Source organism: Mercenaria mercenaria, unplaced genomic scaffold (assembly GCF_021730395.1).
Source record: "Mercenaria mercenaria strain notata unplaced genomic scaffold, MADL_Memer_1 contig_3220, whole genome shotgun sequence".
In the NCBI taxonomy this organism is placed as follows: Eukaryota; Metazoa; Mollusca; class Bivalvia; order Venerida; family Veneridae; genus Mercenaria; species Mercenaria mercenaria.
Window position 1 is genome coordinate 1 of NW_026461340.1, and position 65,048 is coordinate 65,048.

Below are 65,048 nucleotides of genomic sequence, written 5' to 3' on the forward strand. Positions count from 1 at the left end.
CATAATTTATTAATTGGATACAAGTGTATGGTTTATTTAATCCTAATATTGTAAATCAAATCCTGTATAATGAGAAATTATTCATGAATTATTGCATGAGTGCCAAAAATTATGTTAAAATATCAGTTTTAATGCATGACCTTTTGACCTCTATAATTTGCATATAGAGGTCATATATTTTTTGGAGACAGTACCCAGATGAACCAGGGATGTTTAAACTTTAATAAAGTCTTTATCTCCAAGCATTAACATTCCGGCCCTCATAAACTTTTTTTCAGGGGCTAAAACCACCAGACTAAAAGTGACAAGGTGAGCTTTTGTGATCGCGCGGCGTCCGTCGTCCGTTCGTGCGTCAGTGCGTCCGTGCGTAAACTTTTGCTTGTGACCACACTAGAGGTCACATTTTTGATGGGATCTTTATGAAAGTTAGTCAGAATGTTCATCTTGATGATATCTAGGTCAAGTTCGAAACTGGGTCACGTGCGGTCCAAAACTAGGTCAGTAGTTCTAAAAATAGAAAAACCTTGTGACCTCTCTAGAGGCCATATTTTTCAATGGATCTTCATGAAAATTGGTGAGAATGTTCACCTTGATGATGTCTAGGTCTTGTTTGAAACTGGGTTACGTGCGGTCAAAAACTAGGTCAGTAAGTCTAAAAATAGAGAAACCTTATGACCTCTCTAGAGGCCATATTTTTTAAGGGATCTGTATGAAAGTTGGTTAGAATGTTCATCTTGATGATATCTAGGTCAGGTGTGAAACTGGGTCACGTGCGTTCAAAAACTAGGTCAGTAGGTCTAAAAATAGAGAAACCTTGTGACCTCTCTAGAGGCCATACTTTTCATGAGATCTTCATGAAAATTGGTCAGAATGTCCATCTTGATGATATCTAAGTCAAGTTTGAAACTGGGTCAACTGCAGTCAAAAACTAGGTCAGTAGGTCTACTCGTCCGTGTGTCCGTGCGTAAACTTTTGCTTGTGACCACTCTAGTTTAAGATCCAGCCTTGAAATTTGGATGACAGGTACAGTTTTAAAAAAATGTCTTTCAGTGACCATAAGTGTGACCTACTGATCTATTTTCTTATATTTAGCATCAGTTTGCCATTTGAAATATGTGGTTCAATATAGTCAGGTTAGCGATTCAGGGTCATCATGACCCTCTTGTCTTGAACAATACCAAAAAGCGTTACGTTTCTATTTTATTCGTGAGAAACCTTTCATGAAAAAATATTTCAGCACATAAAGGCCCACAAAAATGCACCAAAGCCAGTACCTTTCAGATGAAAACTATTATTCTAAAACTATTTTTGTTGCGCCTTAATTAGCACGTATATTATTCTGCTAACTTGCCAATAAAACAGGTTGCAAAGTTTCTTTATTCTCGAAATGATTGCCATCAAACTACCCCTGTCCGTAATATTAATACAGGCATTATCACATATTAAAGATAGAAAACACTTGACGGTCTTACGTTACAATATTTCAATGTGCCGTCTACGTAATGTGCGTTGCATGAGTAAAGATGAAGACCCAGTCACTAATTCAGGAGACTTGTAGTGCGCTGTATCGGAAATTTATTATTCCATTATGCAGAAATAAGTATACAAATAAGAAAAGCAACGCATGTAGAACGAACGCAGCCGCCCAAATCTGAATCAGAACTTGCAACAGCGAATGTATGAATGTGTTGTCATCTATATAAAGTTGCTTCGGAACCGATCAGTGGTGTAAACACCACTAAGAAGCCTACATCAAATACTGGAAATGTGCCATCTTACTCCTAATTCTTCTTTCAACCTGAAAAGTACACTGTTTAAGTGAGTTGTCTTGTCGTTCAAAGCATATGCCATAGTTTTGAACATACATTTTGAATTGATAATACTTGCCACATATAGCTGATAAAGACATGCATTCGTTTAATTCAAATACAACATACACTGTGCCCGCCTGCTTAGCTAGCTCAGTAGGGAGAGCGCTGGTCCACAGATTACGGGGTCATGAGATCGATCCCCGGGCGGGCCAAATGTTCTCCGTGACGATTTGATAAAAGAGTTTGTGTCAGAAATCATTCGTCCTCCACCTCTGATAATTTATGTGGGGAAGTTGACATTTACTTGCGGAAAACGGGTTTGTACTGGTACAGAATCCAGGAACACTGGTTAGGTTAACTGCCCGCCGTTATAGGACTGAAATACTGCCGGTTGAAAAACGGCGTTAAACCCAAAACAAACAAAACGTACTGTTGGTTTCGGTCAAAATGGCATGGGACACATAATTTACCTGATACGGCCACTAAATCTGCGGAAAACAAAGCTTGTTGTAGAGGCATTTCTTACGCAAGATGATGAGCAATATACTGAAGTAATCTGAGATTTTGAGTGATCCAAAAATAGAGCATATAAGAAAATTGCCGGGGAACAAGTGGATTGCTCGAGTGAGCCCGTCGCAAAGACAATTGTGTCGTATTTACAGAAGGTTCTCGCAGAGGACTTACATAAAGTTTGATCTAGTGTGGTGGGTCGTTTGTGATTATTTGCAAAACTAAGTGCAAAGTGAAAACAAACCATGTGAGAAGATTTCCATGTTTTTTCGGCCGGGTTTATAAAAACATATTCCTGTATTTTGTTTCGATAGATGTTGCCTTAATCTGTATAATTGTATCGCAAAAGTGTCATAACTGATGTACATTTATTATTTAATGCATCAATATTAGGTATATTTATGCCCCTTCCCTCTTCGGAGAAGGAGGGGTATATTGTTTTCCAGATGTCGGTCGGTATGTAGACCAAACCGTTTCCGGATGATAACTCAAGAACGCTTGGGCCTAGGATCATGAAAGTTAATAGGGAGGTTGGTCATCACCAGCAGATGACCCCTATTGATTTTGAGATTAGTATGTCAGAGGTCAAGGTCACAGTGACCCGGAATAGTTTACACAGGTAAACTGTTTTATTCCACGATATGTAGTTTAGTCTATACTACTTTATTTTAGGTCGATTGTAATACAAGTTCTACAACTTATATTAATCACTCCCGACTCCTCATTTCTGATGGAATCCATCACCACGAGGGTATGAGAGAAGAGAAGCCAGTAGTTTCCATTTTTAGCTCACCTGAGCAATGCTCAGGTGAGTTTTTCTGATCGCTCGATGTCCGGCGTCCGTCGTCCGTCGTCTATCGTCTGTCGTCCGTCGTCTGTCAACATTTAGCTTGTGTATGCGATAGAGGCTGTATTTTTCAATTAATCTTCATGAATATTGGTCAGAATGATAACCTTGATGAAATCTAGGCCGAGTTCGAAAATGGGTCATCTCGGGTCAAAAACTAGGTCACTAGGTCAACTCAAAGAAAAACCTTGTGTATGCGATAGAGGCTGTATTTTTCAACTAATCTTCATGAATATTGGTCAAAATGATAACCTTGATGAAATCTAGGCCGAGTTCGAAAATGGGTCATCTCGGGTCAAAAACTATGTCACTAGGTCAAATCAAAGAAAAACCTTGTGTATGCGATAGAGGCTGTATTTTTCAATTGAATTTCATGAATATTGGTCAGAATGATTGCCTTGATGAAATCTAGGCCGAGTTCGAAAATGGGTCATCTCGGTTTAAAAACTAGGTCACTAGGTCAAATCAAAGAAAAACCTTGTGTATGCGATAGAGGCTGTATTTTTCAATTATTCTTCATGAATATTGGTCAGAATGATAACCTTGTTGAAATCTAGGCCGAATTCGAAAATGGGTCATCTCGGATCAAAAACTAGGTCACTAGGTCAAATCAAAGAAAAACCTTGTGTATGCGATAGAGGCTGTATTTTTCAATTGATCTTCATGAATATTGGTCAGAATGATTGCCTTGATGAAATCTAGGCCGAGTTCGAAAATGGGTCATCTCGGGTCAAAAACTAGGTCACTAGGTCAAATCAAAGAAAAACCTTGTGTATGCGATAGAGGCTGTATTTTTCAATTGATCTTCATGAATATTGGTCAGAATGATTGCCTTGATGAAATCTAGGCCGAGTTCGAAAATGGGTCATCTCGGGTCAAAAACTAGGTCACTAGGTCAAATCAAAGAAAAACCTTGTGTATGCGATAGAGGCGGTATTTTTCAATTGATCTTCATGAATTTCGGTCAGAATGATTACCTTGATGAAATCTAGGCCGAGTTCGAAAATGGGTCATCTGGGATCAAAAACTAGGTCACTAGGTCAAATCAAGGAAAAACCTTGTGTATGCGATAGAGGCTGTATTTTTCAACTGATCTTCATGAAATTTAGCCAGAATGATTACCTTGATAAAATCTAGGCCTAGTTCGAAAATGGGTCATCTGGGGTCAAAAACTAGGTCACTAGGTCAAATCGAAGAAAAACATTGTGTATGCAATAGAAGATGACATTGTAGTTTTCAATTGATCTTCATGAAATTTGGTCAGAGTGATTGCCTTGATGAAATCTAGGTCGAATTTGAATATGGGTCATCTGAGGTCAAAAACTAGGTCACTTGGTCAAATCAAAGAAAAAACTTGTGTATGTGATAGAGGCTGTATTTTTCAATTGATCTTCATGAATTTTGGTCAGAATGATTGCCTTGATAAAATCTAGGTCGAGTTTGAACATGGGTCATCTAGGGTCAAAAACTAGGTCATATCATAATCTAAGAAAATGCTTGTTTTATCACAAGAGACCAATTTTTTGGTCCAATCTTAATGAAAATTGGTCAGAATATTTGTTTCCATGAAATCACTAGGTCAAACATGTTTTACACTGTTATGGTGTGTTTCTTAGGTGAGCGACCTAGGGCCATCTTGGCCCTCTTGTTTTTTTTGCTGAGCGTCAAGCAAGGGAGCTACTGGTATCATTTTCACGTCTGGTATGACATGGCCGGGGATCGAACCCACGACCTCCCGCACTCGAAGCTATTATGGCTAGCTGTCAGTTTAGAAGTAATTCTATAGTGTTGACCTGAAAAAACAAAAAAATCTCTCTTAGAAGATACACGACCCCTACTTTTCTTGGTGTTTTTTGGTGGGTTACAAGTTATTTAAGAATATTATGCTAGTAATTCTTTTTTAAAACATGCCTGGCTATGTTGCAGCTCTCAGAAGATTGTTCAGTTTAAGTTTATTTACTACTGTGCGGCCTTATTGCGATGCAGTGGTCGTTTCACACCTTCACATCAAAATGTGAGTCGTGCCGTACCGTACCGTAGTTATCATTTTATATTCTAAGGAAGACTGGAATCTTACTGAGAGAATATATTTCAAATTCATGTTAAAGGGTGATCTATTGTCAACTATTTTGCAGATATTATTCCTTATGCATGTGTTTTTTGTTATGTAGAAACTAATAATAAAACACCTTTGAAGCATTCGAATACTAGTGTTCTTAACACGGGTTTGAAAAAAAAGAAACAAAATGTAACTTTCTCGTTATGGGGGCAAGGGACAGTAAATTTGAAAACTCCACAACTCTGCGCTGATACCAGTGCGAAAAAAAATCATCAACAATCCAATTTCGTCAAATTCAAGACAATTGTTGAGCGAATGTCTTGCATAGACATTTCACTTCATTATGTGACATTTTCAGTCTGCCGATTCTGTTGCTTCTGTGATAAAAACGGGTAAAACGCAGGTTTCAGGACACTAAATTTTTAGACAAAAATGGCCCAAAATGCACACCTTGTGCGACCTGTACCGTATTTTCTGCAAATGACTGACCTAAAACACATGCATATTTTTAAAGCATGTGGCCAGACGAAAATAATGGTGGGAAGAAAAATGTCTCATAACCGTTTACTTTTTCCGCAGTTTTGAGCTGAAGCTGGATGGATGGATGACTGTTTCCAATTCGTCTGACTTCCGTTACCTCAGGTAAAGTTTTAGACCCGGCCGTCTACACGGAGCTGGGAAAATCGATACATGCACATATTTATTTTACACAATAATCACTCGTACGCAGGAATCCTTAGTTCTATAAACATCATAAATAACCAGCTGAATATATATGCCTGTAAAGTACATATGTCTATTTTATTTAAAAAAAAAAACGTACCCGGGCCAAATGCGAAACTGGCCCCTGCCACTAAAGGTATGAAGGTATTAAATGCCTCCGCTACTATTTTCTATATATTAACAACTTATAACATATTTTTATCAAGACCTATAGCCTTTCACTTCCTGCGAGACTTCCCTTGTCTTGAAGGTCTGTCTTTAGGCAATCAAAATATACCCAAAGAATATGGGGTCGACCATAAAGCAGTGAAACCATGGTCACGTGACTGAGACACGTGATGAAAACGCTAATATTGCGTAGGTAGACATCAGGAAATACCTACTTTCACTTTCATTTTACAAGGCAGCTTCAAATAAACTTTTGAAGCATATAACGTAGCTTAAAATCATCTACGGACATTCCTTTTTACAATCAAGCATCAATAAAGCTTATATCTGGCATGAAAATGGCCTTTACTAGGCGGGAAAATTGCACTATATGTTGATATGGACTACATTCGAGTGGACCACGGAGGCATATCCGGCCAATTGCCCCCTTCATGCCTATAAGAAATACCAAAGTTTTCAAAATCGTTCTGTTGCAGTCAATTACTGTACGTAAGTCAATTGTCAACAATTTTGCCAACTTTCAGTTTGAAAGAATGTCTACTGTCGGAATTATGCCCCATTCAGACAGACAGTCCACACCTGCAAAAAACGTGTCAGGGGCATAGATAATGCCAATTTTTCATTAAATATAGTATCATACGCCCTTCCTCTTCTTATTTCTATAATTCGTTTGCAAGAAACAGCTAGAAGTACACGAAAAATAATCGATTTCTGTCATTCTTACCTAAAATGGTGTCGCTGATGCAAAACTGAGATGTGGGGAATCACGTTAAAAACAGAATTTTGCCTACTTTCCGAAAAAATCTCAAATTTGCCCAAAATATGCAAATGATATGCCATGTTTGTCTTAAAATGGTGCTTATTGCTCAATTCTGACCAGAAAGTACCAGTTTTACATCGGTTCAAGCAATTTTCACGAAGTGCGAATTTTTCATTTTATAAACCAGATTAAAACATTTGCACATGCGCAGCGAAACAGGAAGAGTGATTAATGATTAATTATTAATGGCAGTTAAACATGTCGGAACAGAGCCCTGGAGTTTAACTCCCAAATTAAGCGTCTTGCTGTAACAGACAGGTTGTTGGGTAGGTCAATAAACTTTAGTAATTTTTCATTAAATTGTCCATAAAATGTTCATTATCTTGATATGTCTTAAAAGCGTTTTTATTTCCTTTTATTTTCTTTGTGAAATCGAAAGTAGAATTAATGATATTATTCATTTCGACATCGGGGTATTGTGTAAAATCGGGTAGATGTATTTACGAATCTAAATCTATACGAAATCGTTAGACGTTAAATTTTAATTTACAAAGACCTAAGACGTTAAATTTTAATTTTCAAAGTACTACCATTTCAAACAGAAGAAATCGTTGAAAAATAGTCAAAATTTTGTTTTACTGTGTAACACAATATGTCTCATTGTTTACTTTCGCCGAGTCATTACTCGAGGATATCAAGTGTCATTCTTGATGGTGTCAGATAAAATAGTTGTGATATTGTATGGATTTTGGGTCAAGAAGAAAAAAACCTAATAGTTTCCGGATGTTTTCTGACTTAAATATGGATACCTGATTAACTCTTAAATTACAGCTCTTTATTAGATATAATATGTCCTTTGTACTCTTTACGTTTGACTGAAGTACGAACTTTTTGTTTACTTTAAAGACAGTTTACTTCCTGTTGTATTGTGTGAAATATTTAAATAAGAATTTCATAATAGTGATGTGACGTAAAAATATGTCCGTGTTGTCATCTCAAAGAAAGTGAATATAAATCTGATAGTAGAGATATCAGATGAATTGATAATGCATTTTGTAAACAAATGTATATTAATTACATTCATAACCTAGTTAAAATCTTCTTTGCGCAAGCACATGTTTTCAAATGCATTTGATTATGACTCTTACGTAAATAACTATTTAAAATGTATACAAGCCTATAAGATAAAATAAGATTTATCGGTAAATATATATGTCAATGTAATCACAAAATATTACAGGTAGTTATCACAACAATCACATAGATAACATGATTGGTACAGATATTATTTATCCCCCCGCCAAAGGCGAAGGGGATATTAGAAATGCTCTCCGTCTGTGCGTCTGTCCGTCCGTCCGTCCGTGCGTCCGCAACGATCTTTGTCCGGAGCATAACTCCAAAAGTACTGGTGGGATTTTCTTCAAACTTCATACACTGATAGAACACATTGGGAGGAAGTGCAGTGTGCAAGAACAATAACTCTACCTTGCCTATTTTTTGAGTTATTCCCCTTTATCTTATTTTCTTAAAAAAATTTGTCCGGAGCATAACTCCAAAAGTACTGGTGGGATTTTCTTCAAACTTCATACACTGATAGAACATATTGGGAGGAAGTGCAGTGTGCAAGAACAATAACTCTACCTTGCCAATTTTTTGAGTTATTCCCCTTTATCTTATTTTCTTAAAAAATTTTGTCCGGAGCATAACTCCAAAAGTACTGGAGGGATTTTCTTCAAACTTCATACACTGATAGAACACATTGGGAGGAAGTGCAGTATTCAAGAACAATAACTCTGCCTTGCCTTTTTTTTGAGTTATTCCCCTTTATCATATTTTCTTAAAAAAATTTGTCCGGAGCATATCTTTTTCATGCATGGAGGGATTTTGATATATCTTGGCACAAATGTTCACCATCACGAGACAGAGTGTCGTGCGCAAGATCCAGGTCCCTAGGTCTAAGGTCAGGGTCACACTTAGAGGCCAAAGGTCAGATACAAGAATGACTTTGTCCGAAGCATTTCTTCTTCATGCATGGAGGGATTTTGATGTAACTTGGCACAATTATACACCATCATGAGACGAAGTGTCAGTTGCAGTTCCCTTCTTTAGAATTACTTCCCTTTGTTGTTACTTTAAATAGCTTTTATTGTAACTTTTTCATTACTAGTCGTAGGGAAAAATCGAGACCACTTTTCTGTAGTACAACATGCATGCTACATCCAATTTTGAGGTGTATTTTGACCAATCTCTAACCTGGTAAAGATTTTTGTGTGGACTTACAATTTTTTTTTTTTTTTTTTTTTTAAGATTAACTTCCCTTAGTTGTTACTATAAATAACTTATATTGCAACATTTTTATAATTGACCATAGGGAAAAAACAAGACTACTTTTCTGTGGTACAACATAGATGTTACTTAAAAACAAAAGACTTACAATGATTACTAAACAACCACAAAATTAAAATTCCATTTGCAAATACAGCTGCTAGAGTAAAGAAATTTGCTGTGACGCGCATATATTGTGACATTCTGGCACTCTTGTTCCCTGTTAGCTTTCCATTCCTTCTTTTTACAGTAGCCATATAGAAAAACATCATAGCTATACTGTTCATGAAAATTAATAAAATTTAGCAGTAAACCACCTCACTACTGACTTATTCTTTCTTCCACATCTTTAAAACCCCTGATGCGGACCACATCTAAACGGTTCTTCAAAGCTTTCCCCAAAATTAATACTTTCAGACACTAACTTGCCAGGAACTTTAGCCTTCAATTATAATATACCCGGCGGGGGGATTGGCCATGTCTAACATGGCTCTTGTTACATTATAGGAATGGAGCTTATTAATTAGTTTATAGACATATATATTTTGTATATAGTTTTGCAACTTATTTTCAATGGAGTCCTTTGATGACAAATGTCAAAGATAAAGAAATGTGGCTATATACTAAGTATCACAATGATATAGTTTGTATCTTATCTATCACAGACTGGACCTATAACAGAAAAAAAAAGAATAATGATTAACGACAAACAATAGTATGAATAGATCCATAATACTGTACACATTTAATAAAAATCGTTCTAAAACAAAATAAAATCTGCATTGAAATTTCTCAACATATTTCTATCTTGAAAGAGATGCTGTTTCACCTCTTTCTTCAAAGATACTTTTTTCATTGCCCTGAATTTGAAGTAAAACCGTCTACTTGAGGCACATAGAAATTGCATTTACTGTTTCGTCTAATATATGAGTGAGTCTTGAAGACAAGTGAAAAAATTTCATGTTGATATTATGTACATTTCTTATGAAAGCTTTTATTAATATTGCTAAGCCTCAACTGCTTTACTCTGATATCAACATTGAGTTTAAATATATATAAATAACTGCTCAACCCCTTTTTGTGGGTGCGTTGAAAAAAGAGCCAGTGATGCTACGAGGTGACGCTACTTTCAGAATTAAACAAGTAAGATGGTGACTTTCTTTATATTTTCTGTAACAATACTAGATCTTACTGCAATGAACGGGAAATGTAGTTCCAACTAGATATCAAATCGATTTCCAAGTCGTTTAAAGTAATGAAGTAAAACCGGTACAAATAGAAAATCTCAAAGAAATAGCAACGATTTGTTTAAAAGAAAGTGAAATAATTATGTTGCTTATTAACGATTATCACGCTTCCATGCATTCTTGACATTCGTGACATTAGAGGTGAGGTAGAACACTTGAATGTGGCGTGCGCAGAACTGGGACTGGAGCTAATGCATTCTTAATTTTGTTGGTGAATACGCCTCCTTTCAATTCAACAGAACCAGTTTCTTTTCGAGTCGTTTCTGAGATAACAGAAATTGCACTTCTGGTCTGCGTTGCTATACTTCTGAAAAGAGAGGAACTAGGGAGTAAATCCTTTATACATGATAACACTGACACTGACTGTTTCATGGCGTGATGTGCAACGTTATATTCAACAGCACATAGACCGAAAAAAAGTAAGGCATGAATGTTTCTATGGGAACTACCTAACCCTTTTATTGATATAAGGTCTTAAAATCGTTCGAGAATGTACAAAATCAAGTCGCTCTCGCTTTCTTTATAAATGAATGTCTTTAGTTGCAGTCAAAACGCCACTCGAAAAAGAACCACAGGCTCATCTCAGCTTAACTCAGAAAATAGGTAGAGCTTGTGTGTTCGTAGATTGTATAATAAAGATGACTTAAGCAGTGAAAATACTAATTTCTTTCGACTGCGAATTAAAACATTTTGTTTTTCAAGTACGTATTTGTTTTCAAGATTGCTGTTGTATACAGAAGACCTCCAAAAACGTCAATGATCCATTTGGTATTCATTGAATTTCGAGAGTCCATAGCATGATGTCTGCGGAACAGAAAGAGAAACTGATTCACGTAAGCCTTCTGACTTCCATTTCGAATAAGATGGTAGAAACAGAGAAAGAGTACGAGAACTTCATTATCCATATGGGTGTATACGTTGATCCTGGCCTTCTTGAGCAACACAAAACGATTTTAGGTAAACTGAGTGCTCTGGAGAAAAAGAAATTTCTTGGACCTGGAAATTATAAAATTCTTAAAGAAATATGTATTAACAGCGAGAACAATTACCTGACAGACGACATAGCGACTGCTGAAAAAGAAATAATGAGGGTTCGGAAGGAATATGGAGAAGGAGGTAAATACAATTTAGCTGCTTTTGAAAAGAATTACTAATACTACTAAATAGTTACGCAGCTTTATAGTAAATCTAGTTTTTTTTTCTAACATTCTCGATTTGTTAAACAATAAAACAATAGTTGACTGGTGAGGGAACACTATGACAAATATGTTGTTATACTGTTGCATGACATCTGGTTCGTTACTACGTGAATGAACAAGTGCATATGTGTAATGTTCTGCAGCTTAACGACATGAAGATAAAGTTTTATTGTACCCCCCGACAACAAAGTTGTAAGGGGGGGGGGGGGGTATACTGGTTTCAGGTTGTCTGTCTGTCTGTCCGTCTGTCCGTCTGTCCGTAGACGCAATCTTGTGCGCACCATCTCTCCTTATCCCCTTGACAGAATTTAATGAATCTTCACACAAGTGATCAGTACCAACAGTAGTTGTGCATGGGGCATGTTAGGTTCTTTTAGAAAAAAAATTTGCAGAGTTATGGGACTTTGTTTTTTTGTTACTATACTATATACATAGACACAATCTTGTGCGCACCATCTCTCCTCATCCCCTAGACACAATTTAATGAAACTTCACACAAGTGATCAGTACCAACAGTAGTTGTGCATGGGGCATGTTAGGTTCTTTTAGAAAAAAAATTTGCAGAGTTATGGGACTTTGTTTTTTTGTTACTATACTATATACATAGACACAGTCTTGTGCGCACCATCTCTCCTCATCCCCTTGACACAATTTAATGAAACTTCACACAAGTGATCAGTAACAACAGTAGTTGTGCATGGGGCATGCTAGGTTCTTTCAGAAATGTTTTTTGCAGAGTTATGGGACTTTGTTTTTTTGTTACTATACTATATACATAGACACAATCTTGTGCGCACCATCTCTCCTCATCCCCTTGACACAATTTAATGAAACTTCACACAAGTGATCAGTAACAACAGTAGTTGTGCATGGGTCATGTTAGGTTCTTTCAGCGACAAAAATTGCAGAGTTATGGGACTTTGTTTCTTGTTAACATACTATGTACATACAGTCTGCATATGCAATCTTGTGCGTGCCTAATCTACCAAACCCTTACATACAATTTAATGAAACTTCACACAAGTGATCAGTACCAACCCTAGTTGTGCATGGTGCATGTTACATTCTTTTAGATAAATATTCTGCATAGTTATGGGACTTTGTTTTTTGTTACTATACTGTATACATACAGTCTATATACATACAGTCCACATAATTATGCAATCTTGTGTGCGTCAAATTGCAATGTACTGTGTCAGAGCATGCGGGGGGTACATTCATCACCTTTAGTGATAGCTCTAGTTTGCTTTAAATTGTTAACCTCTCAGTTTAATCAAAATATTCAATTTATGCGATATATTTGTTGTAACTGTATTGTCAGAATTATTTTACAATTAATCAGGAATCGTCTTTTGTCTTTCAAAAGATTATTTCAAATTGAACTGTTCGTATACTCCAGCCTTAGCCTTCTCTCTCATAATCAAAAGACTGAGTGAGCCATCACGCACGGAATTGCTAAAACTATTTTAGAAAAAAGCCAAAAAGTCATTTTTAGAATTGTTTTGCCCCTGTGACATTGAACAATTAGAAATGGTCTTTATGAGCATTTTGACATGTGCATTGCTTCCACATCTGTAATTGTTTTAGAAAAACATATTTCTTTATAAATGTTGGCCGTTTGTGTGTGTGTGTGTGGGGGGGGGGGGGGGGGGGGGGGGGAGATGGGGCAAGTGAATTCTATTTCGTAAAAATAGTACTTCAAAGCCCAGTTGCAGTCCATCTACGCACAATTAGGGCTGTGGATCGTCAGACAAGTGGCGATCCGATCCGATCCGCGAGTCGGGGCTGACAATTCACAGATCGAACCACGGATCACCAGCAACAACTTATAATGATACAAAAATGCAAGCCTGTTATTTTTGTACTTTTTTTTTCTTTATGGAATCTAAACTTTGCAGTTCTCATGGTGTTCAGTTTAATAGTTTTGACCTATATTTGTTTAATGTTTTGCTCATTAATTAAAGTCAGGTTTCGCGGGTGGACGTCTGTAATGTTTGGCCATTTTTGCAGATGAACGATAGAATCTGACAACGCGTATTCGTCTTAGATGTGCAAGAAAATTCATTAAAGACGTTTAATGTGGCTTTAATTTAGTTTTATTGATAGAATTATACATATTGCATGTATTAATGAAAAAGACCGCGATCCAACGATCTTGACAATGACGAAAATCCGTACTTGAACTTTTGGTCAAACTCGCGGATATCCGAGTACTCGGATACTCGTTACAGCCCTACGCACAATAAGAGAGCAACGACGTAAAAACGGTAGTTTTTTTATCCGAATAAATCTCAGACATTTTTATCACCAAAACTGTTCCCCTAAACACACCAAGTACACTGTGTCAGTTATAACCGTTCAGAATAGGCTAAATGCAAACTAACAAGACCGAAAATCAGGTCCAGTCCTACTTTGTTACTTACAGATTCGCCATTTCACTTTTTCGCTTTCGCATATTACCTCCGCCTCCCATGATTATGGATGTATCGATGACAAGACGGCCAATTGTAAAGAACGTTTTACTTTGGCCGAGACAGTGTACAGATTTGAAACGTAGCGATAAAATCCGAATTGTAACCGATTATAAACAAGCAGCTATGGTAGACGAAAATTATTTACCAAATTCAAATTAAATAGCAACTGGTAAGAAACTAAATAGGATTGAACCTTACTTTTAGTCTTGTTAGTTTGCATTTAGCCTTTTCTAACCGCTTGTAACGTACGCTATTTTGTACTGACACGGTGTACTTGATGCGTTTTTTTAGGGGGAAGACTCTTATGTATAAAATGTGTGGGATTTATTAGGATAGAGAAAAAACTACTGCTTCGTGCGCCGTTGCTCGCTTGTTGTACGAAAACGGTTTGCAATAAGATTTTTCTGAAAGAGTATTCACTTGCCCAAAAGACGACTAACCATTTATTAAGAAATATTTTTGAGAAAATAAAATCATGAGGGCCATGATGGCCCTTTATCGCTCACCAGAGTTTACCTGGCCTACTGACCTTTATTTGACTCCAAATGAGTAAGTTTGAATTTAACCTAAAGGTCATGAAGACAATCAGATTCATATAGATTGAGTCACAACTGTTTTGAGTGTCCACATACTTTCCTTCGAATTGACCATGTGACCTAGTTTTTGACCTCAAATGACCAAGTTTCATAAAGATTGTGGCACAACTATGTTCCCTAACGTGTTCAAAGCTTTTCCTTTGGTCTGGCCTACTGACCTAGTTTTTTGACTGGAAAAACAGAGTAAGGTGGCACTTATTGTCCTATGACATTCACGCATCCTATTACTGTCACTGATTTAGATTTACAAGCTGTTACAGCTTGCACTTTGTGGTGTTTTCCAGATACAATCTTTGGTGGTTTATGATCGGTGTAAGTCCCTCTTCATCAACATTATACACTAAATGAGTCTTTGCAATAAGATGTTACTTCACCAAAATGTTATTTAGAGCATCAAAGTACTTGTCAATAGCCTCCCTTGTAGCACTTCTGGCTCTAGCCATCTCTAAACTTCTTAGCTTCTTGACGTTCAGTTCAGGCCACCTACGAATAAAGTGGTATAACCATCCGTCTGTTAAAGGATTTTTCTGTTTCTTTAACCTAAACTCACAGCATAGTCAGATGCCAAGTTAATAGTCTCTTGCTTGCTGTAACCGTATCCCACTTCAGCCATGGTCTGTAAATCTCTTGCTAAAAGTACTTCTTTCTCATGTGAAAACAATGTTGGGGCCCCAGTGATTACACATTCAACATCAATTCTTCCTTGTAGCCTGTCAATCGGTGTTGATTTGGGTATATCATGATACAAAGTTGCGTCTCTTTTCCTTGACTGCCCAAAAGACCAGAGTCAAACTCTCTGTATCATAAGACCTGTACGGACACCTGGTACCTTCTCTTGTTTGAAAAATAAGCGAAGATAGAGTTTATAAGCATAGCTATATGAATCAATTAAATTCCAATTAGCAAAAATTCAAGATATAATGCTAGTGGGTTCATTCTGTCACGACGTTAATTGTGAACAGTATATTTCAGAAACGGTACGGCATAGCTTCTGGGCCCTATTATAAGCATAATTCAGCAGACGCAAGTAAACAAAGTCACACACTTAAGGTAGTTCTGCACGTTTGATAAACTGGAAGTGATGGCGTAACGTCATTTATCCGGAAAACGTAGAATAAAGCCTGGATTCGACGTACAGAAATGAAAATCCTTTCATGAATTAATCGCATCCTATGAGTAAATTTATTACAATGGCACTGTTGCTATATTTCCAAAGTCAAAATATGGTATTAAAAATATGACACGTTAAATAATTCAAAATTAGCGTGAAATGTCCTGTTCTCTTTAATCTTGGTCAAATATCTTAAAAATTAGCACACGGAGCTATATATTATTATTATTTTATTTCATCAAATTATAGACCATGTCTTTATTCACCACTGTGAGAAGTTTCATCAAAATCTACATTGTAGAAAAATTTCTGTTCGCGAAAATGTTTTGAAAGTTAAGGTTTTCCCTTAGACTCCCATTACGAAATATTGCATGAGGTCCATATTTTTAAAATCATTCTAGCAAAAAATCAAGCACACGACCCTATCTTTTTATTTGCTGAATTTTCTAGGTATATTCTGAAGTTTTGAAAAATCAGAGTTTAATCAAATTCTTCATTGTTGAAAAAATTTCTAACCAAACGTGCAGAACTACCTTAAATGTGTGATGAAAATGGTTTTTTAGTAACTGTGCATTTTAGGAATAGTTGAAAACATGTAAAACTTTCAGATTTTTACAAAAAGTAATAAAACAAACCTTTCTTATCTCCATGTCAGTTGATTTTACATGACTGACGTTTTGGTTATTAGTCTAAACGAATATGTGCGCGGGCAAACGGAAGTGGTGCGTAACTTCCGTGATTTACTTATTTTCCGGGGCCAGTCGAAGTTATGCTGTGGTCGAAGTTAGGTGGTGTATATTAAAGTTTATAAGGCTCATGGACCCATACTGTATCCTAGGTACCTTACTGCTACCTGTGGTACATACCTTTGCATCAACATTTTTGATAGTCTCAGTGAGGTTCCAGAAGCTAATACTTTTGAAATGTTTGTTTATTCCATTTCTTCCTCTAGCCAAAGCTGGATCCAAACAATCGAATAGTGTGGCTGAGTGCACTAATGATATTAATCAGCAGACTCAACAAAGAAACCGAAACGAAATAACTAGAAAACGACCAGCTTCAGGTAATTGTTAAATTAATCAAAACTATCCCTTTAAAAATGGTTATATGTAAATTATATAAATGATAAAAAGTCAATCCCTCGTTTATTAGCTCGACTATACGAAGTATAAGGAGAGCTATCCTACTCGCCCGGCGTCGGCGTCTTTCCGCGTCCCCACCTTGGTTAAAGTTTTTTACACTTTCTCTTTTTTCACCTTATCTCTGTAATTACATGATGGATTTGATTCAAACTTGAAATACTTATTCGTCATCATCATCCACATCATCTGACATAAGGGCCATAAATCTGGCACCAATATTTCATGAATTATTCCCCCTTTTCACTTAGATTTTCAGGTTAAAGTTTTGATGCACTTTCACTCTATCTCTGTTATTACTGAATGGATTTGATTTAAACTTGAAATAGTTGTTCTACATCATCAACCACATCATATGACACAAGGTGCATAACTCTGGCACCATGTTTTCATGAATTATTCCCCCTTTTTAGTTAGAGTTTCAGGTTAAAGTTTTGGTGCACTTTGAATCTACCTCTGTTATTACTGAATGGATTTGATTCAAACTTAAAATAGTTGTTCAGCATCATCACCCACATCATATGACACAAGATGCATAACTCTGGCACAATTTTTATACCCCCGAAGGGAGGCATATTAGTTTTCAACTGTCCGTCCGTTAGTTAGTTCGTTAGTCACAACGTTAACTTTTTGCATGAAGGCACTTTACTCGCGAACCACTGCACCCAGGACCTTCAAACTTCACATGCTGATAGTACTTATTAAGTACACCACCCCTACTGACTTTGGGGTGGTCACCAGTTCAAAGGTCAAGGTCACAGGGGCCAACGTTAACTTTTTGCATGAAGGCACTTTACTCGCGAACCACTGCACCCAGGACCTTCAAACTTCACGTGCTGATAGTACTTATTGAGTACACCATCCCTACTGACTTTGGGGTCACCAGATTAAAGGTCAAGGTCACAGGGACCAACGTTAACTTTTTGCATGAAGGCACTTTACTCGCGAACCACTGCACCCAGGACCTTCAAACTTCACATGCTGATAGTACTTATTGAGTACACTACCCCTACTGACTTTGGGGTCACCAGGTCAAAGGTCAAGGTCACAGAGGTCAACGTTAACTTTTTGCATGAAGGCACTTTACTCGCGAACCACTGCACCCAGGACCTTCAATCTTCACATGCTGATAGTACTTATTGAGTACACTACCCCTACTGACTTTGGGGTCACCAGGTCAAAGGTCAAGGTCACAGGGGCCAACGTTATCTTTTTGCATGAAGGCACTTTACTCGCGAACCACTGCACCTAGGACCTTCAAACTTCACATGCTGATAGTACTTATTGAGTACACCACCCCTACTGACTTTGGGATCACCAGGTCAAAGGTCAAGGTCACAGGGGCCAACGTTAACTTTTTGCATGAAGGCACTTTACTCGCGAACCACTGCACCCAGGACCTTCAAACTTCACGTGCTGATAGTACTTATTGAGTACACCATCCCTACTGACTTTGGGGTCACCAGATTAAAGGTCAAGGTCACAGGGACCAACGTTATCTTTTTGCATGAAGGCACTTTACTCGCGAACCACTGCACCCAGGACCTTCAAACTTCACATGCTGATAGTACTTATTGAGTACACTACTCCTACTGACTTTGGGGTCACCAGGTCAAAGGTCAAGGTCACAGAGGTCAACGTTAACTTTTTGCATGAAGGCACTTTACTCGCGAACCACTGCACCTAGGACCTTCAATCTTCACATGCTGATAGTACTTATTGAGTACACTACCCCTACTGACTTTGGGGTCACCAGGTCAAAGGTCAAGGTCACAGGGGCCAACGTTATCTTTTTGCATGAAGGCACTTTACTCGCGAACCACTGCACCTAGGACCTTCAAACTTCACATGCTGATAGTACTTATTAAGTACACCACTCCTATTGACTTTGAGGTCACCAGGTCAAAGGTCAAGGTCACAGGGGCCAACGTTAACTTTTTGCATGAAGGCACTTTACTCGCGAACCACTGCACCCAGGACCTTCAAACTTCACATGCTGATAGTACTTATTGAGTACACCACCCCTACTGACTTTGGGGTGGTCACCAGGTCAAAGATCAAGGTCACAGGGGCCAACGTTAACTTTTTGCATGAAGGCACTTTACTCGCGAACCACTGCACCCAGGACCTTCAAACTTCACATGCTGATAGTACTTATTGAGTACACTACCCCTACTGACATTGAGGTCACCAGGTCAAAGGTCAAGGTCACAGGGGCCAACGTTATCTTTTTGCATGAAGGCACTTTACTCGCGAACCACTGCACCCAGGACCTTCAAACTTCACATGCTGATAGTACTTGTTGAGTACATCATCCTTACTGACTTTGGGGTCACCAGGTCAAAGGTCAAGGTCACAGGGGCCAACGTTATCTTTTTGCATGAAGGCACTTTACTCGCGAACCACTGCACCCAGGACCTTCAAACTTCACACGCTGATAGTACTTATTGAGTACACTACTCCTACTGACTTTGGGGTCACCAGATCAAAGGTCAAGGTCACAGTGGCCAATGTTAACTTTTTGCATGAAGGCACTACTCGCAAACCACTGCACCCAGGACCTTCAAACTTCACATGCTGATATAACTTATTGAGTACACCACCCCTACTGACTTTGGGGTCACCAGGTCAAAGGTCGAGGTCACAGGGGCCAACGTTAACTGTTTGCATGAAGGCACTTTACTCGCGAACCACTGCACCCAGGATTTTCAAACTTCACATGCTGATAGTACTTATTGAGTACACCACCCCTACTGACTTTGGGGTCACCAGGTCAAAGGTCAAGGTGCTGCGGGGGCATTTGTCACCATTAGTGACAGCGCTTGTTCATGATTTATTCCCCTTTTTACTTAGAATTTCAGGTTAAAGTTTTATGCACTTTCACTCTATCTCTGTTATTACTGAATGGATCTGATTCAAACTTAAGCAATTGTTCAACATCATTACCCTTATCGTATGACATAAGGTGCATAACTCTGGGACCAAATTTTTATGAATTATTTCCCCTTTTTTTACTTAGAATTTTAGGTTAAAATTTTGATGCACTTTCACTCTGTCTCTGTTATTACTGAATGGATTTGATTCAAACTTAAAATAGTTATTCAACATCATCACCCTCACCATTTGACACAAGGTGCATAACTCTGGCACCAATATTTAATGAATTATGCTCCTTTTTGCTTTGGATATACTTATATAGTGTTTTGATACATTTTATCTTTACCTCTCTTATTACTTTAAGTTGATATTTTTGACATAGACTCAGGCTATTGTGCAGTATCATCATCCACAATTGGAGTCATTAAACACTCCAGTTTCACTATCCAGCATCAAAATAGTCGAGCGCGCTGTCTCCTGTGACAGCTCTTGTGGAAAATCGTCATTATGTCTAAATGATACGCATTTTGTTTTTCAGAATCGACAGTTGATAAGAAGAGAAATGTTCAACATACAATTCATTTATGACCACATATATACCATCAGATTCATCGCACATCGAAATACGAAATACTTGATTAAGCGCCAAATCAATTACTTCATTTTCATAATTGAATTATTTCAAACTGAACACGAAAAATTAAACGTAACAGCGTAAAGTGATTAAAGTGCACCGAATATTCCATGATAATTTTGTGACATTATTTTGAATTATTTAACGTGTAATATGTTTAATATCATATTTTAACTTTAGAAATATAGTAACAGTGTCATTTTAATAAATTTACTCACAGGTTGTCATTAATTAATAAAATGATTTTTATTTCCGTACGCCGAATCTAGGCTTTTTTCTACGTTTTCCGGATAAATGACGTTACGCCATCACTTCCGGTTTATCAAACGTGCAGAACTACCTTAAAGCGATACTTAGTGGTATTGTCCGTTCCGTAAACAGGTCATTGATCGCTACAATATACAAATGTTTGAAATTCAATGATGTAGCTCTTATATACAACTTGCTACTGATAAATCGGTTGTCGATATTTTACTATTACTAATAGTTAAGATCCAAAGGTACAAAACGTATGTTGAGAAAGATAAAAAATGTAAGATCCATGAGGTTATAACAAGATACTGTATCTTTTTTTTTCTTTTCTTCTTTTCTGAAATGCTCTATTAATTCAGATTTATCCTTTATTTCAGATGGATCTGATCAAGCCCCTTTTGAATCAAAACAAGCGAAACGTGAGTATGAATCACAAGGGACGAAAAGGCGGGACAGTACATGTATACCTAGAAATCAGCATTCTAAGGGTAACTTAAGACGGACGTCTCATATTTGCCACCCTGTATTTAATTCTGTTTACTAGTATCCAGCTATGTGCTTATGATCGTCGACAGTTTTGCGTTTCTTTGAAAGTTATAACCTGTATCCTAAACAGCATTTCGAACGGCAAAAAATGTTATTTGTTTTTTTCAAAATGACATTCAGTACGGTTTTTATGTTATTACTGATATCTTTTTACCGACAAACAAAACCTTTTTGGCAGCTATTATTTTTGAACGACTGACTAGTTACTATAGTTTCTCTGATGTCTATCTCGATAACAAGGCTAGATGTTGCATAATTATAAGGAGTTTATAGGTTACATGTATCAAAATTGGGCACTTTACACCTTTGCTTACGACCGGAGTTATTACATATTTCAACAAAATGTGTTACTATAAAACCTCTCATACGTAGAAACTTCATGAATGCATCAAGAAATAGCAGAAAAAATGGGATCTTAATTTGATTTAAGTATTCAGTTGTTTCACAAAACAAAACTGCTCATCCAACGGAATAATTATTTCTAAAGTCGTCGTAAACAGGCAGTTGAATATGATTGCTGATAAATGCATTTACTAGTTTTATTCATAGAATATACGAATCTGTCCTCGAAATTTAAAAAAAAAGGGTATTCACGTTTCTGTACGAAAGCGACAAACCTCTAAATTTACTTATTTTTGCAGCTTTTAATGTCTCTTTTCCGAAATCGAAATTCTTACATCGCCGTTTTTAACATGCGTAGGTGAATACATATTTCTATACACTGCTGCACATTAACACAACAGCATAAAAGAGAAAAAAACTATTAAAAAGGGCAAGAGGAAGAAACGTTAAGAAATGTTATGACCAATTTATTTTGAAACTTATGGGTCAGAATTACACCGAATTGGTCCGTAGCATCCTGTCATGGACCTCTCTCATTTCTTTTGTATGATTCAACCTGACCTCCCTTAGGGACTGACACAGCTAGAAAAGAAAAAAAAAGAACAACTTCTTCTCATGAACCACTTGATGGATGTTCAAAAATTTTGGCATAAATTATTCATGTAAGGCCTCCTGAAATTTGTTCATGACAAATGGCTTGCTTTACCCATTTTAGGGCTGCTGGAGAAACTCACCACATTACTTGTTTTCAAGAACCAGTTGCTATATGTTAACCTAACTTGGTATGTAGTTTATTCTTCTGGTTCAGCTTGAACACCGAAGCTGAAAATAGAAACAAAAGAGTGACATTATGCTTTAAATAAAGTTTTTCAAATTTTACAAAGTTGCTAACGCTTACTTGCGCAATGTATAAAGGTAGACAATATTTTGTATTTCTAGACACGTCTTACAGTACCACGGAAGTACAGCAGGAATACAGCAGATGGTATTATGCTTGGCTAGGACTAAGATGTGTTCTTGATGTACTTAAGCCTTTCTGCAATGAGATTGTAAACGAGCAGCATCGTGTCATACTGAGTAAGGTGAAACAAAAGCACAACATTAACAATATAGCGTGCGGCCAATGTATCTTGATGGAACTTAAACCAGACCATGCCAGAGACAGACAAAAATGTCCGTTCGGTAAATTCAAATGTAACTGTCAGTACACGGGTACAAACGTTTGTCCAAAAAATATATGTGGCGCTATATACGACGAGATTATTGAACTCCATACCTTCAAGCGACCAGCGCAAGACTGGAGGAACACAGATATACAAAAATGGTGCTCAGATCCATGGTCGATTGCTAAATGTTTCATCAGCACGTCAGGTTATGCATGTAAAAACATTTCAAATATCGACATTACTGGAATTCTACAACTGATTTACAACAACATGGGATTTTGTAGCCATATTACAAACATGGATCACATCGCCAAAGTAAATATGACCAACATAAATTTGCTAAATTATAATTGTCACATGTTTTACGTCGTGGAAGTGAAATAAAGCCATCTTCTAACACGACCCGTCCCATTTTCCTATTAAACAAAGAAGGCTGAAAACCGTGTGTTATGAAACATTTTTACACGACCGATTTGTTTTCCTATGAAACAAAGGAGGCTGAAAACTGTGTGTTATAATTCAACAATTCATTTTTATGACGTCACAATTTTTACGTCATAAAGTTTGATGGCATAGTGGCGCGCTGGAAAAGATAACGTGTTAGAATCGAAATAATATATCTCAAACAGTGATTTGCTCATCAACAAAATCATTGTTTGTCGTTTAGATGCGTATTATTATATCACTCGGGCTGCGCCCTCGTGATATAATTCCTTTGCATCTAAACTCCAATTTTATTTAATGACAAATCACTGTTTGGGATATATTATTTCTTAAACAATTCATTTTTCTGACGTCAGAGTTTATACGTCATAGCGTCAAACGGCATAGCGGCGCACTGGAAAAGAAACCAACAGAAAACAAGCATATATTTAATGGATGTCGTCAAGGATGTACTTTAAAATCCTTGGTAACGAGTTAGAATCGAAATAATATATATAAACAATGATTTTATTCAGCGATAAATCACAAAATTAGATACAATGTATATTATTTCCTAAATACACTAGTGTAACAAAGCTTTGACTTCGATGTCGTTTATTTCTTGCACACCGGACTGGCGTTCCGGTGATTTTACCCATGTCGGCAAAACTCGTCTAGCACCCGCATGCCAGATGCCTCTCGTGCTGTTAATGGCAACTAACGATTCGTGCACTGATTATATATTGTTTATGTAAAATACGAAAAAATCAAGTACCTTGATAGTTTCTAGCCGTTCCTTATAGTATATTTCTCGATTAAATATACGTTATTTTACGGTAAGAACATAGCGTTACGCTACAAACGATAAAACTAAAGTGGAACTTTTTTATTGTGCGTCACTGAAACGCCATGACCGTCATTTCTGCTTGCGGACGTTAATTTCCCACGCTGTGTGTACATACTCTACTATAAGAAAGAGTGCTACATGACAGATATTATTACTATAGAGACGTTGGTCGAATTTACTTGGACTATAATAGGAAAAGAAAGAAGAAACTTTGATCAGGAAAAGCGAACATGTGATAAAAATTTTTGTACATTTGTGTCTGAGCCTCGCATTTTATCATTTTATTCAACTCTTTTATTAAATTCAATATAAAAATACACTCATGTAAAATCCTCTATTTACAGAATAAATGTAGAGCATTTTGAGTTTAACCATAGAAGATATAAAATGCAAAATACTGTGTGATATTTCATTGATGTATTTACAGTTAATACAGGGTATGTCGTATATTACCCCGAGGCCACAGGCTGGAATGCCTTAATTAAGGCGATATTTGAATACTATCAAGTATAATAGTCTGTAAGTAATGACCAGATATTACAGAAATCGGGATGTAACTCGTATAGTTTAATGTCGTTTTTTATTATATACATTATGTCCAGAGAGCACATCGCAACCTATGGTGGCATATTTCTGCCACCAGATAGCTAGGTGTAGCTATCGCGATACTTAAAAAGTTATCTTGATAAACGAAGTTTTCTGAAAAGATTATCTCAGTAGTTAAAGATTTCCTGGAAATATCCATTTTCGATTTTTAAATGAATTGTAGACAAAATACGAGTCAGTTACGGCGAATATCGTACTTTGCAAAATTTACGGGAAGCTGATGTCACGGTGACGTCGTTTCCTATTCGCCGTGTTCTCGTACTGGCTTTAGGTAGCAAGGTACACTTAGATGCGAAAATTTTGGACACGGACGGTCTTACATGTAGTGCGTCGCAATATTGCACTTCCCCTATGAGCAAAATTTGGGTGGCTATTTTATAAATTGCGTGCATGTTTTGTGCTTTTAATTAATGGCAAGATCGGGATTCTCATACAAGAATAAAGAAAGTTATCAAAGCGAAAGGTTTACATCATCCATGAAAAATAGCGTGCCAAAATCATCAATTTTGCACCTTTTGAACAGTCTACAATGATCCCGCTGCAAGAACACTGTCCAATTTTATTGCATTTCTTAATTTAATAGTCCTTACTGAACGTCAGGACATAAACGGAATGGGGGCCTATCCAGCTCGTTTTTTCGGAAAATAACGAAAATGTTCCTGAGTATCAATCAACAAGCACAGAACCCTTCCGTGAATTGAATTTTTCCGCGAAATGGTGTCTCATTGATCATACAAAGCTACCAGCAGTTAGTTTTAAAACTGACATCAGAATTTTACATGTATCGGCTGTATAAATTTTCTAAAGAATTGATAATCATTATCTCTCACCTTAATTTACAGACATCCAAAATCACGATGTTCTCTTTATAACAAATATTGACGGGGGCCAAAATTCGAAAGTGTACCCTGCTACCTTAAGATTTTTCAGTTAATGAACAAAAGAGGGTTTTACTTTTTCTGAACTTTTATATGTCTGTCGCCAATTCAACCAAATAAAAATGTTTTCAATAGCATGAAAAGAAGTCTGTATGAGAGACTCTAAACTTGCCCACCCCTAATGCACAAATTTAGCCAAAATTTACAAATCGTCGCTACGAGACAAAGAACGTACAATACATCCGTTTTTACCATTTTCTGACATGATTTAACGTATTTTGTCATTAGGAATGATATAAGGGCAATTCTGCACCATTTTGCGAAAATAAAATGTCTCCACCCCTTATTTTCTTATTTCATGGGGTCCCCACCGTCCGACTATCCCCTGATTGACGAACTGCATAGCTGGTGGGCCAGATATGCGCTGTGTGGGTTAATAACGATAAAAATGATGTTTTTACTGTACCAGAACCTTGTTACTGGAGCTAGAATCCAAAAAAATCGTATGCGTGTATATTGACTTTTATGCTTTTATGTGTCCTCACCGTAACATTTTTGAGCTGCTGTGCCGTCAGGTAGCGTTTTAAGTGCCCAGAAAGTTTAGAATATCGAAGAAGAGGTTCTAAACTATTTGAAACCGCACAAATTTAAGAGTTCTTTCAAAATTTAATTTTGGCAGATTTTCCTTAAGGTAGCAAGGTACACTTAGATGCGAAAATTTTGGGCACGGACGGTCTTACATGTAGTGCGTCGCAATATTGCACTTCCCCTATGAGCAAAATTTGGGTGGCTATTTTATAAATTGCGTGCATGTTTTGTGCTTTTAATTAATGGCAAGATCGGGATTCTCATACAAGAATAAAGAAAGTTATCAAAGCGAAAGGTTTACATCATCCATGAAAAATAGCGTGCCAAAATCATCAATTTTGCACCTTTTGAACAGTCTACAATGATCCCGCTGCAAGAACACTGTCCAATTTTATTGCATTTCTTAATTTAATAGTCCTTACTGAACGTCAGGACATAAACGGAATGGGGGCCCATCCAGCTCGTTTTTTCGGAAAATAACGAAAATGTTCCTGAGTATCAATCAACAAGCACACAACCCTTCCGTGAATTGAATTTTTCCGCGAAATGGTGTCTCATTGATCATACAAAGCTACCAGCAGTTAGTTTTCCAACTGACATCAGAATTTTACATGTATCGGCTGTATAAATTTTCTAAAGAATTAATAATCATTATCTCTCACCTTAATTTACAGACATCCAAAATCACGATGTTCTCTTTATAACAAATATTGACGGGGGCCAAAATTCGAAAGTGTACCCTGCTACCTTTATTAATGACAATATATTCCAACGTCTCTCCAACATGTACGCTTATATGAGACTATTTTAGGGAGAAAATGAAATGTAACGTGCTTAAAAAGACAGCAACAACAATAAAATGGAATGCCAGTATTAAATATGTAACTTCATGACGTCATTTACTGCGAACTCAGTAACGATAAGCTGTGTGGGCAAAATGTAATTTACAAAATAATGTTTGAAATATTTTTTTTTTCAAAATAACTGAATACTGTTTTGACTGATTGAAAGTCATACATTATTTATGTAATCTATTGCTCAATCGAAAGACGTTCAGCAGAGTAAACTAATTCGTTGCGGAGAGAAGTACTTCTTGTCCGCTTGGATGCGTTTTGTTATAGCTTTCGACGAAACTTTTAATATCCATCACCAAGTGTGAAATTATACAGTCGATTCTCGAGCAGGCACGTCGGGCCTGCTCTTCGAGCTCGCTATTAATCACAGTGGCCCTGTAATAGATCGCCTTGAGCTAATAAGACATACCTTGATTTATTACAGTTTAAAGGGCCGGTATGAACACACATCATAATAGACGCGACAATACGAGTAACATCCTGGTGATTTCTATATTGTCTGGTAATTACAGACTTGTCAAATAAAGAACATGCTGGAGTAATATTTCATGGGCTTGAATGACAGTAATATGGCATGTCATTTGTGATCGAATTTAATTAAGATAGAATTTTTTTATATTAATATGAACATCTGAGCCGTGCTCCTTTAGTGCATTTTATCCGTACGTGTTCGACAAATAACCAATATTTTGATATTGATAAGTTTTTTTTCAGGTACGTGAGTGGAGAAACAAATTTACACATTCTAATATATTAGAGCTTGATGAAATGGAGTTTGATGAATTCTTTCACGATTTAACAACTTTATTAGTAGAAGAACCGGAACTCAAAACCAGACCGGAGACGGAAGGCGTTATGAAGATATTGCAAAGTGTAATTAAGTTTTGCATTACTATGATACAGCTGAAGAAATGTGTGTGTTTGTCAAATAACATCGATACTGTACATTTGTTAGATTCTGCTAGTTAAAATGCTAATGTTAAGCTGGGACTAGAAAACGTTGATGCAGGAAATTTTTCAAAAGGAATGACGTCAGCTTTTTCTTATACATTCTGGTTTAACATTTGAAGTAGATAGAAGCACAGATGACTGTTTTCCATTGGAAAAACGGCACACAACTACATTTCATAAATGACATAATGTTCATAAATATATAGGCCTAGCTTAGCTTAATGGTATTAAACAAACACATAAAACAGATATTATAAATATATGCTGGTTCCTTTGGGTTTGATTTACCGTCTTTATGTAATTTAAAATATTTTCACTGTATGTGAGACTTTTTGTTCTTAATTTAAGATAGTTTATAAAAAGTTTTAGTATTAAACATATGTTGATCACATGTTTGATGTAGTGTGAGTGAAATAACTCCATTTATGTATTTGATATAACACTAGTGTAAATTAGTAATTATCATTTTGGCGTTGATGTCGTTTCAAATATAGAACACATTGGTCGAACTGACCTTAAAGTTTGTCTATTATAGGTAAACAAAAGCGAATTTTCGAAGTTTCAGCAGAAAAAGCTAACATTATGTTAAACAGAATCTTACATAGTCCACTTAGAAGTTATTAAACGCTTTGAATAAATATGACAAAATGTTCGACAGAGCCGCACATTTTATTAGTTTACCTTACTCGTTTAGTAAATAAATTCAGTATGAAAAGACATTCGTGTAAGATCCACTACGCAATTGTTATTAATCATTGGAATAGACAAAAGATATTTATAATATCTATAACATAGATTTATTATTCCTTCATATTTTAAAACTAAAATTCCTAATTGATTAAAAATGTTATTTTTAACTGTATTCATCGTTAACTATTGGTAAATTATCATTTTAGCTCATGGACATGCAGAACCCTTTCGATATAAATACGAAAGTTGAAACCGATGTTTTGTTGTACATAAGACAAAGTATAAAGGACATAAATCAGAGTATTAAATATTCAACCAACAAAACGGCAACAAATGAAGATAGAAGTTCATCTGAACAACCGGATGCTTCCAGACGATTTACAGTAAGTAATTGTGTATTATTAATTATAGTTCTTGCATGCTGAAAAAATTTATACAGCTGCGTATCTTTATCAGTCTATTTCCTTATTATATACCTTGCTATAAATAGTAATGGATAAGCAAAGAATAGAATTCTGTAACCCAGGCCAATAACAGGAAGCAGGCGCAACCGCTTATCGGACCCCATGGATGTATGATGTCATTTTTGACGTCATTTTACTCTGTGCCATTGCGTTAAAAAGTTCATTAGCGTCGGTATCCTAATTATATATGATTAGATAATTTAAACAATCATTATTGTGTATACGTACATGTATGTGATAAACTATTTATATAAATGACGTGCCTTACGTGTTTACTAGCACTCCAAAACCTTTGTCTGCTCTCGGGCTACGCCATCGTGCAAATATAGGTCCATTCGTCAAGGCACGACATTGCCGTTTAATAAGTGTATAGTATTATTTCGAAAATATTTGCACAATTTGGCCAATTCCTAAATCTATTACTTTACAGTCAGAAACAGTAGATCTTACAACTGAAGTGATGCACTATAAAACTAGATATGATATTATTATAATTAAATACATAACTGTACTGAACATTCATTTGCCATTTATACCGAGCAAAGATGTTTGTTTTATTACCTAAAATAAAATGGATACTACAGGTTACAGTATATGGCCATGCTTTATGGTTCAGAAACAATGGGAACATCATCCGCTTTCAGTTCTAAAGGCAGCTGTCGCATATATTTTTCTGTTGTTCTTTTAAGAACTCTTTTCCGTGCCTGCTATTGCACGATAAATCTGTTTTAGTGCAGTTTTGAGTCTTATATATTGATAAAGTTTGGGGAATGTTTGCTTCTTCGACCTAGTTTCACATTATATGAAAACGTAAAGAGGTCCTAAACAAATAAGGGGTATGGGAATAAAAGCTTTGCAAGACAGGTCTTTACTAAAACTGCAGAACTATTAGATACGTTCTCTACTGCGTCATTTCAAATGTTTAGGACGTCTCAATGTCTCATAATGGCACTGTTTCTACATAGTTTGCAAAAAGCAGTAAACATATAAACTGAACAATGCTTCAAACGGAAGAAACAAAAAAAAAAAGACTACTACTCATGAAGAATTATATACGTATTATTATGGGACAAAAGGCTTTCAAAAACTATGTGCTATTTCAATTGTTTGGGAAATCTTTGTTTCAGTTACATACCTTTTATAATGCATATTCTAACACGACCCGATTTGTTTTCCTATTAAACAAAGAAGGCTGAAAACTGTGTGTAATTATTCAACAATTCATTTTTCTGACGTTACAATTATTACGCCATAGCGTTAGACTGGAAAAGAAATCAGCAGAAATCAGGCAAATAGTTGATGGATATCGTCAAAGATGTACATAATAATCCTTGATAACGTGTAAGAATCGAAATAATATATCTCAAACAGTGATTTGCTGCGCCCTCGTGATATAATTCCTACCCACCTAAACTCCAAACAATGACAAATCACAGTTTGGGATATATTGTTTCTTAAGCAATTTGGCAACGCCCAAACGGGGGTAAACTTTAGCATCCGTTTTATTTCTATGTTTAAACAACATACACACTTGACCGGTCTAAAGGATCATTTTTAAGAAATAATTTATAGCAAAGCCGTGTTTTAACACAATTTATGCACGATTGGTTGTTATACGTCGGGCGTAATAATTGGACCAGAAATAGTAATACGTCATGCGGAAGAGTTCAGTTTGGTCACACGGTCGAAAATGATGGCGATTTTTTCTGCAAAGCGAATAATCAACTTAGTATGTGTGTAAATTAATCAAGATAAAGCGCTATTTCTAGATGCAAACATGGCGCTAAATATCACGTCGACCGACGTGACGTCAACATAATACTGTTGTGATAACTTAAGCATTTCTAGTCATATTAGAATGTATTATAAAGAATTCTAACATGGCTCGAATTGATTTCCAGTTAAACAAAGAAGAAAATCAAGCGCTGTAAATCCTGCGATAAACAACGGTTGACGCGCGGACCGGTAAGAGAGCATTGTGACGTCAATTATGACGTCATGTGACCGTCTGACGTCCGATACATTACTCCTCGCGTAAATGAATTCCAGCATAATATCTATTGAAATATATCAACGTGCATGTCAGAATGAAAACAATCAAGGCCTTCTTGTGATTTATCGTCTAATTTACCACGGTTCATCGTTTAAATGCTTCAGTATTTAACCACTCGGGCTAACGCCCTCGTGGTTCAATTCCTACGCATCTGAACTCTGAACCGTTGTAAATTAGACGATAAACAACGCGAAGGCCTTGATTATTTGTTAAATATTAATATACATGCATTTTGACTGCTCCATGTTTTGAAAGAATATTTTCGAAGCTTTCTTATGTCACTTTTGCGACCTCTGGCTCTCAGGAACTGGCCAAAGTGTGCTATGTACTAGTACTACGAACTATTACGGGCATATGCACAGTTCAGCATCCAACAATGTATATGTTTAGAAAATAATATTGATGATTTTACTTTTATATGCCCGTTTTGAAAAACAGACGTATTTTGTGATGGTGTGTACATAGTCCGGAGTATAACTTGATTACCATTCAGGTTATTGACTTAAATTTTGCATATATGTAGAAAGCTGGTCGGTAGGTCAAAGTTCAAGGTCACAAATGGACCTGAAAGGTCAAATCTGTTTGTCCTATATCGTGTTCGGATCATAACAATTACTATTCAAGGTATTGACATTAATCTTGGCATACAGGTAGATGGCAATGAGACGATGTATAGAGTATAGAGCGCATGAATCAGGCTGATACATCTAAGGTCAAGGTCAGAGCCAGGTCAAGTTTGTCCGCCATATTTCGTGTCCAGAGTATAACTTAATAACCAGTCTTGGTATTGACTTCAAACTCGGCATATAGATGGACGGCAAAGGTCATGGGACCTGGATAAACTTCTTCAATTTCTGTTATTTTCTTTCTTTTCGTTTTCAGATTTTAAAGTTTAAGTCAGAAAGTAAAATAGCTACTTCAAAATTGGCATGCTCATTTGGGCACCACTTAAGGAGGATACCTATTGTTTTAGTGGTCAATAAGAGGTGACAGTGACCCGGAGGCTGATAAAGTTTCCGGACTCTATGTTCTGTATAATAGCTACGACTTTCAAACTTGACACAATGACTAAGTACAGTGTACCAGCATTTAAAGATCCCTATTGCTTTGTGGTCAGTGACTCAAAGTTTTCTGTCACTAGAACCTGATTAAACTGATACTTGTTCAGTTTCCGGTCTTAAGTCACGAAGAAATTCGGCTTTTAAACTTTACCCAATGACCAATGAAAGATATCTATTGATTGATTTTTGGGTCGGTGGTTGACAGATCAGTGATGTAGGCTATTGCACCTCATCACCTACAAACATAAACTCTTTTCCCTTTTAGTTCATTTTCTTGATATTATTTCTTATTATCCAACATCATTTCTAAACCCCCCACACACACGCACGCACGCACGCATACGCATACATACTAGCCCTCATTTCCAATTTTTTATAATTTTTACTTTCAATATAATTTAGTTTCTTAGTTTTATAGTGCAATGGATCCCCGTAAAAGTAAAATAAATATACTTACAGTTAATTATATTTTTAGAGTTACTCCCCATTCCATTAAGTAACGGCTGACAACTCAGTCCGTCGTCCGTCCGTCCTTCAGTCTTCCGTCCGTTAACAATTTCTCGTTATCGCATCTCCTCAGAAACTACTGTGGGGATTTTGACCAAACTTTGTCAGAATGATGTATTGGTACCCTAGTTGTGTTCCCCTGAAAATCAGACTGGTTCAACAATTTTTGAGTGAGTTATGGCCCTTTGTTTATTTTCATAATTTACTCATATTTATATAAGGAAAAACTTTGAAAATCTTCTTGTCCAAAACCACAGGGCCTAGGGCTTTGATATTTTGTATGTAGCATAATCTAGTGGTCCTATACCAAGATTATCCAAATTTTTTCCCTAGGGTCAAATATAGCCCCGCTCCGGGGGGTCACATGGTTTATATAAATTTATATAGGGAAAAACTTTGAAAGTCTTCTTGTCCAAAACCACAGGGCCTAGGGCTTTGATATTTTGTATGTGGCATCATCTAGTGGTCCACTACCAAGTTTGTTCAAATTATCCCCCTAGGGTCAAATATGGCCCCGCCCTGGGGGTCACATATAGACTTATATGGGAAATAACTTTACAAATCTTCTTGTCCATAACCTACAACATTCAAATTTGGACCACATGTATAGTTTTGAGTGGCTAGATGAACCTTGACATGAGTTGACATTGATCTGCACCTAGTGACCTACTTTCACATTATTGTAGCTACAGCCTTCAAATTTGGACCACATGCATAGGTTTGAGTACCGAAATAAACTTTGACCTTGACATTGACCTAGTGACCTACTTTCACATTTTTGAAGGTACAGGCTTCAAATTTGGACATGCATAGTTTTGAGTTCCGAAATGAAATTTGACATTGATTTTGACCTAGTGACCTACTTTCACATTTCTCAAGCTACAACCTTCAAATTTGAACCACATGCATAGTTTTGTGTACCGAAATGAACTTTGACCTTGATCGTGACCTAGTGATCTACTTTCACATTTCTGTAGCTACAGCCTTCAAATTTGGACCACATGCTTAGTTTTGTGTACCGAAATGAACGTTGACCTTGAAATTGATCTAGTGACCTACTTTCACATTTCCCAAGCTACAGCTTTCAAATTTGGACCACACGCATGGCAACATGCACAGTTTTTTGTACCGAAATGAACTTCGACCTTGATTTTGACCTTGAGCTAGTCTTGAAATTTGGAACATTCAAAAATGGCTCAATGGTGGGCGCCAAGATCACTCTGTGATCTCTTGTTCATTTTGTTCTCATGAACAGTCTCAGTCGAACTGAGTCTGCTAGTATTTTGCTTGGCTGTGCATTCTTCTTCCAAACGATCTTCTTATATGATTTTTTGGTTCCATTCAATCGGATGAAAGGGTAAATGATGCTTTCAAGGTTACCAGAGGACAGCAAAAGCTTTAAAGTTTACTTACATTTGCTGAACACACTGTTTAAACATTTGCAAATAGCATTCAGTTACGCAACACCTATTAGATTTGGTGGCATATATATAATTTTTAATAAAGCTTACGTGTACATGCCTATTGTATATTTGCCCTTGTTTTGATTGACTCCTACTAGCAATACCCTAAGTAGTCCAATTAATTACAATTCTGACTTTTAAAGTCATTCAAATTTATAATATACCATATGTTTTAAATAAGCTTATTTCTATGCTTTTAGCTTATCTTAAAGCTAAAGTACTCCAGGTGAGTTGTAGTGATACTTCTTTGTCTATTCGTGCGTTGTCTACAGTTTAAATGTTAACATACAATTTAAGTTAAATCCTAATGAAACTTTGATTGAATATTGGTCTTACTAGTCTCAGACATGTTTGAAACTGGATTATCTGTGATCAAAAACCAGATCGTTAGGTCAAGTTATAGGAAAGCTTTGTTAACACTCTAAAGACCATATTTTCTATCTTGTCTATATGAAACATAATGCTTGTCTTTTCTATGAAATCTATGTAAAGTTAGAAACGGAATCATCTAGGATCAAATCGTAGGTCATTAGATAAAATCATAGGAAAGCCTCATTAACACTGTAGAAGCCATATTTCTACTTGATCTTTTCAAAACACTGTCAAAATTATTGTAGTCATGTAATCTAGAATGTTTGGTTTTATGAAATGTAGGATATGTGCGAAACCGAATTATCTGAGGTCAAAACCATAGATCACTACAATAAATCATAGAAAACACTTGTCAAAACCCTAGAGGCCACATTTTTCGCGAGCTATAGACTATATGTTAATTTGTAGTTGTGAGACGTTTCATTAAAAAACTACATTGAGGAATTACTTGCGAAAATGTCATCAAAATTGTTATTTTCCCATACAGTTCCATTAAAAAAATTTTGTGTGAGGTTCAAGTTTTTCAAATCAGACTAGTAAAGAATCAAGCACATTACCATTTGTCTATTTTGTTAAAGTATAATCTGAAGTTTTGAAAAATCATGGTTTAATTTAGTTTTGCATTGAGGAAAGTATTTGATGCCAACGTTTTAATATAACTTCATAAAACGCATTCTCCCAACAAATGACTTCCTACATAAATATAAAATAGCAAAATCGGGACTTTTGTAACATGAACACTGAAACCGACATTTACTTGCAGTAATGCCTCGGTCACAAAACCGTACGATGTCCGTCCGGTTTTTAAAAATCGTACGAGTCCACCAATTTCAGAATCCTTACGGTCTCTGTACAATCGTAGCGTCTGGTCACAAAACCAACGGGCCTCGTACAATCTAGAGGATGCAATCGTAGGATATCTGTACGGACATCGAAGGCAAGTCGTGCAGAGCTCGCAAGGAGCCCGGCCGTACCTCATACGGTGCTCGTGGGTTCGTACGGCGTTCGCACGGCACTCGCACGTTCTCCGCACGGTGTCCTTAATATCTCTTGCGATAGTTGTGCAAACATCGGCAAGCCTCGCAGTTTTCCAAATCTGCACGGACATCGTGCGATGCACGTACGAACTCTTATGGGGCCCATGCGGTTCCCGTACGGGACTCTTGCGAGCTGCTCCCGACTTCGAAAGTCTCTACGAGCTCGTACGAGTCAAAGATATCCGTACGGACGCCGTACGAGTTTGCCAAAATTCGACTGAAAACCTACTCGTACGGAGCTCGTAGCGTTCTTGTGACCAGGTCAAACATTCTGGTCGGCAGTCACACGTTTCTTACATAACAGCAATATAATAAAATCTGTACGAAGACTCTTTGGAAGCATAGAATGCAACCATGCACAATAATAGCATACAAGGTTTGATGGAGCCTGTTCCTGACAGTAATTGAAACGTGCAATACATTTCACGCCGCTAGCACCGGTTTAAATGGGATTCTTTTACACAGATATTGAATGAACAATATAACAACTCTGAATCCAACGGGGACACATTTTACGGCCGCTCTACGGCACACGAAGACTGCGGTTGAGATATTTTATAAAACATGTAAGAAGATCATTTAGAAGCATACAAATTGTATGCAAAATAATAGGTTGCAATGTAAAACAAATTTTATTACGAATTTTATCCTAATAATCGCCAAATACGTCTTCTTTTATTGCAAATTAAATAAAAACAAACCCTCAATTTGCAAATAATAATTAAAATTGAAAAAAATGAACACTTACACATAAACCTAAGTTTACTTTAAAACAACTGAAAAATGAAATCCAAGAATTTCATTCTAAGTATGTTTTAGTTCCAGCAGAAAAGGTGGCCAACAATATTGTCATCATTTGACGCCTACATTATAATAATGTTTTATGAAAGGAACTAAATAGCATTAAAGCTCATACATTAAGTCTTTCTGTTGAACATCATCCGGTAACTGATCAAATTACTAAAGTTTCTAATTTAAAAATTCATATATTACCAACAAAGTAACTTCCAACCATGTATTGGATTTCTAACTTGCATAAACAACCATATAAAGCTCGTTTCTTCGCTAACTCAAGCTCTTTCACCACTACAAATATGTTTGGTTATTACTGCATTGTTAAAACTTATACTATGTGGATGTGTGACGAAGTTTGTAAAGCCCTTTCCTTTTTTATTGAACAATATTTACGTCATGTTTGGGAATGCAGTTTTCAGATCAGTATATTGGTATTTCCATGGGAACAAATTGTGTACCCCTTGTCACAAATTTGTTTTTATATTGTTATGAAAAAACTTTTTGCCTTTCTCCAGATACGCAGGGAGACGTTATTACTGCAATTATTAACCTCATCCAGTCAACATGCAATGCGCACAATCCAGGTCTAAGATCAAGACCACACTTATAGTTTAAATATTTGTCCGCTCCATATCTTCTTAACCATTGAAAGGATTTTCATAAAAAACACCATTTATTAACCTCGTCAAAACAACTTGTAGAGTGTACAAGTCATAGTCACACTTGAATGTCAAATGTAATAACCACTTTTTGCTTCCAGTATATCAAAGAGGCGTTTAGGTGGTATTAATCAACTTAAGTGATAGCTCTTGTTAACCATATTAATATTTCTGTTTACAATACCATCTAAAAAAACTCTTCTCCTTCTTTATAATGTAAACAATTCGGTATTTTCACTGTAGATTCTACTGCCTATTTCGAAAAGCACTGTTTCAGGAAATATAAATCCGAAACGAAAATTTTCGTGTAGCTAGGTAACCTAAACATATTACTTATGTGCGCACACGCACACATTTTGCCTTTAGCGAAATTTGAAGGCATTCTTATTTTTGATATTTTGCAGAGACAGCTGGAGCGTGAAATAGAAGGCATGAAACAGGCCAAAAGAAAGCAGTTAGCAAATGCTGAAGCAATTTTGGGTAATTAAGATGAAAGGCACTGACCTCAAGATCGTTTGACAATAATGCTATATTTCTTAAGAAGGCTTTCAAACTTTGTTTCTGACAAATGATATGTTATGGAATCACCTAAACAATTAATTGTTTTTTACTAATTGTTTCCTTTCAAAATTGAAAAGCACTGGAGGTAAACTGTCTTAATTATAAAGCTTTATATATAACAACTGATACGCACATATTCCTGCATGGCGTGTTGGTCAAGAACGCAGAAAATAATTTATTGCCGAGGCGGTCCAGGTTCGATTCAAGACACTGGCATTTTTAAGCTCGACTATACGAAGTATATGGAGAGCTATCCTACTCACCCCGCGTCGGCGTCTTTCCGCGTCCCTACCTTGGGTAAGCTTTTTTTACACTTTCTCTTTTTTCTCCTTATCTCTGTAATTACTAGATAGATTTGATTTAAACTTAAAACAGTTATTCCTCATCATCACCCACATCATATGGCACAAGGGCCATAACTTTCACACCATTATTTCATGAATTATCCCCCCTTTTTACTTAAAATTTCAGGTTAAAGTTTTGATGCACTTTCACTCTATCTGAGTTATTCCTAAATGGATTTGATTCAAACTGAAAGTAGTTGTTCCACATCATCTCCCACATCATATGACACAAGGCTCATAACTCTGGTACCAATATTTAATTAATTATCCCCCGTCTTTTTACTTAGAATTTCAGGTTAAAGTTTTGATGCACTTACACTATATCTCAATTATTACTAAATGGATTTGATTCAAACTTAAAATAGTTGTTCAACATTATCACTCACATCATATGACACAAGGGCCATAACTTTTGCACCAATAGTTCATGAATTATCCCCCCTCTTTACTTAGAATTTCAGTTTAAAGTTTTGATACACTTTCACTCTATCTCAGTTATTACTAAATGGATTTGATTCAAACTTAAAATAGTTGTTCCACCTTATCACCCACATCAATTGACACAAGGTGCATAACTCTGCCACCAATTTTTCATGAATTATGCCCCCTTTTACTTTGAATTTAAGGTTAATTTTGATGCATTTTCACTATATCTCAGTAATTACGAAATGCATTTTATTCAAACTTAAAGTAGTCGTTCCACATCATCACCCACATCATATAACACAAGGTGCATAACTCTTGCACCAATATTTTATGAATTATGCCCCCTTTTTGCCTTGGAATTATACTTATATAGTGTTTTGATACAGTTTATCTTTTCCACTCTTATTACTTAATATTTTTGACACAGACTCAAGCTATCGTGCAATATTTTCATCCATTGGAGTCATTAAACACTCCAGTGACAGCTCCAGTTTCCTCAGATGTGCCCAGTTTCACTATCCAGCATCGAAATAGTCGAGCGCGCTGTCTCCTGTGATAGCTCTTGTTTGTCTTGATTTGACATCGTTAAGATACATACAGTTTTGAAACAAAAAACCATATTCTAATGTTCATCATATGACCAAACTTCAGTTTTAAAGAAAGATCATTCTTAGCCAACATCTGTAAATCAATGCCTTTAACACTGACTACGGCAATATCTGTGAATACATTACTTATTTCTCATCTTGATGGGATTCTTCATATCAAATACATTGTTATTTCAAACAAAATTGTTTCATTTAATTGTGATCAGAAAATGAGAACTACTGATGTCGAAATGCATGGATTTTGTAATATTTTGAATAGATATTAGTAGACAATAATTGTTAAACAAACATTTTCCTAGATTTACGTATATTGTTTTTTTTCAGATGAAACATTTCCCGGTGAACTGGAAAAAGACCCATTGACAAGACAACTTTATAACAAAGCACTTCAAAATGATAGATCGGAAGAAACTAGCATACAGGTAATGGTGATAGGGTGTTATAATCATGGTAAGACATCATTGGTCAGAAGGCTTCTTGGACAGAAATTAGACGGTAAAGAGTCTACGAATGGAATAGAAGTTCATAGATGTATTGCAAAGCCTAATGGCATGTGGGAAGAAGTGAAGACAGAAGAATTAGAACACAACTTGTTCAGACAACATGCAAAACGTGCTCAGGGCGTACTACCGCCGGAAACTGAAAAAGAGGAAAGTACTCCTCATAACGTACTACCAGATGAAGATTCAGTTACTAAAGCCAGAATGAAAAAATGTGTACATGAACATGACAAAGAAAATGTATTACTTTCCTCTGATGCATCTTACAAAAACCAGTCAAAAAATATTTTCCAGACGTTCACAAAAGAGTTCCACAAGCCTTTGGATACCAAAAGAAATTTAAACGACTTTATAGATTTAAGCATCTTGGATTTAAGCGGCCAATTTACATATTATGCAACGCATCCGATATTGCTTTCAACACGCGCTGTATATATCTTAGTTATTAATCTGAAGGACGATCTAAATGAAATTTTAACCTACAGCGATAATCCCGGGGAAACGCCTACAAAATCGTTGCGAGAATACATTTCATTCTGGGTTAATTCAATTCACACTTTCGTTGGCACAGAAGATGGATATTGCCCGCCAATAATATTAGTGGGTACACATAAGGATGAGATAGATACTGATGAAAGCAAAGTATTTGCTGACGTTAGAGATTTGTTTCAGAACAGTTCTGCATTAAACCATCTACAACTGGAAACATTTTCCGTTTCAAATACTGAAACTGAATTATCGGAAGATGATTTCATTTCTCTACGATCATTGATAATCAAAGTCGGAAAACAGCAGCCCATGAAAAAAATACCTGGAAAATGGCTGCTACTAGAGTATGAATTAAAGATGAGAAGCAAGCACCAAAAAATTATCAAATTGTCTGAACTGTGTAAGATTGCCCTTGAAGTAGATTCACAAATTCTGAGAGGTATAAAGAATGAAGATATGGACCAACTTAAGCTTTTTCTTACTTTCCATCATATAAGAGGTACACTCTGTTATTTCAATGTTGGAAAACTCTCAGAATACGTTGTGATAGATCCTATTTTTTTGATTGATGCATTTAAGTGTCTTATTACATCGAAAAAAAAGCTAAAAGCTCGTTATCCATTGAACAAAATGTGGAAAAAGCTTTGTGATACGGCAATATTAGAACCAGAATTAATAAAGAATGTATGGAGTGGAGACTTTTTGAAATTCCAAAACCTACTGTTACAATTCTTGCAGGGACATCACATTATATCAAACGTTCAAAAGTATAACGAACAACACGATTTTTGCATTGTTCAAAGTGCCGGATATTATATTGTTCCGAGTTTTTTGAAGTCATCGGTAAATAGTGATCAAATAAAAACTTTCCTTCTAGGAAAGACTACGTCAAAAGTATCTCTGCGATATGAAAATATTTCCCAAAAGGTATTGCCTATATTATTCAATAGGATACTTGCAGCATTAGTTGGCAAATGGCCTATTAGCAACTTGGATGAAGTTCCTTTGATATTTGACAATTTTGTTGCTTGTGAACCTAAGCGGGATCATGCGGTTTTACTTTTTCAAGAAGAAAACGGAATAGAATTACTCACGGTCAGTCTTCTCAACAAAGCTGTTAGTTCGGAAATCTGTGATGTTTTTCGAAGATTTGTTGAGAAGATTATGAAAGAAGAAATATATAAACTTCGTTCTAGGAACGTTCAGCACAGTGAAGAACTTTTTTCTGTGACCGTAAGATGTAGAGATTCATTTCATGAATATAAAGGAAGTACATTCACATGTGACCTTCATGAGATAAAAAACAGTGATTCAGAAATCCCGTGTCCAGACAAAAGAAATCATATCGTAAAATCTGATTACATTAGGCAGTGGTTTCCAGACCGAAATAGTATAGTGTCTAGAAGTAGTCAAACAGGAACAAGAAGACTTACAGCGAAAGAATACAGCAAACTGGCCCAAAAAATAGGACGGAATTGGAAACAGTTTGCAGAGACGTTAGGGTTTTGCAAAGATACGATTGAGCAGATAGAAATGGATGATTTTTTACAGCAGTTTAGAGTGTATCAACTATTATTGAAATGGGATGAAAAGGAGGGTGAAAATGCCACATTGGATAAATTAGCAGAGGCCGTTTTACAGACACCGGGTTTATCGGCGGACTTGGATGAGATAAAAAACTTAGTGAACGACTTATGATAATTTTAAAGGAAAATACATATCTGTGTATACTAAGTGGACATTCGTACATACGCAAACTTTATACAGAATAAACGTGACCTTACACTGATGGTATATTGATCAAATTGCCTTTATTATATCAAATAAAACTTCTTTAATACGTACGCATTTTTCGTATATCTTAGATATAGAGCAAACTGATAAATCATAAAATAGTAACATAATACTTAACAACTTTTCTAACGCTACCAGTAGCCTTTTCGCAATAACTTTAAAACTGCCAATGAGAACTGAATAAATATTTCAGGAAATTTAGAACAATATATAATACATCGTTTGATACAAAATGAACAATGAAAAAAAAAATTACTAATCCTACGAAACCCCTGTTTTTCAAAGTCGCCAATTTAGCCAATAATTATGCTACAGTCGTAAATAACGCGAAAGTTAACGGTTTTTAAAAGAAATATTGTTGACAGTTTATAATAAATTGAATTTCGGATTTTTATTTATAACCGCTGTCATTATTATATTTTAATGCGAGTTTTTATGCATGCTTCCAAAAGCCGAGAAATAACTGCTCATGTAAGCATTGCTTTATTTTTCCAAGAAGAAATCGTTTTAGACGAGAAGCGGTGCACGTGAAACTTGTGCTGACTGGTAAGTAATAATTAAAAGATATAAACTTTTGAATTGCGATTGGTCTAATTGAAGGTGGTGCGAGTTACAATGTTGTAAGTATTCATTTACTTATTTTTCGCCAGGAATGATTATTTCGTTGTTGATCGGATTTTTCAAAACCTAAATCAGAAATTTGTATATTTTGTACTTTTTCAGGTTGCAAGAATGCCGAGCGTGCACCTCACCTCAGTAATACGTCTGCTGCGTAAATACAGAACAACAGGATCTGTCCGTGTTCTGCCACGCTAACGCAGAGGACGTGTTAATACCAGAATCCAGGTCAGAAACATTCTGAATATACACCTTCAAGATAGGCAACGTCGAGCTACTGATACATCAAGGGGAACAGTTGGAACCCATGGCCGCCCTATAAGCACCCAAACTGTGCGCAGAAGAGGTTAAGGGAAAATGATGTGCGCTGCAGACGGCCATTTTATGGGATAATCTTAACTGAGCGTTTACATTGGGCTCGTCGTCACTTATGCATGACCAGAGCGGGCTGGGCGGTAGTATTATTTACTGACGAATCACGCTTTAATTTATACGATAAAAATTTCGGTACGAATTTACCAAATGAGAAATGAACGATTCAGAGATATCTGTATAATCGGGAAGACACCATTTGGTGGGGGATCCGTTATGATTTGGACAGGGATATCAATGAACAAAAAAGTGTTGCTGTCAGAATTTGCGGTAATTTAAACGCTGACTACATAAATGAGATTTTCTTCCCGTTTGTATTTCTCATCTACGGAATAATAGGGGCATGCGATTGATGCAGGATGTGGCACCTTGCCACACCACACGTCGCACAGCGGCTGTTCTAGCTGCAAACAGGGTAAATGTTCTGCCAATTCCACTCCGCTCACCTGGCCTTAATCCGATTGAGCATATCTGGGATGTAGTCGATAAAGCTGTCAGAAGAAGAGCTTCCCAGAATCTGAGGCAACTGCAACAGTTTGTCTTGGAGGAGTGGAACCGTGTTTCTCAGGTCATTTGTCGGAATTACGTCATGTATATGCGCAGCAGATGCAGGGCGGTCATCTAAGCAAATGGTGGTTTTACCAAGTATTAAAGTTAACTTAATCCTGGTAGTAGGCGATTGAAACACTGGATATTTTCTTATATTCAGTTATGCAAAGTCGAGCTTAATGTGGTTGAAAATGTTACATTTACATTGTCCAAAGATTGTGATAACAATTTACATGTTTATTAAATCGACTAAGAATTATATTAGTAGCAATCAAATGGAATTTTTTTCAAGGTTGGGAACGTTGACTTTCATGTCATTATTAATTGTATTCATTGGATAAATTTTGCGACTTTGTAAATCATCAGGGCTACATCAAATAAGATACAAAATCTTCAAATTACGGAAATGTTTGATGTTACTTTTCCATCAAACAATGTCTGATATTCTTTTAACTGTCCTGAAAATTTCACGGAATTATCTTCGGTAGTTTTAAAATAAAAGCGAAAAGGCTACTGGTATCGTTAGAAAAGTTGTTAAGTGTATATTATGAAACACCTGACAGCATAAAATTGATAAGATACAATACAAGTTGTCTCTCTTAACAAACTAGGGATTTGTGCAAATATGTACGCTTCAGGTGTATATTTCCAACAGGATTAGGATTATTCAGGAGGTAGATACAAAGGATGAAAAAGAATAACCATTGTATTATTACACTCTCAGTAATATTACTAACTTCTTCGATACAGACTTTTTCGATACAGACTCGGCGATATATGACCATTTTGTGTCGATTCGCCGTAAAACCCAACTCACTCACTCACTCTTCGATACAGAAATATTTATAACAACTTCAGTAAAATTGTATACAAGTATAGCTTAAAAAAGGCTAGAAAGTGGCTCGCTTAGCTCTTGATATGAGAGGACAGGGATGGAGCCCAAAGTGATATGTCATTGAAAAAGGGTCTGAGAACGTTTATAGTACACCTTCAATATTAGAGAAATGCCCCGATGCAAATTTTGGCATCGCTCATTATTACCACCCAAGAAGCAATCTGAATCATTTAAGTCCCTGGAATATTTCCAATGTTAAGATATCTTAATGGATGAAAGATTACAAGTGTTCAACTGGCTCAGTTAGCCAAAGTTTCCCTAACTGCTAATCTTATTTTTGCAATTTGGGATAAGCGGTTGATTCGATATTCTACTTGCGATAGATTGGTCATTTGCGTGTCATTTTGCTCTTTTTTTTTCATTATAGATGGCCGTGGCGTAGTAGGACACTATGGTTTTTGAAAGCCTGCTTTCGATCGGTCACTTTTCATACACGAACCGACATTTTGTTTTGTTTTAAGGTCTTTTAAAGAAAATCCTATCGGAATACTCTCTCGCCGAGGCGAACCAGCACAAAGTAGGAAAACGGTCCGCTTGGCACCTCGATATATACAATATTCGGCACAACATCTTTGTTTACTAGTATATAATCATAAGTGTTTTTACCTTAGATTTTATTTGATTGAAATTGACTGACAACAATTTGTAGTGTAATTGCAAGATTCTTTGTATTCTGTTTTTTAATTTGGATATTTCTTTCAGAGATTTAAGATTTGAAAATTATTCAAAACTCTATATTTCATGAATTATAAAAGTCAGACAACTTGTCAAATCTTCAGTAGCTTAAGGCTTGTTGAACTTGTACACATCAGTGAATTCTTTTCTACGTATCCTTAAGTTGTCAGGAAATTAGATAATGTGTCTGCTGGGTTTTCCTATATAATCCTTTATAAACTCAGTATACTCTGTGATCAGTGGAGCTCTGCCCAGATGTCGGGCAAGGGACATGGTTGTCCCGCTCCCGCTAAAACGCAATTATCATTGTTAAAAGCTAGGCTGAAGTACATTTATAATTAAAAACTTGTGTTTATAGAGTTGTTAACAGAACATTGATTATATCTTTGAAATTCGACTGAACATTTATAAGTAACTGTGCATTGCTCTCCGTAAGAAATAAAAAATGTTAGAACTGTCATAATCGTGTTGTATTTCAAGACAAACTTCAGGTACACAAGTGTTATATTACAAATTTGACAAATATTCATAAATCTCAAGATATCTGTTAAAGAAGGGACGTAATCAGATATATGCTGTTGGTACATATCTCTGTTTCGTGACAGAACTGACTGGGAAAGGATATTCCTTTCTGCGAAGAAAGCATGAAACTTTGTATATAATTAGTTCTAAGTATGCTATAACAAGGTGCCCATGGGCAACATGTCGAGCCCGCCAGCTGTCAAAAGGACTGGGAGTGCAAAAAAATCTAAGTCCACACAAAAATCCTAACCAGCAGAGCAAGATCATAATACACCTCAAAATTAGATGTAACATGCATGTTATACTACAGAAAAGTGGTCTTGATTTTTCCATACGACCAGTAATAAAAAGTTACAATAAAAGCTATTTATAGTAAAAACACAGGGAAGTAATTCTAGGTTCTTTCGCATGACACTCCGTCTCATGATGGTGAACAATTGTGCCAAGTTACATCAAAATCCCTCTATGCATGAAAAAGAAATGCTCCGGACAAAGTCATTCTTGTATCTGACCTTTGACCTCTAAGTGTGACATTGACCTTAGACTTGATTTATGCGCCTGACGCTCCGTTTCATAATGATGAACATTCATGCTAAGTTACATCAAAATCCCACCATGCATTAAAAAGAAATGCTCCGGACAAACTCATTCTTCAATTTGACCTTTGACCTCAAACTGTGACCTTGACATTTGAGATAGGAACATGGGGTTTACGCATGACACTCCTTCTCATTGAGGTTAACATTCATGCCAGATATAGACACGATTGCTCCATGCATGTCAAAGTTATGTTCCGGACAAAATCGGACGGACGCACGCACATACACCGAACCGCCAAAAGTGGCGACTAAGTCGAGCTCACCGCAAGCGGGCTCGACAAAAATGGATAACATATACATTTTTTAGCCTTAATTGCCAAAACGAAAGTCACAAAATGGGCACAATGTTTTGCTTTCAGTTCTTCAATGATAGTTTGTAAATTCTAGATCAATATTTAAGTGTATTTTGTGACTATTCAAAAATGGGTTGAAGCCATGAAATGAGTTAACTTATATGATGGCAATATTTGATTTTGTTGAAATTGTGAAACTTAATCGAACACATATTGACCTAAACGTACGGTAACTTAGACAAAAGTACCTTCAGTAGGTTTTAACATATGGGCAAAATAGCAAATGATAGGAGTAGCTATATATTAAAGTATATATTCACGGGATATATATTTATGTAGAGCCTGCTCAGCCCAGAGATCGTCGGTTCGAGTTCCAGTCCCAGTCCCAGTCACCGGAAATGTTGTTTTTTTCTTCCAGAAAGCGGACTCGAGAGGGGTCTCGTAAAAGCATAAGACTTTCATCACAGCTGAATTAAAATAAAGTAGTATTACTATCAGATTATGAACCTCAAAATATAAACAATTTCCACAATTCCAAAATTGATAGCATTAAAACCAGTTTCAGCTATTCATGTTACTTCAGTGATATGACATTCATTATCAAAATAAATTAATGTACCCTTTAAAAAGTGTCATTAACAATTTCCCCTTTTGTGCCTCATGTTTTTCCATTTTCCATTCTAAGTATATAAAATGTGTATAAAATGTACTTGAGTAAATGCTGTGCCTGTGATAATTACTGATATAAGGTAATGAGTTTTTGTGTTAACATATTATTAAAAAGAATTGAACATCCATAAAGTGCTCATCTGAGGGTTGTTTAAGGTGTTGGATCTTGTGTTTCCCCCTATTTTTGGTTTCAGAGTACATCAAAATAGTTAAATACAAAGTTTTATGCTTTCTTCACAACATCTTGTTCCTACAGCCTATGCACTATCAAGGGGAACTGCAATATACAAGAACCTCAACTCTATCTTTGCTTACTGTTTGAATTACCGGTATCTCGCTTTATTAAATCATGTTACCCAGGCTATAACTATGAGTGCAAAATGGTGTAAGTTGTATACCGATATAAGGAGACTCGGTTCGACTGAGGTGTTGGTAGTGTTACGTCTAAAGGTAACAATTGCTCGTTACCTAAATTCTAAAGATCCTGCAACTATTAACAAAAACAAAGTTTTTTTGAAAAGTAATATTCAAAACCTTGAAAATGTTAACTAGCCGTATAGTCCAATTCTTATATTCAAGAATAGTCCAAAGCATGCCCTGATCAAATTAAAATCCAATCAATATTGATTCCAAACCTCACACAGAAACCAAACTGAATTTAGTTTCTCCACAAAATTTAAATCCTCTCTTTAAAGATAACTAAGACATATGGCTTTAATGCAGTGAAAGTAGTAAACAAATATAAGGAGACCAATGTTTTTATTAGGGTGTTGGTAATATACCAGTATAAGGAGATGTATGGTTTGATTGAGGTGTTAGTAATATTATAATATTAGTATAAGGAGACGTATGGTTTTTAATTAAAGTGTTTGTAGTATACCAATGTAAGGTGCCGTTTAGTTTTATTTAGGTGTTGATAGTATATCAATAACAAATGGAGTATGTTTTGATCGCGGAGTGGGTATTTTACCAATATAAGGAGAATGTATGGTTTGATTGAGGTTTTTGTTGCATACCAATATAAGTTGACGTATGGTTTAATTGCGGTGTTGGTAGTCTACTAGTGTAAAGAGACTCTGTTTAATTAATGTCTTGATAGCATACCAATATAAGAAGGCGTATTATTTGGTTGAGTTGTTGGTAGTTTACCAGTATAAGGTGACGTATGGTTAAATTGAGGTGTTGGCAGTATACTAGTGAATAGAGACTCGGTCTGATTAATGTGCTGGTAGTGTAGTAGGGTAGAATATAAGGGTGTACTTATACTTCCTTGTTATTGAGCTAGCTCTTATAGCGACGTGGTAGAATGTCCGCCTTAGGTGTTAGAGGTCCCGGGTTCGATTCCTGGTCAGGCCTGAAGTATTTTCAGTCTGTTACATTATCAAAGACTATATTTTGAATAATCGATGAATCTGAGGACATAGTCTTCAGACGAGGAAACGAGAGCGTGATAAAACCAGGCCTGACCAGGAATCAAACCCGGGACTTCTCACACCTAATGTGGACACTACCACGTCGCTATAAAAGCTAACTCAATTGCAAGGAAGTATAAGTGCACCCTTATACTCTACATACACCCCCTCCATTTTAGAATTCGTCCTCGAATTCGAGGAGACTGAACCTCTGTGGGACTTCCCAAGGTCTCCATTCATATCTAGTCGTGAGTTATTTAGACTGGGTGCCAAAAGTAACAGACTGAAAATACTTCAGGCCTGACCGGGAATCGAAACTGGGACCTCTTACACCTAAGGCAGACACTCTACCACGTCACTATAAAAGCTAGCTCAATAGCAAGGAAGTATAAGTGCACCCTTATACTCTACCCTACTGCAGTAATATTTGGGATGTGGCTTGTTTTCGTTAGATCGGACGTAAGTTGAGAAACAGCATTTGTTTTAAGGTTTAGCAGCATATCAACAAATAACAGACATGTTTGGTAAATGATCAACATTTTTACCAACAATCTACCTGTCTTACATGTTTTACCTTACTGCCATGTACCAATGGGTACTTAAAGTGGAATTATACGCATTTTTCAAGTAAAATTCCAGCTGAAATAGATGTCCGTGTAAAAAGGGCGAAAGAAATTATAGCTTTTAACCCAATATACCAAACTATTTCTGTTACCAGTGCAAAATGATAACTTTCCAAATATGATTTTTCTTATTTTGACTGGGGCAGTCTTTTTAAGAAAAGTCAAATTGCACGCAGGAGTTGCTTCAGAAATCTCTACCTATATGTAAGGGAGATAATTGCGCAGACGATTGAAAAAAAGGACTATTATTTTATTAGTCCGATTTCTTTATTTCTAAAGAATCAAGTTCAAATACTTATACGGCATTGTCGTTAATTTAACACATTTAAATGCACAGCAACCGAAAACTGCTTTTATAAAACATTCAGCAAAAACAGTGTAGTAAGGTGCGCATAATGTCACTTTAAAATGCCATTTGTAAAGAAATAAAAGTAAGCAATTGTTCAAATCGATGTTCAACCTAGTTATGTGAAGTTTAAGCACTGGACCATTTTTGCAATTGCATCAAAACAAAGACATGTAACTGTTCTTTAAAAATAGTGAGCGTTTAAAGATGTTGAACTGTCCAGAAGTATGGCCCCTCCATACAGTTCCTTTCCAGAATTCAATACATATGTGAGCAAATTGATGATGCTGTTGTAGACTTATATAATATGTTTTATATGCTGTTTAACTTTCATGTAAAACAACTCTTTCCTTCTATGATTTGGTGATGTTTTTTTTCCAAAAACCTGGACCTAACTCTTAAAGTCGAAATATGTCGTAAAACATATGAACTATACATTTGAAATTCGACACCAGATCATAATTATTAAAAACCTGCTTTATAGTGCCCCCATATTATGTTTTTGTTAACATAGTTTATACCTCCTTTAAAACTTTATTTCATACTTAGGTGTGCATTGTTACAGTCCAATAAGTTTAACATTAGTATAAATGTATTACAACGTACACTCGACAAACTTTACACCGTAATTTCGTGTAAAGATACGGTTGTAACCTGCCGAAGTACTTGATATCTAACGTCGCCATCATTTTGCTGCAAACACATTTCTTCATTTCAGAAGTCAGAACTTTCACCAACCGATTTTGGTGTAATGCTAAGCAGAATGTAGAGCTAAACGATTTTCTTTTAAAAGTATCTTTATATGGCACATGCAAAAATGCCGAGTAACATAACACTAGATCTAGACGCAAATAATTCCTTTTCTAGGTATTGATAACACTTAAAATACAGTGACGTTTAATCTTTTCTTGAGACTTACTACGTTCACTGTGAATATACAAGATACACTTTTCCCTAGTTTATAAAGCACGCTTTATTTTATAGACTTTTCTCATAAAAAAAAATACTTTTTGGGAGTTTGTATAAATGTTAAACACTGTTGCTCCATTATTTCTACGAGTCTTCTGGAACTCGGCAAATAAAATGCAGCGTTATTGTTAATTTTGAATTAATGCATTCATTTATGAAAAAGAAAAAAAGCAACAACAACATTTATTGAATAGCAACGTAATCCATTCATAAGGTCAGTAGTTGTGGTTTATTTTGCTTCTATAGACAGTAACCACAATTTTTGCAATGATACTGTAGGGCTAAGCGTTTCTTCATTTACTGATGAGGCTTCTCAGATGAACTTGTTTTGTTTTTCTTCATTATTCCTGTTTATGTTTCATCACTAAGCATAATTGCCTTTGCAGTGTTTTCATTTTTATGCATATTGATGTTGTTTATTCCTTCAAAGTGATCCAGTAATCGCTGTAATGGAACGTTATAGCAGAATGTGTGCGCGAACCATCATCTATAGAATAGAAGTTCTTCATATCTATCGACTCTTGCATTTCCACTACCGCCCATGAAAAGGCTCAATCAATCCGAGCCTGCAATATTTCATTCATTATATATCTATATAAATTCTGTTAAAAATATGGCATGTATTTTACAAAAAAAATAAAAATAGGCAGAAAAAGCCATATTGCACCTTTTGTATTGTATGTTGCTGGACTACTTTTATTTATATATAATAACATGAATGACCTGACACAGATCTATAAATAACGCACACAAAAACTACACTCAGTTCTTTTTTAACATCAATAAACATTCAAGATTTCGTTTGATAACAAAACAACAGACAAAAAGGCTGAGGTATATTAATAATATATAGTTAAATATGGCATTAATAGGCAGCATTAATATAATTGCAGAACATTAATTTATGCTGCTTGCAGTATGTTAAATATTGCTGGTGGAGACATTCATTGCAACTCTGTGTAAATTTACTTACACTGGTATTTACGTTTACTGCTGTGTATGTTGCAAAATATAAATATCATGCATTTATTTGTTGTTTTCTATTAATTGTCCCCTTTAACATATTGAAATATGTCAATACCTATTTTATCTATTTTCTCACTTATTAAAAAAATTGCATCAAAGCTTGAACTATTTAGTTTTGAAAGCAATTACCTCCAGAAATTTTCAACTTAAATTAAAGTAATAACATTCAATACTGCTTCTACGGTTTAAGATACTTTGGACCTGTGCTATAACTTCCTGCAACCGCATCTCATCAAAATACATGTACACTTCGCATCTATCTTTAAGGAAAATTAATTTCAACCTGCCTCGGTGGGACGATATTACGATAGGAATTTTATATGAAAATCTTCGATAAAGTCCGAAAATCTCGGTTGTGGAGAAAAGAAACTTGATTAAAAGGTTTCTTCCAAGTAATAAATTCTTTCCACTGGACTAGCAGCTGTGCTTTATTGTAATATGAAACACTCTCTCAAGAATAAATTCTCTCTGTTGGACCTGCTGCAACGCTTTATCAGCATCTATCTTTCGGGAATAAAGTCTCTTTGCTGGACCAGCTACTCTGCCTAACTGTGTCCTCTCTGTTTATTTCTCTTTGTCTCTCTTTCTCTCTATGTCCCCGGCGGGGCTCAAACTCCGGAGCTTGTGATTCGGAGGCAAACACTCTACCACTAAGTTATTATGGCACACGATTTCACTTTTAATGAAGTAATTTTGTCTAATGGTAGAGCGTCCGCCTCCGGTTCGGAAGGTAGCGCATTCGATCCCCGGTCGCGTACCAAGGATGTGAAAAATGGTACCAGTTGCTCCCTTAATATGCTCTTAATCTCGCATGAATGAGAGTGGACACTGATGTCTAAATTGGTACAAATTGTTTCAGGATTCACCTTAAATGGATTAGTGTAAAAAGTAATAATTTTGTATTAAGATATAGGATTTAGGATTTTACTATTTTCGTGCTGATTAAACATGAAGAGGTGGGGGCGGGGGTGAGGGGGCTTCCGTTAAAATTCTAAAATTTCTCGGACCCCCATATTTTTTAAAAATAATTTCGTAAGCAAGACATTAACAATTATAGCAATATAAATTAAGGAGAGTGGCGGGGTAATTTCGTCAAATATTTCAACAACACACAAGTTATACCGATTTTACTTTGTCAAATGATCGACGAGAGCATTTAACAATAATTAGTCTACTTTTTCCGGAATAAGGCGTTAAAGGTAGGCAGCTTTCAAAGTAGGTCAGATGTTTTGCTGCGCAAAAATCAAATATCGGATGTAACGCGAAATCAGCAACAAGTATATACGTCCATTCTGTTACTTACATGTGCACCTGGCAGGAATAACTTTTATTTACACTTTCCTGTAAATATAGAACACGCTAGCTGTCAAAAGTGAGGTTTGGTACATCAATAACAGTTTAAACAGCCGAGTGATGTTTTACCGCTGACCAGCCCAAGGCGCTTCCCTATTGTATCCTGCTTATTCTTCGATGTCGTATGTACATTGTATTACACTATCATTGAATTTTATGTACATGTATATTTCAATGACGTACAGAGCCCTGCATACACTGTTAGAACTTTAAAGTTACGGGTCTGGTTTTTGAACATGGTTCTTCCCAATGTATCTCTTCTCTTGTTTCTATATTTCTACATGTTTCTTTTTGTCTGTGTATTTTGTGTACATATCTAGCATGCACAACAAAAAACAGGTCAAACAAGAAATGCCCCATTCAAAGAACGTAGCCGCCAAACAGCACTCCACATGGAAATATGGGCATGTGAAAGTGTATACACGTACACAGTGGCTGAGCACATACACAAGGTATCAAAAATGAATGTAATAATAAACCAACAGACACAAACATATATGAAGAAGGGACACAGTATGGTACCACCTTGGAACGATCAGTGGCAAAAACGTCATTGGGGAGTTTAAACCGATGGGACATTGAGCATATGAACTCGATAAATTTGCAGAAGCCAGATCACCAAAGGAAACATCATTGCGGGCGCTTAAATACTTCATTAAACCCTAATGAGGTTCTGCTTGTAAGTACAACGTTTCTCAAACGCTATCTAAATTGTGTCATGAATTAGATAGATAGGTAAAAGGTTCATCACACACGCTTTTCATTGTGCTGTGAATCTTCCATTTCTGCCGTTTCTTTCATTCCTTGAATCTAAATGTATACATTGTAATATTTAAGTCATAATTTAAAAAGAATATTTTCGAAAATGAATTTCAAAGAATAAGTCTCACAGATAAAATAGATAGAAGTACATCGTGGTAGAACCGCATGACGCTTTGACGCAAACAAAACTCAACCACGATTATCCAAAATAATCAGCAATGGTTTTCTTTTTAGTTTTGCGGAATACTTGAAAATATGTAAATTCAGATATATGTTAGTAAATGTTTATAAATAGATAATAAACTACAGCTGTAGTTCATTGAATAAAATTTAAGTCTTAAGGTAGTGGTCCTTAATGACATTCGTTCGATTACATATTCACTTCGGCATTCTTCGGTTTTAGATAAAGCTAACGCACACGTGACTTTCCGTACAACACGGAAAATACCGAAATGGCATAAGGAAATTACGTGTGTCAACGATTGTTTGTACAGGAACAATATCTTAAATGTCACAGAATGATTGTAAATGGTCTTACGTTCTCCACGAGGAGAAAAACACCGACAAGAGCTAATCCAGGTGACAGCCAGGCAGTGGGAAATATCTTCTCATAGTTTATAATATCTTCAGTTTAATCGAAAAAATACGTTTGATAATTAAGAAACAAAAAGCGGTTTAGGTGTTTCCATTGGTGCATGGAATAGGTATGCGGATTAAAATGTTAAAAGGCTAAAGTTCTTCCTGTGGATTTTAAAAATATTTTATGTCATAGAATCATATATATGAAGTTGTGTTTTCGTTTAGTCGGCATGGTTTTGATAGATTAATTTCAATTTAATGTTGCATAAAATTTTGCAAAATGCAAAATTCTTAAACTAGCGATGGTTAGCATGGATTGTTGCGTCACATCCCAATGCACGCTTTATGTAAGCTCGTACGAGATATATGTTACCAAACATATCCATTCAATTATTGTGACCTAAGGGGTGTTTCGCCATTTGTAATCAATATGTTTAATCATGGAAATTGTTAGTGCGTGTGTGCATACGTGCGCCACGCCACCCTCCCCCCTCCCAACAAGCCGGCCAGCTCGTCTATTTTTTGTCCAGATTATAACTTTGTCGTGTATTCGGATAATACCTTATGCTTGTCCCAGTGAGATTGGTTGTTGTAAGCAAACACTGGATCTTTATCTAAAAGGTCAATGTCACACTTTTGTGAAGGGGTTGGGCAAGGGTCGTATCAAATCTTATCTAAGCAGTAACTTTAACACTCGTAGACATTGCGACTGATTTGTGTATTTCGCAGCGGCAAAACGACAAACGTTGTTATGGCGCCCTAATGAACGTCTCCCCTCCAAACGTCGTTATGGCGCCCCAACTGTCCCAAAAAACGATGTCCCGCCATACGACGTTCCGCTGGCGAGGCCATAAAGTCAGCCGGGGCGACATTTGCAGGACATTGTTTGGCGAGGCCCCGTTTGGAGGGTCGACGTTTGGTAAGGCGCCGTTTGTCTGGGCGGCATTCGGCGGCGCAACGTTTGGCGGTCATTTCAACGTTTGTTGTTGTGTCGTTGCGACAGATCGAAATAACGAAATGGAACAAATCAGCCATTATAATCTTTAGACCAAACAAATTATCTACAGATACCGGATTTATGTTCACCATAAACATACATGGTATTCATAAGCTTTCTGTTACATATAATAAAAGACGTTATTATGCGCGCCATTATTAAGCGCTGTCGTTTGGGTGTCGCGTGACGTCGGAGACGTCTCTTGTTATGATTTGTATTTGAATAAGTTGAAATAATGACTCAGTAGTGAACAGACGTTTCTTTCTTTCTCCAATATTTAATGTCACCCCGACGTTTTGGTGCCGAGAAGTGTCGAATAAATAGTGAAACCGCATAAAAGAACTGTTGCAAAAATGAATACATCAAATTTGCGTGCTATTCTAAAAGGACATAAAGGAGCTGTAGCGAAACTTACGGCGAAATGAGAAGAAGTGACAGACAAGACAGAAGTCGAGGAAAACGAGAATATTCTTCATTCACTGGAGAAGAAACTTCAAAGCATAAATGATCTACATGAGAAGATAATAGACAGTATCCCCGAAGACAAAGAAGAGGAAATAGAGAGAGAAGTGATAGAGCAAGATGATTATATCTACATTCTACAGTCTACAATCAACACATTCAAGAAGACGATAAACTTTAAAGTAAACAATTCATTTACACGCCCATTGGACTCAACTGAGAATGCAGAGGTAGAGCCGCCTGTAATATTTTCACTTCTGAACTCGAGTGCAAATTTACAGTCATACAACTCTGTGCATAGCTCAATATACCACAGACTGCCGAAACTGGACCTTTCTACTTTTAATGGCAGTATTCTTGAATGGTAATCTTTCTGGGATTCCTATGAATCAGGAATACATGCAAACCCGTCGCTTACAGATGCTCAGAAATTCAATTATTTGAAATCATTGCTAAAACAAGATGCCTTACAAACAGTAGCAGGATTTGTTCTTACTAACATTAATTATCAGAAAGCCATATCACTTCTACATGAAAGATACGGACAAAGAGAAAAGATTATCCAAACAGACATGAAAGCGCTGCATGATATGCCTGCCCCTACATATTCATTTGCAAGTCTCAGACATGTTTATGACAATACAGAAATTTATATAAGAGGATAAGAATCACTGGGCCAAACAGAAGACATACGGTTCATTACTGGTTCCTGTTATTTTGAATAAATTGCCTGCAGAAATAAGAGAGTATGACACGTGAGCATGGTTCATCAACGTGGAGTCTGAGTGACATTAGAAAATACTTACTTAAGGAACTCATTATGGAAGCCGGAAATGATCTCGAATCCCCTCTGGGTATTCCCTATACTGCATCATTTGTGACAAATGCCAAATCCAGCGAAAGGCCGGCCAATTAAAAGGTCAGTTACCAACAACCCGGATATGTGAATCAAAAACTTTGTGCGTTCTGCAAAGGATCCCATGTGAGTACAGACTGTATGAAAGTGAATAATTATGAGACAAGAATGATTATTATTAAGCGAGATCGGTTATGTTATAACTGCCTAGGGAAACACAAGATATCAGACTGCATGTCCGAATCCGTGTGTAGAAAATGCTCCCGTCGTCATCACACAAGTCTATGTAAAGGAAATACAGACACCGGAAGTGTTCAGAAAACCCAGAATGCACATTAAATTAGCGAGGAAACCCACAGCGCAAAGGACACGGACACAGTGATGTTACATTCTGCCAACACATATGCCAAGGAAGAAGTTTTACTCAAAACGGCAGTTTCTACTATACAGTCGGTGTACACAACCGCGGAAGCAAATATATTATTTGATGAAGGTGCCCAAAGGTCGTTCATGACGGAAAGTATGGCGAAAAGGTTGCACGTGATCCCTACCGAAAGAGAGTCTATCAAATTATTAGGATTTGGCACGCAACAGAGACAAGTTATGCATTTGGATGCCGCCCATTTATACTTGCAAACAGATGAAGGTAATATTCCAATCAACGTTCTGATTGTACCGGAAATCGCTGTTCCACTGAAAACCTGTCAACGAGAAGTAACAAGTCCCCCATACTTGAAAGGACTTAAATTAGCCCATCCACTTTCAGAGAGCGATGACTTTGAAATTTCCTTACTAATTCGGTGCCGAGTTCTACTGGAATATTGTGCAGGATCGAGTTATTCGAGGAAATGGCCCAACCGCAGTGCAATCTAAACTCGGATACCTTCTTTCGGGACCGTTACACATGACTACAGAGAGTCCTTCTCTTACTTCAATGATGAATGTTATTACACTACACGTATCAGAGCAGACCGATCTTGAGAAATTCAGGAACGTAGAAGCGCTTTGAACCGAAGTGCCTCGAAATGACGATGAATACGACAAATACTTGGAAGGGTACCAGAGTTCGGCAATTACATTCAGAGAGGGAAAATACTACGCAAAATGACCGTGGAAAGTGAATCATTTACCGCTACCTAGAAATGAAGCCATTGCCAGACGTAGGACTGATCATGTAATTAGCAAATTGTCAAAAGAACCAGCTCTTTTGAAAAAATATGGTGAAATAATTGCAGAACAGGAGCAGCGAGGTTTCATAGAGAAGGTTTTCAAAGATGAAGTTTCTAGGACGAAAATACATTATATACCCTATCACCCTGTCAGAAAAGATTCTGCAACTACCCCAATACGAATTGTATACGACTGCAGCTGTAAATTTTCACGTGATTCTGCAAGTTTGAACGACTGTTTACTCAATATCCCACCCCATTTGAATGCCTTAACTACAATACTTCTACGCTTCAGAGATCACAAATACGCCGTTACCACGGATATTGAGAAAGCGTTTCTCAACTTCGGCTTGGATGAGGGCGACCGTGACGTCACAAGATGATCCGAATAGTCCCCTGCAAACATACCACTTCCGGTCTGTGCTCTTTTGTGCAACGTGCTCTACTTTCATCTTGAATGCAGATATTATGAAGCATATCAACTCAAGCAACTGTAGTATGGCGGACCATTTCCGTAAGGACTTGTACGTTGATAATCTGATTTCAAGTGTGCCAGATAAACAGACATTAGAAGAATAGTTTTACTCGGGTCAACGCGTCTCTCAAGAAGCAGGCTTTAAACTTCGATCGTGGGCGTCCAATCACGAAGCTTTGCGAGATATCACAACAGCCGATGTCATTATGGACCAGGACCAACAGACAAAAGTACTAGGTATGCGATGGAGTACCAAATCGGACACAATTACGAATAAAAAAGGGAATTAGCTCTTACTGACGACAAACTTACCACAAAACGAGAAATTTTGAAGGAATCTTCCATTATATTCGACCCACTTGGAATAGTTAGTCCCGTCACAGTCAAGCGCAAAATGTTAATGCAGTCTCTTTGGGAAAAGAAATTCGACTGGAACAAAATTTTACCCGAAGAAGTTATTTCAGAATGGAAGAAGGTTGGGTCAGACATAGAGAAATGCATTGAAACAGAAATCCCTAGATGTTATTTCACGAATCCGACGCCCGAAGATAGGACATTGCATATTTTCACAGATGCCAGTTTAAAAGCATAAATTATGGCGCATGCGATTACCTAGTTTCCGGGAATGAGAGTACATTAGTCATGGCCAAAAACAGAGTCGCGCCATTAAAGCAACTTACCATACCCAAGCTTAAATTATCAGCTGCTGTTACACAGATAAACGGAGAAAAAACCTAACCCACGGCTCAGCCAACAAGACGTCTAGAATAAAGTCAGCGACAATTGAACAATTTTGGTCTAGGTGGAAACACGAATATTTGACGGCCCTCAGAGAACGTCACAGAACTTCCGGGAAGGAAGGGGATACCCTCAAAATCGGCGATGTTATTCAAATCCACGATGAACGCAATCCTAGAAACAAGTGGTCTCTAGGAATAATCCAAGATGTTATCACCAGCGGAGATATAGTTGTAGTGCGATCCAGTAGGGGTTCAACGACCAGACCAATATCCAAATTGTACCCACTGGCAGTAACCCCAAACGAAGATGAAGAACGCTAATTATATCTGATAAACTGCAACTTTACCATTTAAAAGTGAAGAGATGTTTACTTGCGTGGTCCCGGAGTGTTACATATAATAAAAGACGTTATTATACGCACCATTATTAAGCGCCGTCGTTTGGGTATCGCGTGACGTTGGTGACGTCTCTTGTTATGATTTGTATTTGAATCAGTTGAAATAATGACTCAGTAGTGAAAAGATGTTGTCTTTCTTTCTCCTATATTTAATGTCACACCGGCACTTTCTTCAAGCCTTAAGGTTGATGAAGATGCTGGTCCTTTTCACATGAACCATCCAGTCTTACGAGAATTGAGGAAAGAAATTGCTGATGTTTTCTGTCTTATCTTCCAAATGTTCTTTTTCACCGGTTCTCTTCCATCACATCTGACAAAATCCAATATGGCATCACTATTTGAAATGCTACCCAGAAAATTATAGGCCCATTTCCCTGACTTTTTGCAAGCTTCTTGAGCATATGCTCTAATCTAACCTTCCTTGCACTTTACCAGACATGACACGATTTCTTGCAACATAGATTCCGGGACAGACGTTCTTAAGTAATCCAACAGTTTCTAAATTCATTGAGCGAGGGCAAACAAACTGAACTTATCTTTCTGGATTTCTCTAAAGCGTTTTACAAGATTAACCATCTATAACTGTTATATAAGCTACAAGAGCATTTTCTCTCCCTCTCCAGGTAAATAACTGGGTTAAATCTTTTCTTGCATGTCGTTTTCAAACTGTTATCCTTGATGATGTTTCCTTAATGAAGTTCCGGTTAAATCAGGAGTATCTTGGTCGTCTGATGTTAAGTACATTGACTATCTTGTTCTGTTACCTCTCAGGGGCGACTCTTCACTGAAGACACGATATGACAGTTTATATTATCATCAACACCATTTACTGCAAAACACTTCAGCATGATATCAAGCAATTAGAAAAATGGTCCAACTGAGCGACAAGAGTTTTACACCAGCGCGTTTCAATTCTTAAATATTTCTAGAAACTGTACACCTATTAGTTTAAATACACATTTGATAGTGTAACCTTAAAACCAATACCAAATGCAAACTATTTATTGATTGACTTTCTAAAAGACTTAACACACACACACACACACACATTAATAAAGTCAGCACAACAGGCAACAAAAAAATAGGGTTCATCTGCAGAAATAGTGTTACTAAAATGATCTAAAATGATAATGTCGGATTACGTGCTATTAAAATCATGTTTGTTGCTTGAGCACGTACCAACCGTCTTGTCACCTCGATATAAAAAAACATATAAAATCTTGAGATAGCACAGCACTGTGCAATACGATGTGTTAAATGACTACTCCACTTATTCTCGTGTTTCACAAATGCAATTAAGTTTAGGTTCGAGGTTCCTTGAACTCCGTATAAATGGTACTAGGCTAATTATGTTTTTAAAAAAATGCAACATTTTGGTCGTTATATTAACATTATCTTCAAAATTCTGTTTCATGTAGATTTCCTTCATTTTGCACCATTATTGTCTCCGCCAGGGGCATGTAAGCACAGATTATTTCAAATTCTCTTTTTGTCCATATGCTACAGTCTCTGGAATGGTCTGACTCACCGCATTGCTATCATTGCTAGCTCTGACTCAGGCAGGCTGTCTCAAAATTAAACTTATAGGTCAGCAGCGATCTTTTAACACTTTTAACTTTCTCTTATTTACACTTAACATGCTGTTTGAGATCCAATAAAATACAAGGTTTTCGGTTATGATAATATAACTCCGAAATTTAAATAAAGATACATGCAAATAAAAGTATTCGAAGTCACGAACCCCGCTTGTGTAATTAGAATTAATACTATTTGTTCCTAAATCTAAAGAGAGGAGAGAACAAACAAAAGATCAGTACTTATGTCCTTTAACTCCGCTACAAGCTATTCAGCCGGAATTTTCGTTTTGGAAGATATATATAAAATAGTTAACTTCAAAAAATCAAGGCAGCACTGTAGCCACACTGAGGCAAACCGAGGCAGTTAAAATATGAAAGTAACTGTGATAAATAGGGCTAAAAGGACGATTTTTACTGTGATACAGTCTGAGAGTGCTCCAGAACACACCAGAGACGTCCTAGGGAAAACAAATTCCGGGGGTGGGGGGATGGCACATGCCCTCGGACCTTCTAAATTGCCTCCGTTAAAATTTATGTCTGCAAGGTAGTCTGTAGTGCATGAGGTAGATTTCGAGATTCGGCTGTCCCAACGATCTACACATTAGGTAGTCGTTTGATCGCCCGTCTTGGTCAATTGGTTCGGTTTACTTAAATGTAAGAGAGTAACATATATTTCGTCTGTACAACTTACATCCAGCTGGCTTACGGAAGGTCGGTGGTTCTACCAAGGTGCCCGCTCGAGATAGCACCTGGGGTCTTCCTCCAAAGCTGGAAGTCACCATATGACCTTTAATTGTGTTTATGCAACTTTAAACCCAACAAAATAAATAAAATAAATGTAAACTTTAACATGCTCCAAAAGTGTACTAAAGTAAATACATGTATAACGTTTCTTTCTCATAATATTTTTTTTATTAGTATACTGTGAATAACATCCGCCATGCAGGGGTGTTACATAACACGTTGAGTTGCTTACTATTCTATGGATCGGTGACGATGTTACGTATTGTGTTTGTATGTAAAGCATTCTGGTTCCTTGTAGGTGTCAGCAACTTAATTTGCTATTTGTATCTCGAAACAGTATTACTAGTATCATTGGTCTCAAAACATAATTTTATAAGAGTAAATGCATACATATACATTGACAGGGGTTTTTACGCCTGTAAACATTCCCACTTAACATTTTGTCTTATGGATGCATAACATAATTTCTGACTATTTGAAAATTTAGGATCTGTCTTTTTGCATTTTGGCAAAGTATCCCGAATGTCATGCTCAACTTTTAATGATTGCAACTATCGAACTGAAAATAGATTGTCGTTGAATACATTGTTTCGATAATGTTTAAACTAAAAGTTCCTTTGTTAAGAAGGTGGTATACGTTGTTTTGATACAAGCGTTTGTTTAAAACAAAAGTACATTAGTCACAATTATCATCGAATATCATTATCTTCACATCAAGTATTTTACATCAAATATTATTGATATTCATATTTCCGTGCATAGTTCTATCTGAGGTCGTAGACTTGAATTGTGCTAGATTTCATGAATCATAAAGCTCAGCAGAATTGTTTGACAGTGGTTTAGGAAAGATGATCACTCCATCGATATATTGAAGTAGAAGCTATGTCAGTATAGGTACTTGCCTTTGCTGTAGATTTTCCCAGCTTTGTTCTTAATAATATGTGGAATAAAAAGTCATTAATCCTGGTCTTGTATTTACAGCACATGTATACCTTTTCACGCAATAACGTTAAATGATTCTATTAAGGGCAATGCAGATACAGTAGAATGTGATGGTTCTAGACAACTTTCTTCTGCATGTAGAGCATACTGATTGTCAGGATTACTTACCCATATACTTCCTGGTCCATGGTTAATCTCGGTGTCAGCGAGCACATTTAGGGGATGCAGTCAGTCCTTCTTCACATCATTGATAAACCATGTTTTGGGTTGGTAATTTCATCACTTTATCTATTTTTAGAGTTACAAACTCGCTTGTGAAAGATGAAATACAAGTTTTTAAAAGAGACAGCTACAACAGTACACAAAGTCTAATTCGAGTTACCGTTATCAAAGATGCTCTCGGTTGAAGATTACATGATATATAGTAAGTAGGTGATTTGTTTGAAAAAGCGTCGTAAAAATGTTCTTTATTAAAATTTTGTTTACAATTTGATAAAGGAAATATTGTGTTATCATTCAATAAATGCGTCTCTTTAGATATATATTATTAAAACCACATGGATGACATAACGTTTAAAGAATGTTTTAAGTTATACTGCTGCAACAATCGGTAAGTGGAAATTATTTTCTAATTGCTGATTGTAATTTATCTAAATTATTAACTTTTCGTTTGTTTGTATTCTATTCTCATTTTAACATTTGATACAGTTTCTAAGTCACTGATTATTTCAACAATTGCCCATACGAATTAAAAAATTTAGAACACCGACTTCAAAAGTATAATCATCAGAACTGTCACAATGCTTGGTTCTAGGGATATAGAATTCTTTATTCGAGGAAGCCGTCCAGCTTGTTTACGAAGGTCGGAGGTTCAGTTGCCCGCCTGAGTAGGATGAAATAATTTACGAAGAAGCACCTTGGGTTTTTATTCACACCCAAAAGCTGCAAAAACCACCATAGGAATTATTGGTTCAGTGAGAGTATGGACCAAACAAAATGTTACTATGTCGGGGATAGAACCTCGTATCATCTGTTCTTACTTTCCTGGCGGGGCAATGTAATACCTGATATTTCATGGTTGGTGACGGGGTTAATCAAATACTATTTCCGTCACGGATTTTAGATTTCTTTTACTCGTTTTGATAATAATTTTTTTGAAGGGTATGATTTTCTAAAAATAGTTCTCGTTCAGTAAGTCAATGATATTTTGGTAAACGTCAAACCTCTGTATTCTAGATTTCGTAATGAGCAACTACATAAGGAAAATTATTGTCGTTGGTGAAAACGGAAATGGAAAAAGTTTAACTTGTAACACGCTCCTTGGAAAAGAGATATTTGATGGATCCAAAAGATTGCGTACGGCAGGTTGTGAAACTTGTTACCTTCATACGAGGTCAGTAAATCTTTGGGTCGTCGATTCTCCTGGGATGTTTGAGCCTGTCAGTGTTCTTGCTGAACGTGCATTGGAAATACAGAATGCTGTTAAAGAATGTAAAGATCCACATGCCTTTCTTATCGTATTCAGAGCGGACAGTAGAACGGAAGATCGAAATACAAACACCATCGAGATGCTTCGTCTGATTTTTGGGGAGGTTTTCTTCAAACACGCAATTGTTGTCATTACAAATGCGGCCAAGTTTAAATCGGATGCAGATTTTCAATCATATAGGAAACAAGGAAAAATGAGTCAAATAGTAGATCTATGTCAAGGAAGAATTGTGAGACTGGAAAATAAAGATGCATCACCACAGAAGAAGAGGGAAATGATAGATAAAGTATTTGCCTTAGTTGATAATGTGTCCAGGATGGGCAATTTCTGCTACGAAAACAAGGAATTACACTGTCACAGAGAAATGTTAGAGTACCATTTGAAGCATGTCGCTGCCAACATGCCGGTGAATAATCAGATAGAAGAAATGAAACGGTGCCTGCGAGAGAATTTACAAGAAAATGGATCAGATAGCGGGTACTACGAAGTTGCCAAAAGACATTGAATTGAAATTAAAATGGTTTGATCATGAAAACATTGATGATTTCTTCCTTATGTAGAAATGGTTTTTACTCCTACACATCACTACATAGTTTAAAAAAAAATAGAAAAAAGAACTAAATGTGAAGAGAATATTTCTTGCCGTCTCATCAAACTTTTATCCATTTCCGTCTAGCTTTGCTTCACCGCTGTAGGCAGGTACAGAGACATTGAGAATTAGAAACTATTAGAGATTTTGTAATATACACATTTTATTCTCGAATATATGTCGTGTACATTTCTGCCAACTTGTTAACTTGTAATTATCTAGCAAATATAAACCCAGTGCAAACATAATTTCTGGTACTTCTGAATATAGATGGCGGCCACTACATGCTCTAATCCGCCGCTGGACGAAAAGTCCAATTTTTGACCGCTAAACTGGTAATATTTAAAACAATCTATACTATCAAGTGTAATTTATTTATATAAGGAATTTTGCCTTAAACTAAATGAGTAGGAGTTACGCTGAAATTATGCCTGTACACTTCACAACAGCTCTATTTTCTAATCAAAGCAATACCCAGTGTCTTATGAGTATGGACATCATAAATTAAGCTAACGTATGTCTGTGTTTTTGGAACGAATATAATGTGAATCTCGATTGGTCACACTTGCACTTTAAAAATAAATAATTCGTA

General features: G+C 36.4%; 2 protein-coding genes across 3 annotated transcripts; both read left to right on the plus strand.

The window, feature by feature from the left end:
* Positions 1 to 7,066: 7,066 nt before the first annotated feature.
* Positions 7,067 to 41,806, plus strand: LOC128552849 (uncharacterized). 2 transcript variants are annotated; one of them, XM_053533911.1, is made up of 9 exons: positions 7,067 to 7,204; positions 11,171 to 11,566; positions 16,783 to 16,893; positions 21,110 to 21,220; positions 22,560 to 23,101; positions 27,697 to 27,855; positions 28,830 to 29,006; positions 37,439 to 37,514; positions 39,298 to 41,806. In XM_053533911.1, the coding sequence occupies exons 2-9, from the start codon at positions 11,248 to 11,250 to the stop codon at positions 41,658 to 41,660; spliced, it is 3,858 nt and encodes a 1,285-aa protein (XP_053389886.1). In that variant the 5' UTR covers positions 7,067 to 7,204; positions 11,171 to 11,247; the 3' UTR covers positions 41,661 to 41,806. The 2 variants fall into 2 exon arrangements, with proteins under 2 accessions (XP_053389886.1, XP_053389887.1); XM_053533912.1 differs by having other exon boundaries at positions 21,110 to 21,151.
* A 21,045-nt stretch (positions 41,807 to 62,851) lies between these two features.
* On the plus strand, positions 62,852 to 64,524 carry LOC128552850 (GTPase IMAP family member 9-like). Its single transcript, XM_053533913.1, has 2 exons — positions 62,852 to 62,988; positions 63,615 to 64,524. The coding sequence occupies exon 2, from the start codon at positions 63,623 to 63,625 to the stop codon at positions 64,370 to 64,372; it is 750 nt and encodes a 249-aa protein (XP_053389888.1). The 5' UTR covers positions 62,852 to 62,988; positions 63,615 to 63,622; the 3' UTR covers positions 64,373 to 64,524.
* The last annotated feature ends 524 nt before the right edge of the window (positions 64,525 to 65,048 follow it).

Excerpts from the sequence above, each read along its gene's own strand:
- LOC128552849 (XM_053533911.1), top strand. The coding sequence starts at position 11,248 with ATGATGTCTGCGGAACAGAAAGAGAAACTGATTCACGTAAGCCTTCTG. Across the intron at positions 11,567-16,782 it reads GAAGGAATATGGAGAAGGAG|CCAAAGCTGGATCCAAACAA; the intron begins GTAAATACAATT and ends TTCTTCCTCTAG. Across the intron at positions 16,894-21,109 it reads TAGAAAACGACCAGCTTCAG|ATGGATCTGATCAAGCCCCT; the intron begins GTAATTGTTAAA and ends CCTTTATTTCAG.
- LOC128552850 (XM_053533913.1), top strand. The coding sequence starts at position 63,623 with ATGAGCAACTACATAAGGAAAATTATTGTCGTTGGTGAAAACGGAAAT.